Source organism: Lycium ferocissimum, chromosome 2, assembly GCF_029784015.1.
Source record: "Lycium ferocissimum isolate CSIRO_LF1 chromosome 2, AGI_CSIRO_Lferr_CH_V1, whole genome shotgun sequence".
Taxonomy (NCBI): Eukaryota; Viridiplantae; Streptophyta; class Magnoliopsida; order Solanales; family Solanaceae; genus Lycium; species Lycium ferocissimum.
Window position 1 is genome coordinate 59,878,932 of NC_081343.1, and position 71,804 is coordinate 59,950,735.

Genomic DNA, 71,804 nt, shown 5'->3' on the forward strand with positions numbered 1-71,804 from the left:
TGTTATTGTATATAGATTTGGACTGAGTCTTGAAATTCTGTGGGATGAAAAGCCAGTCTATGTTCATGAAAATTATGTCAAATTTCGCAAATGCATATCGTACTTCCTACAGGGAATTAGTACAAATTTGACCTCACTCTGCTTCTGATCTTTCCAAGAAGCATCACAACTCACAAGCAATGGCATATATTGATATAAACATTATACAAGAATGAAATTCAAGCTGAAGCAGAGTTAATTAAGCTATGAAAATTACATCTTCGAACACAGTTGATGCAGGGTACCATAATAACATATTCTGCCATGAATAAAAGGGAAAAAAACAGATTTATCCTTGAAAACTATGAACCCTTTGTTTCCGGTAAGAATATTTGTATTCTTCGAACTTTATACACCTATTATTATTCTCAATCAAAGTTCAATGGACTCTCTTTTTCTTTCTTTTTTCCTGATCACATTCTTACAAGAACTAGGACCACAAGATCCTGTGAGGCCGTGACAATATTTCTCTGTATTTGAACCATAACAAATTAGATTTGCCTATTTCCTTGTTAGCATGTTAGGGTGTCCCACATCAATTGAGAGAATAGATTGTTGTCTCACTATATTGTCTTGGGCGATTTTCGATGTATGACCTAACTTTTGAGATTGAATTAGGCTCTAAATTGATCCTCTTAGAGTCAAACTCATCCGTGTTCTTAATTTAGCCAATGTTGGACTCCTATGTTGTTGTTCACGTTCCAACTATCAATCCTCCTGACCGTGCATGAGAGTGCTAGATTATCCCATATTAGTTGAGGGAATAAGTTGTGTCTGAGGTTAAGTTAGGTCCAATATTCATTTCCTTACAATGGTCTTGATTCATGCTGAAAATGGAGTTCTACTTCTTATACGTATTCAGTTCTCCAACTTGATTCTGCAGCATTGTTCACTTAAATGATCGATTTAGGTTTCATCTACTTGTAACACTGGAGTTACTTAGCTTTGGTACAAAACTAGCAATCTGCAAATAAAGATGCGAGATGAGTGTCCAGCCCAACTCCGACAACCATGAGCACTCCCATTAGTATTACTTATCTGATCGCTAAGAGAAAAGGAAACAAGAATCTTAAAGCAGTACAAGGTTTAGGATAAAAGTAACCATACAATCATCAACATTTTGGTCTAATAATTCTAATATTGGGAAATTGAACAGCATATAGAAAGACAAGTGCTCTTTATTGTGATGAGACATCCTTCCCCGACTTATAGCATTTGAATCAACACTTCAAATGACATTAATACTTTGAAGAATCAAACACAAACATGTCTAAACATTCATAAATTCCTAAAGAGAATCCTCAGCAGCACCATCAAGATCTAGATAGTGTGGGATTATATCGGGGATCCATTCACCACCTTGCATAAAGTTGCGGACTGTGAACTTAGACGCTTCTGTTTTATCGATGATTTTCGACCATTTTACTCTGCCTTCCGTACTGGACCCTGGTCCTCTATTATTATACTCCGCCAAATATATGTTCGTCACATTTGGTTTTGGAAGCCAACCTTGCGGGTCAATAAAGTCTTCAATATAACTCGACATAATTACTCCATTCCCTTGATTTTTCCATGGCCTGCCTAAGTAACTTGTCACTGCTGACTTATTAAAACCTGATGCAGGAGATATTGTACAATTCTGAAGAACTAACCCTGGACTCTGAGTTACTGTGTCTTGGCCAGGGGCCACTATTGTGATCTCTTGTCCATGTGTAGGTGTTCTTGCATAAACTACACTATTTTGAAAAATGGCTTGTCCATCACCAGTGATAAAATCGATAGTGCCATAAACTTCGCATTCTCTGAAAAATGCGGACCCTACTTGAGAAAAAATTGTATCCTGGAAAGCCACAAATTGGCACTGATAATATGAAGCGAAACCGTGCCAAGGAGCACTGGTCAATGCAGCTGCTTGACTGCCTTCTGGTCCAGCAGTATTTTTGATTGTCATATTCATTCCAATAAAACCACTGCCGTAAACTTCTGCTCAATAAAATTTGATAATGTAACAACCATCACAATCAATTGTAAAAAGAATAGATACATAGTTGAAGCCCATAAGTTAAACATGTTTTATGAGGGAGCTCACATTCAACTTTAAATTTTGGAAGCTCACCAAGTGTGTTAGCTCTCAACCCTTTGCACTCCACTAATTAGAACCTCCCTTTGATCAATTTTGTCTATATTTTAATACTTTTGCTAGTCTTTTAATAAAAAAAACATTTGATATCCTTAATAATAAAAATATTTTCACAAACTATCCTTTATCTCCTCTCAAAAGTCTAACTTAGCTAACATTTCACTAATTACAACCTCCATTTGATCAAATCTTATGTGTCTCCCTTCTTCTTCTTTTTTTCCCGCGCATTACTTAAGAAAAATATTTAATAGCATTGTAATTGTCTAAACTATCCTTTACCTCCTCTCAAACGTCTTACTAGATCAACACTCGACTAATTAGAATAATAAGAGTGAATTTTAAAAAAGGACCATCTTTTTTATAAATCATTCAGTATTTTAAAATAAATTCAGTTTGTTAGAACGACTAATGTAATATGGCCGATCTAGGGGGTAACTGATGGTTATTGTGATAGGGAGAGATTACTTACCTAATGTGGCGGTATTATCTGTTTCGAGACCCATACTGCTACTTTTATTTGCTGAAATTATTGTGACTCCCATCCCATCGCCAACCAGGGATATGTTAGTTTTATTGCTAGGAATGGTAATGTTTTCATTGTAAGTGCCTTCTTTGACATGTATAAAGTATGGTTTTGAACTCATATTTGGAGCTGCAATTAACGCTTCAGCGATGGTTTTATAGTCGCCTGAACCATCTTTTGCAACTATTGAGTCGTAACAATTCCCGGCACTCCACCACAATGTCATCACAGTTGTGAAAATTACCACTTCTTTGCCTTCCATCTCGATTTTTTCTGCATCAATAATACAAAAATTAAGATCCAAAAAAAAATACAAAGTAGAGAATTGAGTGCTAATTTAGGATGTGTTGTCATGGCAGAAAAAAATTCCAAAAAAAAAAAAAAAAAAAGTAGTCATTTTTTGGCAATAAAACACCATAAAAAATATTTCCGTTGAAGGGGAAAAACTATTTCTTGGCTTATTCTTTTTTCTCCATATTTTAATCCATTTGAAATTAGTTAAAAAGAAAAAAAATTTGTCCCAAATACGTTTTTCGAAAAATATTTTCTTTCGTGTGTAAAATTGCTATCATCCATCCTCAATTGCCAAATTTGATTTTCAGGAGGTTTTTCACTTCTTCTTTCCCTTATCCAGGCTTCCATCTCGCACCCCCCAAAAATTGCTAAAACATTAAAGTAGGTAACTGGTGTAATAAAGAAAAATGCACAGAAAATATTCAAAGATTTATTATTAGGCACTATTAAATAGATGCTAAGGGACTAATATATCTCAATAATACTAGATCAATTGCACGACTAGAGTACTGAAACCATTAGCATCAACTTACCACATAATTAACGTACTTTGATAGTTCTGTGGGTGTACTCAAGATAGAAAAATAATTATTTAATGATAAATGAAATAATACATGGCGAACCTACAATTATAATTGTTATTATAGAAAACTGATGAAACATTTGTAGGTGAAATATGAAATTGCAAAGGTCCTCATTAATAGGGGCACAAGTGATAGTCAAAGTAAATATCTTTGGTAACGGTATACAGGCATAGTTGATTCTACATTAAATTAGCGACTTAGATGTCAAATTTGCGTCAGATTTAGTTACTAAATTTTAAGTAGTAACTTCAATTGATCATTTTTCATATCAATTTACCTTAGTAGGCGAATTGAGTTTCAGACAACGATGAATATATATATATATATATATATATATAAAAAAAAAAAAAAAAATCAAACATGTGTGTAACGATCAATTGAAGATCTGAAGGAAAAAAATACAAGCTCAAATTGATGAACCATAAGCCTGTTGAAATAAATCATCTCATTAGAAGAAATAAAACATATAAATGGAAACAGAAAAAGTACTATATTACATTATCCCGTAAATACAACACCCTAAACAACTAGAAGAAAGCATAAATTGAACTTATCTAACAGAAAAAGGAATAGGTTTACCTTCTGCTGAGCAAAACACCCACAAACAATAAGATAAAGTGATTTGAAGAGAGTTTCTGACAAAATCAAGAGAAAAAGGATATAATCATAAAGTGATTTGATATTGTATCATCTACATTTATATAGTGACAAAGAATATGAAAAGGTTATACACATCTTTATCAATGGAAGATTACAGGACCAAACTAATAAATGTTGAAATATTAAAAGATCGGTACTATATAATTAAGAAGATTTGCACACCAACACTACAAATAATTACTCCTTTCGTCTCGAGTTATGTGTCGTTTTTTTTGTTTTACACACTCCTTAAGAAATATTAAATAGGAGGGTTATTTGACATACTTTACCCTTATTTATGTCTAAGTTATAAAATTTCTCCATTAAATGTTTACTTTATTTAAATGTCATCTCCATTAAATAAAACTTCAACTGATAAGGGTAAAATGGAGAAAAAATAATTAATTATGCCTTAAACTCCTAAAACGATAAATAATTTGAGATAAATAATTTTAGTAAACACGAGATAATTTGAGTCGGAGGGAGCACTATAGATGAAACAATTCTTGTGATTCAATGTACGTGAAAGTATTCGTTTGAGAGAAGACACTTTCTGAAAGGACGAAATGGTTAATCAACTTTTTATGGGTATTTTTGTAATTCTATTTTAACTTAAAAAGCTTCCCGCTTTTAATATAAATACTAGAATTAGCATAAGCACTTTGCTCATGTCCCTAGTATTAGTAAGAACGAGATTTTAAAGATAACATAAATATTATTCAGACAATGTGCTTGTGTTCTACTACAAAAATTAACAAAAAATACAAATCCTAAAAGGTTAATTATTTCTGACGAATTAATCGGTTAAAATTTTATATATATAAGAAAGGGAGCTCTAAACCTAAATAAATTTCAAGGCGTTCGAAAGGTTCCTAATCTTAAGTTACTCTTTCCGTCCCCAAATACTTGTTCCATTTTTCAGTTACACGCCCCTTAGGAAAACATTTATAAGGGTAGCATTTTGACTATTTACCCTCTTATCATAGTTCATTATGTAATCTCTCCTCAATAAATATTTACTCCATTAATATTGAGAAGCTTTTAAATGTTGCTAATTAATACCATGGTAAAATAGAAACCTTACTTAATTTTATCTTGGTTAAATAAACGACAACTTTTTTTAGACAAGTATTTTTCATAAGGACGATGAGTATTTTGGGACGGAGCGAGTAGAAGTTATAATTATCTAGTAATATCGTCAATATATCTTCTATAAAATAACGTACTATTGTTACGTCTTTTACATTTTTTTTTTATATTTTACATAATTTAAATAAGGAATGGCTTAGTACAAAATATTTGGTTAATCTCGAAAATTAAAAATACCCTTCTACTTTGTCTTATTAGCTAATTTTATCCTCTTTTAGCGATGATGATGATGGTAGGCGGGTCGGGTCGGGTCAACAAAGGGAGTGGGTAATTTTTTTTAAATCGGGTAAAATAAGTGGATTTGTGGGTTTCCATCCAAAATAGGAGTATAAGTGTGAAGTTTGAAGACGGCATGAGTATTTTTGCTCACAATCGCTAACGGATGGTAAAATTAGCTAATAAAACACGCGCTGGAAGGGTATATTTGACCCTTTTCCCGTAATTAAATAATTATTCTTATATATTAGAGAAATATTAAATAACTATTTTAAATATATATATATATATATATATATATATGTATGTATAAAAGGGAAAAGGGTCAAATATACCCCTCTACTTTAGTTTATTGGCTAATTTTGTCCTCGGTTAGCCAAAGTGATCAAATACACCCCTCCGTTAGCCAAAGTGTTCACTTATACCCTTAAGTGGATGGAAATCCCTAATTCAATCAAAATTACCCATTTAATTAAAAATACCCATGCCCCATATTATAACCCGCCCCGACACAAAAAATAATTTCACGCCATCCAAATATAAACCGACCAACTTTTATTATTTCATCACTTCACTCACCAAAGAGAGGGAGAAGAAAAAGTCCGAGAACTAAGGATAATTGATAATAGCTTACTGTAACATTCATTGGCCACAAATTGGTCAATCATAAATTGGCCACAAATTGGTAGGGTGATAGCTAAGAGGTCTGCTAGATTTTACTGGTGTATATGCTTAAGTTTACATCAGGACATAACAAGATGATGAAGCAATGTCGTGGACTTCAAATCCTTATTGAAGTTATACACCTTCATGAAAGCCACTATCTTATTGAAGTTATACACCTTCATGAAAGCCACTATGTGTGAGAACATGATGCTAATTTGACAACCTGAAAGCGTATTGTCCCATTAATATTAGAGCTAACTTGTTATTTCTTACTAGCCATGTTAGTGGTTCGCAGGTAAAGCCTATAGAGCTCAGCTTGAATGATATGATGTAATTGAAAGTTCAGTCTCATTCATTGTGTTAGAAATATAATTTTGATTGTTCTAAAATTACTGGAAGCATGTTGGTGTTAGCTATGACTTTTAGAACACCTAGGCGCATGGATTTTATGTTATTTAAGTTTCTTGTCTTTTGTATTGTCTAGGTACATTATTGTGTTTTCATGAAGGTCAAGTTCATAGTGAGAGTGTGAAAGCATTTATTAGTATGAGTTTAGAATTATCCTTTAGCACCAATATAAACCCCCTTTGTAATGTTATTATGTAAGAGTGGAATTCTTTATAATAATATGAAGTGAGCTTAATGTCAATCTCCCTCTTCCCTCCACTTTGCGTCTTATGATATTATCAAGGGTCCGCTTTATATTTCCAACACATTGGGCTATCAAGCAAAGTGAGAGGGGTGGGTTATATTTGGGTGGGGTCAAATTATTTTTTGTGGGTCAGCGCAAGTTATAATATGGGCCATGGATATTTTTAAGGGGTAACTACATGGCATAACTAACTCTACCACATTTTTATATTTAGTAGCTATAGTTTAAAATAATTACATCTCATAGCTAATTATAATATGTTAAATACAACTTATAGCTACATATATATACAAAGTAGAATACCCCATATCACATTATTTAATTCCAAACTAACCTTCTCATCTCTCTTTCTCCCCTCTCCCCTCCTCGCATAGGCTTCCGCGCCTCTTTTCCGGCGAGAAACAGTGAAGCAACTTTCAATTTTCAACCTTCTCATCTAATTAGCATCCCTTCTTCTCATAAACCTTCTCATATTTGAATTGATGCCATCTCCAACTTGCTGTTTTACTTTAAAAATACCATTGATCCAACGGTGAGAAATTTGTTGTTGTTAACGCGTATCAAAAAGCATCTACTAAGAGCTACATGTAAACCAAACTCGAGGCTCATGTACGGTGGGATATCTTTTATTATATTTTTACAAGAGAAATCTATGGTTGATGCAAGCATATGAGTATACGTAAAGTTTAAGCTAGAATATTTGTTGAAATAAATCAGATCTTCATTGCTTCATTGATCCAATAGTGAAATTTGTTGTTGTTAACGCGGTGGCTTTTGAGTTTTCACGGTCAGATCCGGTTAGATCTTAGCCGGATCTACTTAGTTTTGGTAAGATTTTGCTTTGTCGGAATGCGGCCGGTGATTTCCATCCTGAAAATCATTTTTTTTAGTGTATTCATTAAATTTTTAGCATACAATTCACTGTATTCATTAATTTTTTGGCATACAATTTAGCGTTTTGTGTATTTTATTTTCTTGTATTCTGTTTTTGAGTGTATTCGTTAATTTTATTTTTTGTATACAAATGAATACATTAATTTTTGAAGTGTATACAAATGAACGGAGAGTGAATTTTATTTCTTTGTATTCAATTTTTTGAGTGTATTTGTTAACTTTTTTAGTGCAAAATTACGTGTTTTGTATACAATCGATTAAATATAATAAAATGAATACACCGTAAAAGTAACTATAATGAATACGAGTTGATTTGAATACATTTAAATTGAATACAAAATTTAGCAAATTTTAATGACTGTATTCATGAATACAGTCACACTTAATAGCGAATACAACATGAAACAAGCGCTAGCTATATGTTTGCCACGAAAAGTAAATAGCTAAACTGTAGCTATGTGGAAAAAAAAACCCCCAAATAGTAGTCATTTATGAAATTTTCCCTATTTTTAATGAAATGGATAATTTTGGCTAAATTGGGGATTTCCATCCACTTAAGGGTATAAGTGAACACTTTGGCTAACGGAGGGGTATATTTGATCACTTTGGCTAACGGATGGCAAAGTTAGCCAATAAACTAAAGTAGAGGGGTGTATTTGACCCTTTTCCCTATTTAAAAAGTTAAATAAATATTACTCCCTCCGTCCTAATTTAAGTATCTTAGTTTGATTAGGCACTGAGTTTAAGAAACAAATGGGGACTTTAAAATCTTGTGGTTTTAAATTAAAGACCTGTGTAGTCCTTTAAATCTTGCGGTCTTAAACTTGCCATGTAAAATGTTGGAATTGAAACACTTACTAAATATAGAAAGAGACACTCTTTTTGAGACAGACCAAAAAGAAAAGTAAGACGCTTAAATTGCAACGGAGGGATTATTAAATAACATAGTCGAGTTATAAATATTTTTTTTTTTTTAAATATAAGTTCTCGAATATGATTAATGTTTATCATATTTAGCTACATCAACAAAATAAGAAATACTTCCATATAAAAATTCTCAGTCACATAATGCAAATAATGATAGGGTAAAACTCTAAATAAAATATTTGTAAAGCATAACTCCAAAAAAACATATACATCTAACCCCAATTTTTATCAACCCATAACTTCTTCCTTCGCGTCTCATAAAAATAGTCATAATTAATTTGAATGTAGCAAATCCATCGTTGATTTATCAAAATTTCCAGTGGATACAACTTTAGTTAAACTCAAATCCATATAAAGTAAAATCTAAATGTTAGTACAATTTATACAAGATAATGTTAATTATTTTCCTCGCCTAATAATTATATTGAATTTTCAAACAAATCTCTTATTAATTGTAAATAATGAACTATTATCGTTACTCACTGGATTATAACACTGATTTATATTCGAGCGTGCACTAATATATCTCTCAACCAAATTTTAAAAAATAGATGATATCTCTATATTCAAATTTCTAGCATTTGACTAAACTTATTTAAACCCTATAGCATCCTTTTTCCCTTACCATTAAACTTCCCCCACAATTTTTAGTTCTTCGTGTATCAAAGTACCAGAAAAAGTTCTCTTTCTTTTCATAAAACACTGATTATCTTTCTAGTTTTATTATTAAGTAATATTATAATAATTTTTACACATATTTAAAACATCGTATATATTTACAAAGTAATAGGCACAAAATCTGGCAACTTAACTGATATTACCAATTTTAATTCTTGCTTTTATTTTGTGTATATAATATTTCGATTTGATTTGATTTTCTCTTTGGTTTATTTCTAAAATCAAAATAAAAAAAATATTATCGGTTTTTTAAATCAAACCAAACCCAAAAAGTAGCGATTTACTTAATCAGTTTGGTTCAATTTTCGATTTGAATCACCTTTTTAATAAATCATGAACACCCCTACTTGAGCACAATAGTTCTGAGGGAGTTAAGTTTTTAATATATATTGTAATTTTTTAAATGGGATATTATGAATACACTTAGATGCCTTAGATCTTTTATTGTTATTCAAATTATTGTGTCTATTCAGGAAAAAAAAATTTAATGAGTAGACGTGATCAAGCAATTCATTCACAATGGAATCATATGCGAAAGTACTTAGTTGAGTTCAAACACTTTAAATATTCAGTAAAGTAAGAAATGTTACGATTTTTATCCAACACAAAGTCATATCCTTGAAAGAATAAGTCACGTTAGAAAACTAATAACAAAATTTATATAATATAAAATATTAATATTTTGAATATTATTACTTCCTACATAGAAGGAAAAATAATAATAGTCCGAAATATCGGGACACCCTACATATTACGCAAAATACGGAAAGCTTTAATAATCAAAATTTTGGCTGATTTTAGAGTCCTAAATATTAGAAAAATAATTAAATGATATTTTGTCTAGTGTGAATTTTTCTTTTAAAGACAAAAAACAGGCGAACATTATTTTGATATATATAGATATATTCACTAAATATCAATAAATATATGTCTATAAATCAAATTATTATTTTGTTTTAACCTAAGATCGTTGAAAAAATCAATAAACTTCTTTCTCGGTATGTAATTCAATGAACGTTGTAAGTGTTGTTGGCATGTCCTGTATATTCTCTTTTCCATTGCTAACTATCCGGCCGTCCCGCGCTATTGTAAAGAATAGACTATTGTCTCTTTATATTGTCTTGGACTATCCTCAGTTATGAGGACTGAGCTAACTTTTCAGGTTGACATATGTAGAGGCGGATCTAAAATTTCTACAACATGGTGTACTACTAAAGAATGGAGAAAAAATAAAGTATTAAGTGGGAAATAGTTTCTGTTTCTTTTAGTACTAAAAAACTCAGGATTAAAATCAAGTGCGACATTCAACCATTTTAGAGCATGGGGGCAGCAAATAATACGAGATCAATTTTTAAAAATATGTTCATGAAATACCGAGTTCAGCGAAGAGACCATGAGTTCACGTGCACTATAATTCTGACAGTAAATTTGCCCATGGACGTAAGCATGACTTCAATTTTCTTAGTATGGTGTATCAGAGTTAAACTCATCCATATTCTTATTTACCAAAATGTTAACAAGTCTCATATTATAATGTTCACGCTTCAAATGTTCAGTCTTGGACGTGTAGAGAAGTGTTAAATTGTCTCAAATTAATTAAGGGAATATGGTGTTGTCTCCTTATATAGCTTGGGTAATTCTCAACTCATGAACTAATTTTTGAGGTTAAGTTAGATCCGATATTCATTTCCTAAACATGGTCTTGAAATTACTTGTGACAAGTACAAATATCTGGTCATGCTGTAAACGAATTTCTACATATTATACTAATTCAGTTCGCCAACTTGAGTCTGTAGCATTGGTTACCTAATAGATTTGTTTAGGTTTTTTTTTGTTGTAACCTAGAACTACTTAGCATTGGTAAAAATAACGAAAGATGGTTGCATTATTAGGAAACGGTGTATTTTCATGTCAACTCCTAGTAAAACCATCATGAGAAGTTATGCAAGAAGTTCCGAAAGCATTTGTTAATCTCATTATAATATTCAAAACATGCAGCCTACAAGTAAAGATGTGAGATGTGTTGGATATTTAAATTTGGATACGGGTCGCCCATGTGGCCTGACCCGACCCATTTAGAAAATGATAAGATTGAAGAGTTACCAGGCAAGTTACCCTGGAAGTTACAAGTCCATACAACCACTATATTTGTGGTGAATGAACGTGTAGTGTGGGTTTGATATAAGTGAACTGCTCCTCTCTCTCTTCAGTAAGAAAAATACATGTTCTCCTTCTTCTACAGAGAAGAGTTTTCTCTTCTACTTCTTAATAGAGACACACTAAAAAAGACATCTAGTTTGTGAAACATAACTTTGTTTCCAAGAGATTCAAAATTCGACTTGGGGTAATTTGGGTAGCAAGTTCAATGATTAATCTTCCGCTGTTTTAAGGTACACAATTCATTGTCCTTGCTCCGTATTCTTTTTCTAACAAGATGAATGTCAAGCCCCAAAGCCTAGTTACGACAACTATGGGCACTCCCAATAAAAGCAACAATACAAGTATCAACATTTTGATCTAATAATTTTAAGATTAGGAAGTTGAGTAGCATATATATATAATTGCAAGACTTTGGCCCGATGACGTAGCAAGCCCACATACCAGGAATTCTATTTATCTCTTTTCTTGTTTTTTTTGCTTTTTTCCCCTCTTTTTTTTTTTCCATTTAATATCTATTTTTCAATCGATTTCTTTTCCTACCCTAACAGTCGCTTCCGGTCTTTGTCCGTTCAACAGTCTCTTTAAGCACAGAACAATCGCTTCTTCTATTTATCCCCGCCCTCACGAAGGCACTTCCTCAAAGCGAGAGATCTGATGGGGAGGGAATTGCGAAGGATCAGAAAAAGAACTTAGAAGTTTTTGAGACGAACTGCCTGATCGTCACGGTCATCGAGAGGCTCGGAATGTGTTCAGCAAGTAGTTCTCTTCCAACAGGACATTCTCCACGCAATTGCAGAGGGATGATTTCTCCACGTCCATTTGATCGGGTCTCCTGTCTTCAACTGTACGTCCATATTTCGTTTCAAATATGATCAATATACAATGACATCGGTGGAGGGAATTTGACGGAGCCAAGTAGAAGGTACGGTGCAACAAACTGTACAACGAGCATTGAAAGGAGAAGGGATGGTTCAATAAACTGTACAACGAGCATTGAAAGGAGAAGGGACGGTTCAACAAACTGTACAACGATCATGAGAGGAGAAGGGTGTTGCACACACCTCTTTCGGTTTGATCCACTTTCTCGTAAGCGTTATGTTCTTCATTTTACCAAATAGTTTTGAAAGCTCTTCATTATACCCATTTCTTTATCCAGGTTTGAAACCGCTAATGTGAGTAAACTCACACACGGAGGTAGAATTGATAAAATGTACATTTTGCGTCTTCAATTTGCTAAAAGTTGACCCTCTAATCCTAAAATAAAGAAAAGGGTAAAAGGAGCCATTATGTCATAGAATGCATGGTACTATAGCATGTACTGATCATTGTCCATTACCTTCTGGTGTTTGCCACAAATTCTATTGAAGAAATTGCAAGAAAATCCGGACAAATAATTTTCAATTAATATTGTGTTGGCCCCAGGACCTTAATTAGGCAATTTTTACTTTTGCCTCCAAAAAGATTGAAGAATTCCTAGCAGTTTTCAGTACCAGTACACTCTATCAAAGAATATATGTAAGTTGGACTTGCATAGTTCTCCCGGAACATTGGAGCAGCCCGTCTGCAGTGGTCATCGGAGATTACCACTTAACCCTGTTTGTTGAGAATCGATTAATTCAGTCGATAGTAAACCTTGAGTGAAGAGGGTGGGGCTGTTCCACACTCTTGAATATTTTGTTAGAATTTATTAGTTCTGAATAAAGAGAGTTTGCATTTAGCTTAGCTTAATGAGCGGAACATTTTTTAATTTTTTTATAAGGGTAGATGAATTGTGAAGTTCAGCAAAAAGGAAGAAAGAACTTCCAAAACAACTACGTATGTTTTTTTTTGCAAAGTGTATAACCGAGTGTTACATGACTTCTCTTATATATGTTAGTTGAATTATTTAGTTTTAACTACTCATCTAAAAATCTTAACATAATTTAAGTCAAAGCCGGCCAACAATTGCAAAAAAAAGAAACAAGAATAAAAAAGAATAAGTATATGACAGTAAATAATATTTTCATGAACAGTTAGTAGAAAGGTGGGAAATGAATACTCAAAGCACCAAATAAATTTGAGAAGGGATGTAATTACTACTCACACCTTTATGAACTTGCAACTTCTCCTGTCACAGAAATTGAGGCTAAGTTTTATGGTGCCAATCTTTGTCGTAATGTGTTCACCTGTTTCTTCTAAGTCATTGATTTAATGATAATCATATTTTGTTTTGGGACTTAAATGAAATTAGTTAAGATTCCCATTTTTACGATTAAAGAGTGATATTTTGAGCGGGGGAGGATGTTGAATTAGCGAAGTTCATAACCATGGAAAAAAATAATCGTTAGAGAGTTATCATTTACTATCATTCAGATTTAAACGAAAACATGAGTCTTGGATTTGATAGTATAGAAAGTTTTGGAATCAAAAGGTGCCTCATCTATGGAAGGTGCCACATAAATTTTACTATTATCTAAATTATATATATAGATTTTGTCGATGCTTCTTGATTAGTTGAAATATTTAAGGACAAAAGAGTTATTTAGCAATCTACAAGTTCTTAAAGAAAGACATTGCAGAATAGAAGTTTTTTCCCTTTATTTTTTATTATGAATTTATTTATTTTTCCAAATTTACTAGTATGTATATAAGAAGAAAACTGCTCTTTATTAAGATGATGCGACATCCTTTATTGACGTGTATCATTTTGTCGAATCAATACTTCTTGTGACATTTATACTTCGAAGAATAAAAGGCAAACATGTCTAAACATTCATGCGTTCCTAAACAAAATTCTCAGCATCATCAAAGATCTAAATAATGTGGGATTATGTTGGGGATCCATTTATCACCGTGCATAAAGTTGCGCACTGTGAACTTAAACGCTTCTGTTTTATCGATGATTTTCGACCATTTTACTCTTCCTTTGGTACCGGACCCTGGTCCTCTATTATTATACTCCGCGAAATATATGATCTTAACATTTGGATTTGGAGTCCAGCCTTGTGGGTCAATAAAGTCATTAATATAACTTGACATAATTACTCCCTTCCCTTGATTTTTCCACGGCCAGCCTAGGAAGCTTCTCACCGATGACTTTTTAAAATCTGCTGCAGGGGATATTGTACAATTCTGAAGAACTAGCCCAGGATTTTGAGTAAAATTGTCTGAACCCGGGGCAAGCATTCTAATTCCTTGTCCAGGTAATGGTGTTCTTGCATAAATTGCACTATTTTGAAAAATGGCTTTTCCATCACCACAGATAAAATCTATGGTGCCATAGACTTTACATTCTCTAAAAAATGCCGATCCTATTTGCGCAAAAATCGTATCCTGGAAACCCTCAAAACTGCATTGATAATATGAAGCGAAACCGTTAAAATAAGTTGCACTAGTTAATGCAGCCGCTTGACCACCTATTGCTCTAGCAGTATTCCTGATTGTCATCTTCATTCCAATAAAACCGCTGCCGTAAACTTCTGTTCAATCAAATTAAAAAATGTAACCATCTTAATTAATCTTTTAAATAATAGATAGTTGAAGCTCATAAGTTAGTTGAATAATAGCCTTATTCATAAGAATAAACATCATCTTTGTCTAGTTAATCATAATAGCCTTAATCATTCTTTACCTCCTCACAAGTCACAAGCATCTCAATTAATCTTCGAAATAATATATAGTCGAAACATATACGTTGAACATCGTTTTTGTTTTCCTCTTTTCATTTAGGCTGATTTATTTTTCTCGTGAAGGACGCCTTACAAATGAAACATTAGACTGTAGTTTAATGTTTACAATAACTTATAAAATATCTAAACCGTGGTCTAACGATTTTTTATAAAATACTTAATTCGTTCAAAAAAGATCTTTAAACCGTGATTTAAAAAGTTCATAAATTGTAAGACAAATAGAAAAAAGTGTCAACAAAAACATACCCAGTGTAATCCTACCAGGTGAGATCTTGGAGGGTAGAGTGTACGAAGACCTCACCCCTACCTTGTAATGGTGGAGAGATTGTTACTAAATTCGTGTTACCTTTCGAGTGTACTCCCTTTTGGTGTATATTAACTGTCCTTTATAAATTTTACACACTACTCAATAAAAAGTACTAGTCCAAACAACCTTGTACTTCCTCTCAAACATCTAGCGTAATTAACACTCCATTAATTAGAACAGTAATAGTAGATTTGAAAGAAAAAACTTAATACTAACATTTTTTTTTTATAAATTATTATATATTTTAAATAAATTCAGTTTATCAAAACAACTAATACCATGAACGGTGAATAATTGATGAAACTTGTGATGTTACAGGACTCAAAATTTCTTTGCCAAGCTACAAGAAACGGATTTCCGGAAGTCCACAAAAAAATTATTGCTAATCGACCAAAGTGAGAAGCAAAAATATTCTGATAAAGACGTTCCTCAGTAATATCATCATGACTCTCGAAGTCATGTGCGGTAGCAATATCAAACCAAATACGACGAGTAATGGGGTCCGAGCTAAGCCTTGGCTAAACCTTGGAAATCGTAATGCCATAATGCTTTTCAAATCCTCCTAGCCATTATCCTACTGCAATAATTCTTGCTAAGAAGAATGCCCATGTTGTGGCAATTCCACCCAGAAGGTAATGGGTTACTCCTACAGCATGTCCTTGTATAATGCTCAAGGCTCTTGGCTGAGTAGTAGGAGCAACTTTTAATTTATTATGAGCCCAAACAATGGATTCAATAATTTCTTGTCAATAATTTTATGTATTCAACCAAGAAAAACCCCTCCACCTAGATTCGAATCCTAATACTATTATTAAATAATAATAATAATAATAATAATAATAATAATAATAATAATAATAATAATAATATACCATCACAAGAGAGAGAGATTACTTACCTAATGTGGCTGTGTTAGGTGTTGCAAATCCTTTTTTCTCACTTTTACTTGCTGCAATTATTGTGACTCCCATACCATCACCAACAAGGGCTATATTTGTTTTATCAGTGGGAACAGTGACGTTCTCATGGTAAACTCCTGCTTTGACATGTATAAAATATGACTTTTTACTCTGCTTCGGAGCTGCATGTAACGCTTCAGTGATGGTTTTGTAGTTGCCTGAACCATCTTTTGCAACTGTTGAATCGAAAATCACACAACTCCCTACACTCCACCATAACAGCAGCATAACCGTGAAAATTCCCACTTCTTTGCCTTCCATCTCGATCTTTTTTTTTCTTTTTTTTCTACATTAATAAAATAAAATTTTCAGGGAAAAAATATACAAAAGTAGAGAATTGAATGCTAATTTTAGGATGCTTTTGTTATCATGGAAGAGAATTTATAAAAGTGAGTCGTTTTCTGGCAACAAAACACCGTAAAAACTATTTTCTTGAAAAACAATTTTTTTGGCTTATATGTTTTGCTATGTTAATCCAATTGAAATAATTAAAGAAACTAATTAAATAAAATTTCTGATGAAACGTTATTCGAAAAACATTTCTTTTGTAATGAGCACAACCTTAATGTAGAACTGGTATCTTCCATCCTAAAGTGCCAAATCTGATTCTAAACAGGTTTTTTTGCTCCTCTTTTCCCTTACCTAGTATTCCCCCACAGAGAAGGATGTAGCATTTCTGTTACGGATTCATTTAAATCGATGACTTTCGACATAAAAAAATACTAAAATCTCAATAAATATTAGATGTCCATAATTTTAACATTAAAATGAATTCAATGTTGAAAATATTACAAGTTGAACACATTGAATTTAAACCATATATCAGCCTCTATTGCCCCACCCCACAAAAATTTGAAAAAACCACTAAAATAGATTACTGGTTTAATAAAGAAAAATGCACAGAAAAAAATACAAAGTAAGCTTTATTTAAAAAGAAAAATGCTAAGGGACAAATGTATCTCAACAATAGTATAGCAATTGCACGGCTAGAGTAATGAAACCATTGATATCAACTCACCACGGAATTAACAAACTTTGGTCCTTATGTGGGTGTGGTCAAGACACAATAATTATTATTTAGTGTTAAATCAAACAATACATTGTGAACCTACAACTATAATGTGATTATAGGAAACTGATGAAACATTTATAGGTTAGATATGAAATTGCAAAGGCCTTCATTATATAGGGGCACAAGTGATAATAGTCAATAGACCTGAATTGACTTTTGATATTTATGTAACGGTATAAAGGCATATTAGGTTCTAGGATAAATTAGCTACTTAGATGTTAAATTTGCTTCAGATTAATTACTAAATTTTATTTGGCTACTTCTACTGGTTCTATTTAATATTAAATTTGCTTCAGATTAATTGCTAAATTTTATTTGGTTACTTCAACTGGTTCTATTTAATATTAAATTTGCTTCAGATTAATTACTAAATTTTATTTGGTAACTTCAACTGGTTCTATTTAATATTAATTTACCTAAGTAGGCGAATTAGAAAAAATAATCTTGTCGAGTTTCAGGTAGGGACGAATCCAGCTTCTAATTTGAACTCAATAATTTATTATATATATTAATTTGAAGTCGTGTTCTCCGTATGTGTTGTTGGCATGGCCACAACTCCACAGAAGGACCAGGATTTACTGATGATGACTTGGGCTTGGGCACATAGATCGTTCATTTTTTTGCGCGATTTGCCCTTCTTTTGGGGTGATTTTTAAATTTTGCCCCTTATATTTGTGGTCATTAAATTTTGCCCCCCATATTACTGGTCCTTAATTTTTGCTCTTGCGTTGCAATCTTGAAACAGTAAATCACGGGTTCGGATTCGAACCTCCGCTCAAGATAAATTTAAAAAAAAAAAATCGCAAGACAAGGTTTGTCGCGTGTATGCGGACTAAGATACTACGCCTTGTGGCGGACTTGGCATAAAAGTATGCCGGCCCGGGTAAGATAACTTTGGTTATTTCTTAACAAGTGTATGTCGGGTCAAGATACTTTAAACGGCGTACTTTTTAGTTAAACCTTAACTAAAAGTCTTTTCTTGTTATGCCTTGTACAGACTTTTTAGTTAAGGCATAACTAAAAGTATGCCCCATAAGATATAACTTTTCCTTAAGACATAACTTTGCCTTATAAGGCAAACTTAGTTATGCCTTAAGGAAAGTTCGCACCATGGGGTAGACTTTTAGTTAAGGCATAACTAAAAGTATGCCAAGGCGGAACTTTTTCTTAAGGCATAAACTTTGTCTTATAAGGTAAACTTATAGTTATGTCGGGTCCTAAGATAACTTTAGTTATTCCTTAAGAAAAGTTCCGCCTTATGGGGCATACTTTTAGTTATGTCTTATGGGGCACACTTTTAATTAAGGCATAACTAAAAGTTTACCTTGAAAAGTAAAATATATATATATATATATATATGCCTCAAGGCAAAGTCACGCCCCACCGTACTTTTTGGTTAAACATAACTAAAATTTCGCCCATGCGGGCATAATAAATTTAAACTCGTCTTGCGAATTTTTTTTTAAAATTTTTGACCGATTGGGGTTTTGAACCAGGAACCCATGAATTTTAGCTGAAAGACAAAATTTAAAGATTACAAATATGAGGGGTAAAATTTAAAGACCACCCCAAAAGAAGGGCAATTCTCACGTTTAATGTTGATTTGGGTCATATCGCTTGGGTTACTTTACAAAAATTAATGGAACGAAAATGGGCATGGTACTTGGGCCTAGTGAAGAGGAAAATGTTTGGGCCAAATTTTGTTTTATTTAGCTTTGATTTACTTTTCAAAAGAAAACTATTAATTATTATTTTTTTTAAAAGAGGGAAAACTATAAATAACATTTTTAAATTTATTTTGATTATAACTAGAACAGAGGAAGATGATGTATGATATTGATTTATCTATGCTAATAAGAAAAATAATATCTTTTCACTATAGAATCAGTAGTATGTATTGACAGGCAAAAGATGTAAAATCAAAAGCAGTCATTTTCTTCTCTCTTTTTTTAAATAATTTTTTAAAAGATTTCAAGCTTCTAGAAAACCTGCAGTGCTATCTTGCAAGGAACCACAAAAAGAGAACAATCATAATAGTTGTCCAAAATCTTAGTGGCCATCGGGCTCCAGCCAATGCCTTCAATTATGGAGATCTTTTTGTGCAGACAGACTGCAACATTTTAACTAGATAAATTTAGGGGGTCAACATGACTTAAACACACTGTTATTGTGGTAAAGACTTACCTGCATTCCGTTATTTACCCCAAATCAAATCAACTAATCATGACTGAGTGATTTATGATATGAGAATACATACTGATTGATCATAGTTAAGTATACCAATTGATCATAGTTGAGTATTAAAAATATGTGTACAAACACGTCATAAATCTATTAGTTTAGTGTAATTACCGGTTACACACATAAGTTTTACCATGTTATTATTAGATAAGGAAAAAGTATTCACAAAGATATTTCAATGTACTCTTTGTTTAAGAATTTTATCAAATTTCTTCTCGTGTGGACAATTTAAGTTAGAGTAAATCTGATAAATGGTCACATGATTTTGACTTTTTTCATCAAAGTCATATACCAATATTTTCTAACAGAAATCAAACAACTTTCACCATACTAACGCAAAAGTCGCAATTGCCGGAGTATCCAACCTTACGATGAGTTATAATTTTTTATTCTATATCTTAACCCTTTTTATTTTTAATTTAATAAGTACAAACCAATTAAAAGAGGATCGACCGACTCAATTTTTTAACCTTCCGATGAATGGTAACCCACCAAGTCTTTACCACCTTCATGTGTATCCAAATGATGTTTCCTACACTTCCTTTGCAAATCACCGTCTAAATTCTCCCTAATTTTGCATCCCTAATTTTAGATTTTCATTCAAACTGATACTGATTATTATCTCCAGAGCTCTAAGATTATGAGTATCATCTCCGTATCCACACCTTTTCTTTTCCTCTCGGGTAAAATACTCTACAAAAATAGCTCTAATCAATCAAATAACTAAAGGGTCAATGAATTGAAAATTATTTATCACAAGATTATTACTTCTTATGTTTTTATAAGCTTCCAATTATGCAATGATAACTAGTAGTAGTAAGTATTACTCTAAGTTTCTTACCATCTAACAAAATGTAATGCTTTTCAGTAGATAGTAACTACATTTTTCAAAAATTGGGCCGGACCAGATTGGGTCGATCATCTTTTAACTAGATATGTATTATAATATTAAAAATAAAAAAGGGTCGAAACATTATGTAAAAAATTATTCCTATCATTCATCGGAAGGTTAGTTTTTTGGTTATTGTGACTTTTCCATTACTAGGGTGAAAGTTTTGTTTCTTCTGTTAAAAAAACATAATTATGTTAGTTTGGTTAAAAAAAAAAAATCATAGTTATATTACCATTTATGAAATTTACCGATTTATATTAAAGATGATGGTCTTAGTGAGTTCATTTCTGGAGCAATTTATCAAGGTCAAGCGAATATTCCTTCTTGTAAAGTGAAACAGTTAGGGCCCAAAGTGCAGGATATTTTAGTCCAATATTAGATCTACACTTTTTCCTTTTAGAAGTCTATGTCCCTCACTATTCCATGTTTTAGAGACAGGCAGACAGCCCATGCTACCAAGATGGATACTGTAATTAACCAGTAGTAAACAGGTTTAGTAATTACCACTGCCAAGTAGCGACTTTTGGTCAAATTTAAACAATAGCGGCAGCTTTTAATCAGCAAAAATATACAGAATTCACACTTCGATCAAAATGGTGTTTTGGGACCTTTAGGCTCTTTAAGAAGCGCCACAATTTATTGTTAAGAAAAAAACAGCGAAAACTAATCATGGGGTCCCGATAACTAATCATATATTATGTAAATAACTTTTTTTTATTTTTTACCTAGCATCCGATATTTATATTGAGCCTAACTTAGAGCCCGTTTCGATTGGCTTATAAGTTGCTTATAAGTTATTTTCAGCTTTTTTGAGTGTTTGACTGGCCAACTTAAAGTCATTTTGTGCTTAAAATAAGTTCAAAAAATAATTGGGTGACTGTTATTTTAGCTTATTTTAAAAATTTTTATTTTAAGCAAAAAAAAAATGCAAATTTATAAGCTGCTTAAAATAAGCCCATCCAAACAGGCTCTTAATTCGAATATGCGCCTTAAATTGCGTAAGTAGTTATGGGTAATAAAAGCAAAAGGGAATAGTCTGGGCCCTTACGTTATGTTAAAAAGAGAATCTGATACATAAAAGGACAAAAAGGAACCTATATAAATTTCTTAGATCATTAGAATTATGCTACTGTAGTAGTAGTATTTAATGAAGAGGTTGAACCAGGACCCGCCACATACCTACAATTTTATTATCTTATATTCAATGAACCAGTCACAGTTAGATTCTCTGCCAACCCTGTTATGTCCTCCATAATTCCATGTTTGAGATCGATACTACAAGACTACAAGTTATCATGTTCATCGGTTTAGGAGGTGATATTTTTTTTAAAATTTCATGGACCGAAATGGATAATGTATTAAAGGTTTTGTAACCAGTAATGCATTAAGTAGCGGCAAATATTGATGAAAATATCAAAACATAAAACATTACTTAGCAGCTGTCTGTAGTTAGGAATAACTACACTACGTTGACATCAGGCTCTTTAAGAGCACCGAAAGCTTAAGTATAGTGTTGAAAAAATAACTATCTGCTTGTTCCACAAAGGGGAAAAAACTATACGAGAGAAAAGAAACTTATCGAGTCATTTACTTCTAAATGTTTTTGATGCAGTTAAAATAGAAGTGCAAGAGATATAATTCTTTCTTGTTTGTCAAATTTCAAATAGCCGACATAAATTCGGCCCTGAATTAAAGATGTAGCGAGATGAGTAAAATTCATTTTTTAATCAAAGATTGAGTTCAAGTGTTAAGAGTGCAGAAAATTCCTGATAAGACGCGCTTTTACTTTAAGTGAATCTTACACAAGATCTAATTAATCACCCCAGAAAGTGCAAACATAAGGCTACCCTACCAAGTTTTATTACTACATCCTATCTTTATGTGTTGTTTGATTGAATACGAAATATAGAAAACAATAATTTATTTTTAAAGTTGTAATTTAAAATAAGTCTTAAATGTTTATAGGGATATAAACCATCTAATTAAGGTTAAATTATAAGTTCTAAAATTAAATTCTTTTTTCTAAGTAAATTAAAAGTAGTGGTGGAACTTATTCTGTCCATTTCCTCACACCTATTGCTAGCTCCATCTAAAGAGTGTGTGTAAAAGTCAGGCACGTAGCCCTACATTTTAGTTACTTGCAAGAAACAATGACTGCATCCTCCAGTAGCAGCAGCTCTGATTGCAACGTAACTTCGAACAAGTCGGTATTAAAATTATTATCTGGATATATGACTTTAGTTTTCCAAAGCGCAAATATAGTTGAATTTTCAGCAGTTGCTCCATCACATTTCAAGAGACAAACTTAGTGGCAGGCTGCAGGTTTGCACTATGTCTTTGTTTTTGTTTTCTTTTGCCATAATTACAGAGAAGTACATAAACTCAATTGGACATATCATGCTTAAAAGTTATTAGACTCATAACACTATGATATAATTTAATTATAATCACTTGAATAGTGACTTTAGAATACCGATGTCTTTGTTAAGATTCTTTAGGATACGCAAAATTTAATAATCACTTGAATAGTGACTTTAGAATACCGTTGTCTTTGTTAAGATTCTTTAGGATACCCAAAGATGAATTTGCCCAACTTATGGTCGAAGAAGAGATCAATTTTGTGATCTATACAAATTTTATCACTTCTAACAAAGATATTTTAAGTATATGGCGTTTCTTCGTCAGTTTCAATTTATGTACTTATTTAGTTACTACTTGAAAAGTTAAAAGATATTTTATTTATCATGATTTTAAAAATATCTTGAATTATTAACTATTTTGATTTATAATACTATGTTTTATATAAGTTTTTCGTTGATGATGGAATTTAGGATAGATAATTTTTATTTTTAAAAAGTTAAAATTCTATTCCAAATTTACACCAAACATTAATAGTTTGACACTGATATTTCAAACCAATCCACATAAATTGGCACAGAAGAAGTAAAACATAGTACTCTCTCTGTCCCAATTTATGTGATACACTTTATTTTTTAGTTCATTCAAAAAATAATAATAATAATAATAATAATAATAAATTTTTATATTTAGAAATAATTTAACTTAAAACTTCTCTTTTACCCTTAATGAAATAATTTACATCCACACAAACATTTATGATTTGATTTAGACTACAAGTTTCAAAAATATTTTTTTCTCTTCTAAACTCTGTGTCTAGTTAAACTATATCACGTAAATGCAGGGAGTAACATTTTTGCAAAGTGCTTTCTTCCATTTAAATTGTAATTGGTTAAAGAAGAAATTACTGACCTTTTGCTTATGAAAGATACAAATTAAAATCATTTAAGTTCTCACAAAATTCTTTCAAATTTTTCATATGTCAAAATACTTGACAAGTTCAATTAAAAAGCTAAATCTTAAGCAAGCAATTTACCGAGTCCAACCTCGAATGAGATTAGTGGAGTGATCTCCAATATTGATTTTTTTTAATCCAAATTATAAAAATCAAAATCTGACAATTTCAACCATTGGAAGAAGTAAAGGTTTCTGGCCACTCTTTATTTTATTTTTTGGAAGTATATATAAATCAGAGAAATAAAAAACAAATAAAAATCGAAGAAGAGAAGAGAACCACATGCATGGAACAGAGATATTTGTAGAGTACTGGAATTCTGAGAATTGAAATTCATGTTAGCATTCAGTTATACTAATAATCAGCATATACAACATAGAAATCCTAATGAGATACACTTAACAGAGAAAATCTAACTAATTTTCCCTTAGTGCCTCACAAAATGTACAACAGGCTTCGAATTCTAAATCAGATATGTTGAAGAGTCCCACATCGATGATGGTTAATGAAATGAGTGATCTCTTCCCCAAGATTCATTTTTTTGTACGACGGAGAAAGCTACCAGCACTGATCTGTCTCCCAGTTGCGGGTAGTATATCCCGACATTACTGAAGGATAACACCCGCCGGAATAAATATTACCGCTGCGGCCGCGCCTCCGTGAAAGGCGGCGATCATAATCGGCACGTTTGTCCGGATCCGATAGAGTGGAATAGGCAGCATGAATCTTCATGAAATCATCCGCTGACGTGTCTTTCTCCGCCACATCAGGATGGCAAACTCTAGCTAGTCTCCTGTAAGCTCCCTTGATCTCCTCGACCGTAGCGCCAACCGGAATTCCAAGAATTTCGTAAAACGACGCCGCGGTAGGCACCGTCGAGTACCTCGTGGCAGATTCGGTTTCGACGGAAGCACACGTGGCGGCGGCGGTTGTGAAGGAACCTGACTGCCGGAATCTGACGGAAGACGGTGATAGAACGGAATTGTCGCCGGAGGAAAATATATTCACCGGCGGCGGCTGGATTTGAAGAAACGAATGGGTTGAAGTGGAAATCATGGGTATGTATGTTTGTTGTTTGTTCAAGTGTAATGAGTCAAAGAGGAAAGTGGGCATAACGTTATATAGAAAAATGCGGATGAACTTTAAGGGGTTGTTTGGTTTCAAGACAAGTTATGTTGCTCCTATTCTCTCCGTCCCAATTTATGAGAGTACTAGTTATGTTGAGATGAGTTATATTTTAGATCAATTATGCTAGAATTAGCTATCCTGATAAAATTTCTTATTAACTGTTTAGATTATCATATTAAAAGTAACAACATAATTTCTAAAAAGGTTGTTTGTTTATAAAAATATCTTTTACCTTATTTAGTAGAAAAGGGTATGAGGGACCTCAAGGATATTTTTATTATTTATTTAGAGAAAACTAATTCTAATATTATTATTTATTATTTGAGAGGAATAATATATCCCAATACTTTTTTAATCCTGATACATCTTATCTCAAAATTAGTAACCAACAAAGAAAAAGATCATATTAAACTTTTATCGCAGAACTATTTATATCTGTCTACAATACCAAACAACTCCTAACGGTGGGCTAAAAGTTAAAACAGTGAGATTGTTAAAAACTGAAATGTGAAGAGTTGAGGGGCACCAAAACAAAACTAAATAGTGGGGTTTGCGTGGTGGGGGGGCGGGGCGCAAAGTACCATTATGAGGAATTGGATGGGAAAGAAGTTATGAAAGGAAGGCTTATCCGTTATATTTGGTGAGTCAGCACTCTGCTTATCCTATTCATCAATGAGTGTGAGTTCTCAGTTAGATGTCGGTATTTATTGCACCCAAATTTTTCAATTAAAAGTTGTTCAAGGTTGGGGTTTAATTTGTTTATCTTTCGGAACGGAAAAAAAACTAAATAAGTTGATTTATTAAATATTTAAATCAACAATGTAAACAAGGAAATGAGTTGAAAAATATAAGAATGTCATAAAGCAATGTTATAAGTAGGAAGCTAGTCCATAGATAGTCCAATATACCTAGTCCATAGATAGTAGTACATTATATTGGTAAAAAAGGACGATGTACATTGCGTAGATTTAAAATCAAATGCTTGGAATTGTCGCAAATGAACATATTGATCTCATTGAGTCTATGGAAACTTAGTTGATAACTTGATGTGAACGCAACGAAAGCAATCAATCTAAATGTAGATGTTACTAACTACTTGGGATTGGGGCTGGGTTTATGCATTATCATCTTTTCATTGCACTTAGTCAGCTTCGATATTGACCTAATCCTTTTAATTTGGTTAAAGATTTAATGAATGTGAGATTTGGAGATTCTTCATGATACGTGAACATTTACTTTGTTTTAAAAGATAAAGTATTGAGTTTTTAAATCAGACAAAAGGAAATATATTATGACTTTACTATACAATTTGCAAAATTTAGTGATGATACGTGAAATCAATCGATAACTATAACTCCACCTATGTTAAGGATATACTACATACTTATGTATGTATGTAAATGCACTTTGCTTGGATGAAGCTTAGTTACTTGGTCTATTTTTGAAATACTTTTTGGAGTAACAATGTAAAGATAATATATGAAGATAATTATTTTAAGTTAGATATCGTTGTTTAAATCAAAAGATAGCTCTAACATTGTTTTCTGTTTCTTGAAAATGTTTTGATTTGATATTTAAAAAGAATATTTTTTTTATTTGCTAAACAGGGTTATTAAACTAATGCTGCTCGTGAGTGTCGTTATCGAAATATATATCAAACAAGAAAGTGAAAAAGACAAAAAAGAAAATAAAGGGTTGTAAACCGTTGAAAACAAATAACAGGGCCCACCTGCTTTCGATTGAAGGAAAGCTGACGACAATACATTATCATATTCCACCGCCGCTCACATTAATATATTATTCCACCATAAGTACTAGTAACTAGTAATATTAATCCGCCGAATATGAATTAGAAGCTTTAATAGCAAAACATTCTGTTCTCATGCAAATGATTTTCTTAATTTTTTTATTTACCGAAATTCAAGGACATAAAGAATTATCTTCTTACAGACTTAAGCAAAGCCGAATATAGAGTTCATGTTAATGAGTTCATTCGAATTCACTAATTTCGGTTCAGATTAGATTTATGTATATGATATAAATAAACATAAATAGTATATTTTGAACAGTAAATTAAATTGGCTGATCAGTGGTAAAATTACGAACATGAATTCATTATGTTCAAATTCTAAAATCGTCTATGGATTTAATTAAGAGAGTACATGCAGGGATGAATATTCAACAAGATCTTTAGAAACAAAAATAGTTTCTTCTTTGAGAAACGGAGTGGAATGATAGTGACAATTGTATTAGACAAATCCAATATTGAAAATTTTTCCATTATGTGCTCCATAATTTGAATGAGTCGTAAAAGTCTTAATCTTGTGTCACTACCTTGCATGCATTGTGAGCTTAAATTATATGCATCGATGACGTAAAATTATTTATACAATTAAGTTACTTGTTGCAGCTCCATAGTGATCAACCAATAGTTCATCACTGGAGTTTTATGTTTTCAGTATTATCTCTAAAATAATGCTAAGTCGTTCCCCAAAAGGAACGCCACTTAACATTTTGTCTAAAGATAAAAGAGATCAATGTCCCTATCATACCATAGTGGACATGGCCAACTCTTTATTGTTGTCGAGCGTCTACTGATTCATAATAAGGACCAATAATATTTCTTCAACGATATACTGCTAATTAATAAGTATATATCTTTGGACAAATCAAACAAGATAGAAACCACGAAATTAAGAAAGAAGAAATTTTGAATTATCAATTATCTATGCCTTCATTAGTCACCAACTCACCATTTGTTTCTGGAAAACCTGTCACATCAGCTCAACGAAAAATCGTTCCACAAATGGACAACACACAAGCACCAAAAATGAAGAATAAAAAGTCATACTATGCTGCTACTATTAACAAATTGCTGATGCAACTTCCAATGAAAATAGACATTTTGTAATATTTAAAGGACTTTTTGCAAACTTGCCGATCAACTTGGATTGGAGATTTGCTGTATGCCCGATCGGAGATTAGGGCAAAGCACATGATTTTTTTTATTTTTTTTTCAAAAATCTTTTAAAAATAATGTGCGGCTATAATATTTCTCCCACTCACAATTTTTTTTCTTTTCCAGATGAAATGCATGTCCAAATACAATTTCCAACGTTTATATATATATATATACACATGTCCAAAGTACTGTAATTAAATGATACTCCCTCTGTCCCTTTATGTGACATTTTTCGTTTCCCGAGAGTCAAATTGCATGAATTTTGACCAATATTTTAAAATGTATTTTTTCGTCAAATTGATATGACAAAAGTTGCAAATTCTAGTACTTTTCATGTAGTTTTCAAATATATAAATTTTAATCTTAAAATATTGAACTAATCTTATCCAATTTAGCTTCAAAGTTTAGTGAAGTTGACTCTCGAAAAGCGAAAAGCGCCACATAAATTGAGACAAAAGGAGTAAATATTATAGTATTAAATTATAAGATGATTATGTCATACAAGTAACAAAATATAATACTACTAACTTTATGTTAGGATTATATCTAGGGAAAATGACCTAATAATAGTAGTTAAGACCTTATATTACAAAACATAAGGATAGTTTTCCTTATTTACAAAATATAACAACAAATTTACAAAACATAACGGATTTGTGTTTTCAACATACCCATGCTTTTTGGCTTAATTTAAGGAAGCGAAAAATTGATATATGAGCCCCACAAATTTTGGAACCTGATTTTCAGTTTCCTTCTTCATCAAAATTGCTTTTTAATTTCATAAGTTCCTATCTCTACCCCATTGTTTCAAGGTGCGATTTCATTAGAATTTTCCTCCTTCACTCAACTTCAACCATGCATTCATCTTCATCAACCCACAAATTTCCTGTTGCTAAGGGTATCTTCCGTTTTCAGTTTAGTAAGAGTCCACTTTCAACAGTGGTCCAGTTTAGTTTGTGTTTTGGGTTCCATTTGTTGTGGGAAAAAATGACTAAAAAGCTCTCTCTCAGCTTCACCCGTGATTCAATTCTCATTTTAAGTTTTCAAGAAGTTGAAAATAGAAGAACAAAGTTAAAAGAAAAACTTCATTGTCAGCCATTAAAGGAGATCGAAGCTCGAGTTTGAAAAATCGATTTGCCACAAATAAACTTCGTTTTGAGTGGGTGATATCTCAAAAGAACTACAACGTCGAGGGGAGTTCGAATCTAAAATTTGGGGCAATTTGGATAATATTTGAACTAGTTTTGGCTGATTTTCCGTCCTAGTTCTTGTGTAGTAAATTGTGATAATTGTGTAGTTAATTTAAATGTGTATGAAATATGTATGGATATTGTATACATCATATATACAGGCCACTTGGAATCTTTATTAAGAAATTGTGCCTTCTTTTTAAAATTTTAACGTGAATGTATAATATTTGTATAACATGTGTATGCCCCCCCCCCCACCCCCAAACAAAAAACCCCTCCATTTTCTATAAATATATGTGTAAGTTTGTATGTCTACACACTTCTTCTCTCTTTATGTCAAATGTATATAAAATGTATGTTATATGTATATATATTGTATGTTCTGTGTATTATATACAAAATTTGTTTTTTTCCAAACCTCTAACATGAACTTATACAAAATTTATACAGTGATATACATATTTCACATCGATTTTATACAGTTTTTATACACAAAAGTTGTTTTTCCTAGAAACCTAACATGAGACTTTTATACAAAATATATACAGTTATATACACATTTTATATCGATTTATACAATTTTCATACCGATATAATACGTCGAGTTAAATATTATATCAAAACTATATTCAAACTGTATTTTGTATAGAAACTATTCGAACCGTGGAAAAAACATTCAAACTGGTAGAGATTTACATTTCAACAAATGAGTTTACACCATGAAGTTCACAACTACAACAACATACAATTATAATAGGGTTTTCATACAATTTCTAAAATACAATCTTCTAATATGAAAATCCAACCAAAATTAACTCTAATCTTCACCAAACACCCTCAAAATTGAGATATAAGCTCATAAAGATATTCTCAATCATTTGCAACAATACCCAATCCAAAGAATAATAGTTTTAGAAAGCCCGAATTCCAAAATAAAGCTTCAATGAAATTCATTGTTATTTTCCCTGAAGAAGAAAAAGAGAAAATAGATGAGAAAAGAGAAAGAGTCTCTCTTGCAAGTTCTCGTCACTTTTTTCTTACGAATCTCAACCATATTACCCTCTCTTCTCCGGCAACGACAACGACGACGAGACACATCTTCGATAAGATTGGATTCGTAAAAAAATAAAGGAAAACAGAGAAGAAAAATCGGATTTTTTTGGATGGGGATGGGGATGAATTAACACTGATGTTGAATTAGTGAAAATAACATGGAAAAGATAAGGGAAGAAAATCAGATACATTGTGAAAGAGGAGAGAATTGCGGACAAATATCAAGCTGATTGCGTGATTAGTGCAACTTTATTAGGGCTAAATAATCTGCCTTTTTTAATTTTCTATGTCTTGTATATGTTTCGTAAGATTTCTATCGTTATGTTTTGAAAACTGAAAACTCTCGTTACATTTCGTAATATTTAGTGCTTATTATGTATATATACGTTGTTTGCCCTTATATCTATTAGTTTGATAAACCAAATAACAACCCTAAATTAAAAGAATAAATAATGATAACTTTCCAAAGGTAGTAATATGCTTTACGAGCTCCCAAGAGTCACACGACAAAGAGTTTAGCGTCTTTCTTGAATTACTGATGGATCGTTTTCTTCTAGACTCTCCAGCCTGATATGCCCAATTTGTGTTCGCTTAATTTGGCTCCACTTCTTATTGTTTCTCAATTATGTACTCTGACTCCATTTCTTTTATAATGGATTTAGACTGTAACCATAGACAATTAAAAAAGTTTATTTAATTATTTTGTTTTATAAACATAGCACATTATCTACTCGGACTATTAAAAGTCAGTTTTAAATAATTCTCCATAATGAGTGTGCGTCAATAACTAAATTAGATATAAAAAACTAGTAAATATTCTATATATTGTTAAGAGTATAAAAGTTGAATTGATGTTATGCTAGTGTGTACTTTAATTTGATTTGCCTGGAAAATAAGGGGTCGTTCGGTTTAGAGACAAGTTATGAAGGAAATGTGGGGTTAAGTGATTAACAATTCAGGAATTGCAATATAAGGACTAGTAATGTCAGGATTATTACTTGTTCGAATGCTTAGTTTGACATTATACTTATATACTGTGTGTAGTTTAAAATGTTTACTTTTAAAATTAAACAAAGTGAAAAATGTCTTACTATTATGAGAGTTAGCTAGTTTGATCATTGTAGCATTTTAATTCATGCATTAGCTTTGCCCGTATTCTTACTCCATGCACATTCTATCTCGACAAAAAAAAAACCGTCCTGAACGTTTTAGTAATTTTTTTTTTTTAATTATTTTGTTATATCGTATGTGCATGCATGGTACACCTTCCAAACACATGATCGCATGGTTATTGAAACGCCGTCTTGATCAACAAACAAGTGAGCAGTGGTGTTATTTTCTATTCTTATATCTAAAAGAATATTAAGATCATGCTCCAAATTAAACGGAACACCCACTTAGAAATTTGTTTATTGATAAGATCACATATTCCTATCAGTTTAATTTTTTTCCAAATCTTGATGGCCAACTCTTATTGGATAGTCGCCTCTAGTGTCATTGATTCATGAGACCAACAAGCATTTTTCTTAAGAGAAATAATAAATTATAAAACCTATTTAAATAAATCTAACGAGGCAGAATCCACATACTATGAAGGGAAGAACAAAAAAGAACATTCAATTTATGCATGCACGACAATTGACCCATCGTTTGTTTCCAGTAAACATGTCAAATCAGATAAGGGGAAAAGGTTCTGGAATACATGGACACATATACTAACACCAAAAAAATAAAGAAGAAAAAGAAAAGCCATACAGTTTGCGGAGACTCTGTTGGCCAAATTGATGATGCAACTTACAGTGAAAATAGACCACTTTCTAATTTTTTTTAAAGGACTTGTTGCCAATTGCATATCAAATTGGTGGGTTACGGCAAACGCAAAAACAATAATTCATCCAGCTCAAAATTAAGGTCAATTACCAGCTCCAATATGCTTTACGAAGTCCCAAGAGTCATTTGATGACAAAGACCTTACTTGGACACAATTAACTTTCTTTTTTAAAAACAGATCAGTGAGGCATCCACTCATTATTTTCTTCTAGAGAATTCCAGCCTGACATATTAGACTTGTAGTATTTCACTTATAATTTGGCCCCACTCTATTGTAATATCTAATCTGTTTCTTTTTTCTGTGCTCTACATCTTTCAGCATTTTATTTAAATTCTTATTGAAAATATACGATACTCTGCTCAAAGAAATCTAAGTTATTTTTAATAATATCAATACATTCTAACAATTCCAAGTGGGTGTAAGAATATAGGATGGAAATAAGTTCTAAAGGATGTTGGTGTATGAAGTTTCATCCTTCAATATCAAAATGTTGTTCTATTAAATAATCATGTCTTCCTTAAAAACAAAGGCCCATTAGCTCAGTTGGTTAGAGCGTCGTGCTAATAACGCGAAGGTCGCAGGTTCGAGACCTGCATGGGCCAAAAGTTTTACTCTGATTTTCCGTTTTCCTCTACCCCAAAACTTAACTAAATTTGAAGCATCAAAGTCACCTGTCATCTTTTCCTAGTAAGTTTAAAACGCTTAGACCATTGCCAAAGACGGAAAAATTCACATTGAATTGGGATTTGAGAGTAATACTTAGCTTCTTTATTTGGGCAATATCTACTTGCGCAGCGTGTAAAATTGGTGGAGCACTAATCGTACTTTGTTAGTATTATTACGTTACTCTGTAGAATTCCCTTGAGGAATCCTCTGATAATTTCTCTCATGCCTCAACCAGATAGTACTACGTATAATCTGTACCAACTACAAACATATTAATCAAAAACATTATGTATAAGCTGGGGCTGATCGAGATATTAGTGGAGTATCAATATGAAGTCTTTGTTTACTTTTGATTTCTGTGATAGTGCTTCCAAAATAAAGTTTCATAATATTGTGTAAGACTGTAAGCACCTTATTAAGTGCCAAAGTATTTCCAAAAGAAAAATTTTCTTGGTCACTCATTACATTAAATTCAAGGTAAGCTGATAATTTGATTTTCATTGAGTAACTTGAAATTTCAGCACCTAATAGGTTATAGGTGTAAGAAAAACACTTCCAGAATATCCAATTTTTGAATCTTACTTCAATGCTAAAATAAAAAGTTCAAAAACTATAAGTGATGTCGTGCTCGTGGGTCAATATTATATCGGAAAGTATAATTATAAGAGTAGAATTGACCGTATAAACAAGGTGGCCATTTTAGAAATAGAGGCTTGCTTTCTACTATTCCAGGGGAATTGCAACAAGGTCCAACATGGCATGAGGTAGACTACAAGCCCTCCACTCTTGAATGTCTTCAGACACGATCAATTTTATGCAAGTAAATTATTTCCATGAGATAGTTACAAAACTGAACATTTCTTTTTCAAATTATGGTACCCTCAAAGTTATGTATTAAGATATTGATTTCTCAACAAGATCAATTTATCTAATTGTATGACGAGCTGATTGGAAAACAATAACACGCTTGTAAAAAAAGTGCTACCAACTGATTTATAGCCTTTAGGCCTAATGATACATATTTATCATCGATGATATAATCTATAATGACATAGTATTACATTATCAAAGGGAAGCACAGAAAACTCACAAAGAATGTACAATAAAACAACCAGATGACGTACATTGCCGCTGGTTGTTTAGGAGAAAGCAACTTCATGCCAAATGCCTTTCTGGCAAATTCTGCAGGAACTGCTCTTGGCATGGCGGCTGCTGGCTACACAAGACCATGGGGCCAAAGGTCTCGAAAATACCATTTCATCTTAGAGACCTCCATATAGAGAATGGCAGCAGAGGAACAGCACATGAGAACACGTAAATGAACATGATTTTCCAACAAAAATTTCTCATGGAGAACTTTTTTTTTTTTTGAGAAAGAAATTTCTCATGGAGAACTTGAAATTTCTCATGGAGAACTTTCACATCTCTAAACACTCACGTCTATGTATATATCTTTATGAAGTTAAATTTTCCGAGAGCCTCTGACGGTTGGACTAGTCACCATTCGTGAACCTATACTTGCAGTTCTTAGAAGCCTACGAAATTCTGACAAGCTTATCTTTCCATCTTTGTCGATATCTGCTTCTTCTAGCAGTGGGTCTATGGAGCCTTTTAAGCCAGTGTGCTGCATATAAGTAAAAGCCAGATATGAGCATTGTTAGAATGTTGGAGCTTACCATATTTCCAGCAGAATATGAAACTGTCTTTATGGAGGATCCACGCTTTCAAATATCAACGAAAGACTTATGTTCTTAATGAGTATCTAGCAACTCTTAGTATTTCTTTTCTTCTGGACGTTTTGTTTTATCTTGCAGGGTTGGGAAACATACTAACCATTCTAAGTTCTTCTGGAGTTATGAATCCATCTCTATCAACGTCAAATTTCTCAAAAGCTGCTTGCGATCTTTGCTGCCATTTTATCAAATTATGCTCCTCCAACTGAGGGACATGTAGAGTCGCTGCAACAAACTCTGGGAAATCGACAAGCCCATCTGTGTTACTATCAATCTGCCAATAAACGAAAAAAATGCTTCAGGATTTTGAACAGCAGAAGAAACCATATTGTAGGAAATGAAGTATTTGCAGAAAAAGAGCACTGGCAATTGTTGAGTAATCCCTAAGATCATCACTTGGATTCATGAGCCAGATTTATAGAACTATTGTGTGACATCACATTCCTCATCCTCTCTTTTTTTCTTTTACTTCATTTTTTTTTTGTTTGCCTTTTTCTGGATGGCTGTTTGGCGCGTTTGGCCTTTTCTTTCCTTATTCCTTCTCAGAGTAGTAGGGACTAAATTGGTTGCAAACAAGTTCCATCTTGAAGCCATAGCAGTCATTGAATAGCAATAACTTAATCATTTATCACATGTCATATTACAGTGCTATGCTTCATTCCTAGATAAGTGAGCTTACCGCTTGAAGAATCTCAAGAACCCGTGATTCTTTCATCTTCCAGGGGAGATCCTTGGCAAGGGCCTGCATTAAAATTGGATGCCGTAAGACATAACATATTACACAAGACTTTGTTGCAAGACAGGAATATAAGTGCTCATGATTTTAGCCAGAAACTTTAGAGAACTGTACAGGAAGGAACTAACTAGAGTGATAGATGGGAAATACCTGTCTCATTTCTTCAAGGGTAATGACACCATTTTTATCCACATCAATTGCAGCAAACTGATCACGGACATCTGCCAGCTCCTCCTCATCAAGTGTGCTAGCCAATGCCTGCCAGATAATGAAATTGTGTGAAGTTAATGTTCTATACATTTTATTGTGACTTAGCCACAGAAAAGTCTAAGAAAATAAGAAAGCTATGAAGTTACCCGTAAAGCAAATTGTTTTAATCGACTGTATTTGACAAACTGTCGCATGTTGGACAAGACGGAAATGTCCAGTGGAATCTCAGATGCATCACCTCCTTCACGGACCCATGGGTGCGCTGAAATGTTCGAACATATCAGTTTGAAAAACATAGTTCATTCTATCAACAATTTAAAGGTGATGAGGACATTAGTAACATCTGAAAGTTGTCCAATAAGTTATCAAAAACATGGAAGCTGTTTAGCCAGAACTGATAGCCAAAATGGACATCCAACGCCAAACATTGCTAATGACGTAAGTGATTCAAAATTGACAAATTCAGCATACGAATCTTTTGGACCTTGAGCTACTTCTCTGATGAATCATGCTTGGTCTTTGTAAAACTTAAACATCACTTAAAAAAGTTGTACTAAATCAGAATACTATTACTTACATAGGGCCTGGGCAGCAGTAAGTCTAGCACGAGGATCTTTCACCAACAATTTCTTCACAAAATCTTTAGCACTGTTGCTTATAGTTGGCCATGGCTTGCGACGAAAATCAGGCTTGTTTCGTAGGACCTTATAGTAGAACCAGAGTTAGAAACAATGGTAAATCAGCTAAAGCACAGAGAATTTGCCAAACATGAAAAAGACTAAGTTAAACATCTCAATGGAATAAAATAACACTTTTGAATAAGATTTTCTCCAAACAAACATTAACCAAGACAAAAACTATTCAAAGATGCCTTCCATAATTTTCAAAGAAAAAAAACTATTTAGAAATATTACCCAACTGAAGATAAATAAGAATAAAATGTAAGCAGCTCACCTCCTTGAATATTCCATCCTCTGTTTTGTCCCAGAAGGGCCGACGGCCACAGAGCAAAATGAATGTAATTACACCAATACTCCACACATCTGATTCAGGTCCTGATCTACGCTTTAATACCTCTGGGGCTACATAATATGCACTGCCAACTATATCTTGGAATTTCTTCCCTGCATTTTAATGTTTTCAGTTATAAGTTTTTACAATCTGAGGAAGAACCACAAATACGCTACATCATTGACGACTTTAACAGATTTATGAGGACTTGAAATCCATATACCATAGCAAAATGAGTTTAAATTAAAATGTCATTCAATAGATTTGTGGACATCGAATCACCTGGTCTTATGAAGTCTGAAAGACCAAAGTCTGTGGCCTTTAATGGTGAATCCTCCTTTGTAGATTTAAGGAGAAAATTCTACAAGAAAGAAATGTGTGTAAGAAAAGCAACATCAAGCAGCATGAATAAGCCAAAGGAAGTACATAACTTCTTGCAGACCTCAGGTTTCATATCACGATGCACCAAACCATGTAAATGACATTGAGCGGCAACTTTTAGCATCTGACGTACAATTATTGCTGCATCTTTCTCGGTATAACGGCTGTCCTTTCTGATCAAAGGAAATTATCCGTAACACATATAAGAATTTTTATTAACACGAAATAAATTATAGGATTGATTAACTAAACCTAGTTCATACTACTTACTTGGCCAAAATGCGGTCCAAGAGTTCTCCACCCTCACATAACCTAGAGGAAAACAAATTTGTAATCTATTAACTTACCATTAGATAGCATAATCAATCATAGGGACATAACTTGGACTTTTGGAATCCAAAACAGAGCTCTTAATAATGAAAAACTTACTCCATTACGATGTAAACGTAGTTATCATCCTCAAATGCATTATAGAATTCGACGACATTCTCATGACCGGCTAAGGCCTTCAATATCTTGACTTCTCGTTTCACATCCTCAACTGCAATTGGAACAACCATCTGCAACAGTACATTAGAGTTATAGGTATAGTTTTACTGTAATAATTTGGAACAAGAAGAAGTTCAAGACAAGGTAATTGATCATGAAATTGTACTAAAACTTAACAAGCTTCTAAACGAGAAACATATGCAAGTATTCATGTTTGCGTGAGTAGCCCCATTATTCCAGAAGGGTGATCACATCTTAACTGGTGTGAAGCGATTATATATAGGGAAAACAAAGCTGGAAGAACCTTTCACCAAAAGAATAGTTTTGATCCATAAAAGACCGACAGAGAAAAAAATAGAGCCATCACCATTAATAACCAACACTTATGCAGTACAAGTCCATCAGAAACCGAAGAAGCTACAAATGCCTATTGACTAGAAACCAGCTCTCTTCAAACCAGGCTGCGGAAGTCATTTTGCATTAAACTGTATATTATAACAACCTTAGCATTAATTCGATGGAAGGTAAAGGTCCAGTGTTGTGTGGACCACAACCACCTTCACTATTCAAACAGCTTCCATAAACCTATAGTTTTCGAGATATGAAAGCGTAGCTTCACCCCGTTAGCAATCTATAAGAATGAACTACAGCTTAAGTTGGTATCTCAAAATTTAGCAGAAGATAGTCCTGTGTAAGCACAAAAGGTATAAAAACACACTTATTTGAACCAAATAAATAGAGACATCAACTTAAAATAAAAAGGGAAAAAGCAAGCGAAGCCCTTTCATTTTAGTGGTTTGTGGATATTCTGCTCTAGCAGCATAAACCATTTTGAGCATCTCTGTTAGAATCCACACTTTAACCAGTCAACCAAAGTCAATCAAGATATTTAAAACTGATTCACAAGAAAGACTTGAAACTATAATTAGGTTTCACAACCCTGACATACATATTAGACAATATTCCCAATTTGATGCACTTCATAACTCCATAAGGACTTTAAGGTTCGAAGGAGGAAAATATAAAGAAAGCAATAATTTGATATAGAAAAGAAAAGGAAAAAAAAAAGAGAACCTTTTTCTTCTCAATTCTCTTGACAGCCACGCGATCTCCATTAGACTTATCTGTGGCAACATATGTGTATCCAAATTGGCCATGACCCAACAACTTGCCAATTGTAAACCTCTTATCAAAATCTTTATCATACCCAAAATCCGTTCTTTTCCCACAAGGAATAACCCCACTTTGCTTTCTTGAATTGTTCTTAACATTTTGCTGAGAATTCCTAGGTTGTTTGTGGTTATCTTTAGCTTTGTGTTTATTTTTATGAGAGCCCTCTGGTTTTCTTGATGCAACTCTGGTTGTAGAAGGTGGATTGGCTCGGCTCCTCCTGTTGTGGTTTCCATTCACGGTGGCTGTGTTGGTGGTGGTTGTGGAGGGGGTGTTGCTATTAGAACCACTAACTTTTGAGCTAGAAAAACAGATATTTCCCATTTTGAGGTATGAATATATAAAATCCTATGCAAGTTTCTTCAAGATTATGGATAATATAGGGAGAAGGGAGAAATTAAATGGGGGAGAATGAAAGAGATAAAGAGATATAAGAGGAAAGATTGAAGGAGATAGGAGGAAGAAAGGAAGAAGGAGAGGGGAGGTGATGGACCATTGGTTATGGTCAAATGATACTTTTTTTTTTTTTTTTGAAGAAGCATAAGCCCTCTTATTTGTTATTTTTCAGTTTAGAGAATGGAGGGAGAAAACTGAAAATTTACACTTTTGATTTTCTGTATCTAATATTTTCTTTGTAATGGCCTCTGTGAGATTTTTCTGTGTTCAATTTTTTTTTGCCCTATAGGAACTAACCTTGGAAAAAGGAAAATATACGTGAGATTTTTGGTGTTTTCCTTCTAGAATTACCAGTGTGTTCCCCCTCATCAGGGATGTATTTCACACGCACGTGGAGAATTTTGGTGCGAGGACTACTAGAAAAGGCAAAGATGAGACTGTAAACGTTTCGGGCTTATCGTAATCAAAATAACATTGGGAATATAAAACAATTTATAATGCAAAATAACGTGGGAATATAATACGTATAATGCTACATATATGTACAAAATGTACCAAAAAGTTAAAATCAATACAAAATGCACCCAAGACAATTACAATCAGATCCAAATGCACAATTTAGAATAAGTTCCTAGATTCATTTGGATGCCTACTTTACATATAAATACGTTTGTATTAAAAGGTGTGATCTATTGATCAATGAAATTGATTGAAAATCATAAAATTTTCAAATTCAAATTTCAGCGATAATAATTAAGAATACTAGCATATGGTTTTTTTATTGGGACAGTAGGTATCATTGAAATTAATCGAAATGTGTGCCAAACTGTTAGAATAAATTTGTTCCTTAAAGATGTGCTGCAAACATCCCAATACAAAGACATTAATTTGTCAACTTTCCAAAAGGTTGGGTATAAAGAATTGATCCCGTTGGTTATAAACAAAAAATTGACAACCAGTAAAATGACTTAAGCCTAATCCATTTGATAGAAACATTTTTCACATGCAATAGCCTCTCATTGTCTCACCGCAAGATGAATGGCGCTTCAGCACTTTGTATGTGAGTATGTCTATGATACTTTTTCTATACATCCCAAAATATTTGACCCCATTTCACTACTAAGTAGTGGTGTATTACTTATAGAACTATTTACAATTTTGATAACTCTCTAATACATCTAACTACTCATTAATGTGGGTTTTGTATGGTTTATATAGTATTAACTTTTCAACAATTACTTTAAAACGTTCTTTGAGTATATTTATCAATGCACAAATTAAATTAACATGTGAAATGACTAGTCCAATCCTTTTCAATTTCTTGCTGATCACGTAGTGAAACACCATAATGCTGGCTACCTTCAGAATCTCTGATGCAACATAATAGAAAAGTAATAACCATATAGTAAAGAAAAAGAAATCAATTCGTAGTGCAGTCTTAACCATCAACTTAATATGAGTTTTATTTTCTAAGGACACCAGTATAACACATTTAATGCATCAGAATCAGGAAGAAACTCATGGTCAATAAACTAAAGTTTGAAAACATCATAAACAAAGCATTTTACAGAGTACATAGTACGAAAATGCCTCGCGGTCCACCACAGGAATAAAAAGGAAAAGAAATAAAACGTTGAAGTATACACTACATTTTTTAATTAATCGTAATAATGACATTAGTAGAGCATAACCGTCCCTGCAAGTACATACAGAGGTAGATGACCTTTTCTGGGTTCAATTGAATCCAATATATTTTATACAAAATATAAAGTATGTGTGAAATATAATTAAAACATTAACAAAAATTAACATTTAGAATTCATAATTATAAAAGTATAATGAATTTAGTGCTAACACCCTTCTAAATGTGCTACTTATTTGAAAACTTTAGAAAGGAGGGAGAGACAGTCAGTGATATGCAAAGAAGTTTGCCTAACTAAAGATAACTTATGTTGAAAAAATATTTGTTAATATCTCAAAAATAATTTTCATGTCATGGCTTACAATTATGATAACAATTGGCTGTTGCCAAACGTTTATTTCCAGCCATTCAACGGCCTTGATTAAGCATTATTTCTTATTTTATTTTGACAATTGAATTCATAGCCTTTATGGCTTTTTATTGCAGATAATCAATTCTCTTCTTTGGGATTTACACTATATATACTATCTTATGTGTGTTCATCTAGAGAGTGAGAAAACCAAGAAACAAACTTTCCTCTTCCGATTTTCTTTTTGTAGTGCTGGTTTTTCTTTTGGTTAAATCTTTGTTAGATTCTAGCTCCTAGTTTTGTACTAGAAGCGCTTGTTGGATTTTGGGGGATACAACCATACCAGGTGAAATATTCTTAAGGATAGTGTCTTAATTGACATGCTTAATTGACATGCCTCAAGCTATGTGAATTTGATCTTAATCGGAGTTCAACATGAACTCCATGAACGAGAGAATGAGAAAAGAAGAAAAGAAAGAAGAAGAAACTGAAACAGTTGAGATCAAGAAAATGAATCACTGAATCTTATTCAATGTAATTCAAGTTGTGTTGTACATAATGAGATGTATGAGATATATATACAAGTAAGATTAGCTTCTAGAATCATCTAATCTACAATTCATAATCTCTCTAACTAATTGACCACAAGTTGGTTAAATAACTAACTTTGTGAACCAAGTAACTAACTTTCAAACAATCTACTTATTTACAGAATTGCCATTGACTGTTTAACTATATTTCCTATACATTAACAGTCCCCCTCAAGTTAGGTCCTATGAAAATGTCTAAGACACCTAACTTGGAGTTATGAAGATGATGTTGTACTCTAGATAATCCTTTAGTAAGGATATCAGTTGGTTGCTCCTTGGTTGAGATGTATTGAGTTTGGATTAGACCTTGCTGAATTTTCCCCCTAATGAAATGACAGTCAATCTCTATGTGTTTTGTTCTTTCATGAAACACAGGGTTGGCTGCTATTTGCAAGGGTGATTTGCTATCACTAAATAGCTTGACAGACAGCAATCTTGAAATCTAGTTCCTTTAATAGACTAAGAATCCATGTGAATTCTGAAACAGATGAAGCCATGCTCCTGTATTCAGACTCTGCTGAACTTCTAGATATAGTTGTCTATTTCTTTGATTTCCATGATATCAATGATTGACCAAGTTTGATCAAGTAGCCTGACACAGATTTTCTGGTGTGTGAGCAGGCTACCCAATCAGCATCACAGTAGGCAGTTACACTTTTAATAGGTGCACTAGATATAAGGATTCCTTATCCTGGTTGTGACTTGATGTATTTCACAATTTTTATTGCTTCATCCATGTGAGATTTTTTAGGCTGTTGAAGATATTGACTCAGTGTTTGGAAACTGAATGCTATGTCAGGCCTAGTCACAGTTAAGTATAATAACTTGCCAATCAATCTCTGATATGCACTAACATCTGCTAATAGTGGATCTTTTGGACCCTTGTCTTCCAACTGATCATCATATTCCTTAGTAGTAAGCTTCACATTTGTGTCCATAGGTGTACTCATTAGTTTGGATGTTGATTAACCAAATTCAGAGATTAACTTAAGTGAGTATTTTCTCTGTTGCATAAGAATGCCACTATTACTCTATACCAAGGAAATACATGAGTTCACCTAGATGTTTCATCTTGAACACCTGCTTGAGGGCCAGTTTTATTTTTTCAATTATATTCAAGTCATCTTCTGTCACCAACATATCATCTACATATATAAGTATCATCACAGTTACTTTTCCTGTCTTCTTTGTGAACAAAGAGTGATCATGTTGACTCTGAGTGAACTGTAACTTTGTCAGTGCTTCTGTTAGTTTGGCATTCCATTGCCTAGGAGCCTGTTTTAGACCATACAAGGATTTGGTAAGCCTGCACATTGGTCTAGATTCCCCCTGGATACTAAATCCTTGTGGCAGGTCCATGTAAATTTCGTCATTCAAATCACCTTGAAGAAATGCATTGTACAAATCCATTTGATGGATGTGCCAATGTCTTGAGGCTGCAATAGATAAGACTGTCCATACAGTCACTATTTTGACCACAGGAGAGAAGGTTTCTTAGTAGTCAATACCTTATTGTTGACTATAACCTTTTGCCACCAATCTTGCTTTGAATCTCTCAATCTCCCCATCAGCTTTGTACTTGATTTTATATATCCATTTGCATCCTATTGGTCTTTTTCCTTCTGCCAGTGTTGTGACTGTCCATGTATTGTTGCTTTGAAGAGCATCTATCTCTTCTTTCATTGCTTATATCCATTTAGGATCTTTACTTGATTCTGTATAATTTTTTGGTTCTGCAACAGCAGAGAAAGCAGTTAAATAAGCTTGATATTTAGGAGAAATATGTTCATATGAGATAGAGTCAGAAATTGGATATTTGATATCCTTTTGAATGGTGGTAAGGGATATGAAATCCTTCATCCAAATAGGACGTTGTTTCTCCCTTGTTGATGCTTTTGTCTGAACGTTTCTGAGTTGCCTAGGTACTTCTTGGTGTGGTAGTTGTATTGCTTGACTAGGCTGATCTACTATTTGAGCATCTTGTTGTATTGCTTGAATAGGATGATCTATCATTTGAGCCTCTTGTTGAGGTGATGCTATCAGCATGGTTTGATCAGACACAACTGGATTTTGAGTTATTGATTCAGCTTCCTGTGGAGTTATGGTGTGTGTGTCCTCACCATCAAGTGCATGAGTATTATACTGCACAACATCTAAGTCATTTGAAGTAAGTACATCATCAAAAACTGTAGCTTAAGTACATCATCAAAAACTGTAGCTTCTATATGAGTGAAAATAAGAGGCTCAGCAGGCTTTGTTTTAAAAGAAAATTTAGTTTCCTTAAATATAACATCTCTATTAATGAAGAATGTGTGTTTTTGTAGATCATACAAGATTTACCCTTTATGCACTTCTGAGTACCGTATGAATATAGCTGGTTTTGTTCTAGACTGCAGCTTATCAGTTTGATTTACTATTTTTGCATAGCATAAGCAACCAAGCACTTTGAAATGTATGAGGGATGGTTTTCTGTTAAGCAGTTTCTGATATGGTGAAACACCAATTACTTATGATGGTAGTCTATTTATGATGTATACAGCTATAAGAACGTAGTGTCCCCAGAATTTAACAGGAATTTCATCTTGTAATCTTAAGGCTCTAGTTACTTCTAATATGTTCCTATGTTTTCTCTCTGCCACTCGGTGAATAGGCACATGTTCTTTGATGAATTATTCCTAGAGATTTGAATAAAGAGTCACAAACTCAGTACCATTATCAGTTCTGCATATTTTGACACTTTTCCCAAACTGAGTTTTCCCATAAGTAAGAAAATATTGAATAGTAGCACAAGCATCAGATTTTAATTTTAGCAAGTATATCCATGTCATCCTTGTGTAGTCATCTACTATTGTAAGAAAGTACTTATTTCCATCAAAGGTAGGAGTTTTATAAGGACCCCATATGTCCATATGAACAAGATCAAAACTAGAACTGCTTTTTATAGTAGCTGTAGGAAATGAAAATCTAGTTTGTTTAGCACAAAAGCAAATCCTACACTTATCTATCACTTCTGCTGTATTTCCTATTTTGCATGGTAACATTTTACTAAGAGCCTGTTTGGATGGGCTTAAAAATAGCAGCTTATAAGCTGTTTTCAGTTGATAAGCTATTTTTTTAAGTTAAGCCAAACGGGCCCAATTATTATTTTTTGAGCTTATTTTAAGCACAAAATGGCTTATAAGCTGGCCAACCAAACACTCAAAAAAGCTGAAAACAGCTTATAATATGTTTTCAGCAACTTATAAGCTAAGCCAAACGGGCTCTAAGTACATGTGAAGATACATGGCCAAATCTCTTATGCCACAGTTCAATATCTAAAGAAGTAAAATGCACAATATCATGTTCTGTAGTAGAGTGTTCTGTAGAACTAGTAGCTAGGTTAATTCCAAGATTTTTAGTTTGTTGATTGAGTAAGTAAAGTCCATCTTCCACTCTACCAATCTCCATCACCTTTCCACTTGAGAGGTCCTAAAAAATACAAAAATCAGGAAAAAATAAAGCTACACAGTGCAGTTCTTAGTGGCCTTGGATACTGACTTTAGATTATATTTTAACTGAGGCAATAAGAACACATCTTTCAGTATGTTTTGTGCAGAAATAGAACTATCACCTATGTGAGTTACTAATTCAATATCACCATTAGGCAGATAAACTTTCTTTGGATTAGCATTTTTCGTGACAAATGACTTGTTTAACATGTCTATACTATAAACCATGTGATTAGTTGCTCCTGTATCTATAATCCAATCTGTTGAATTGCTAGTTACTAGGAAAGATTTTATGATACCTGACCCTTTACCTGAGTTGTCATAAGATGTACCAACAGCATTTGCACTTGCAGAAGTGTTTCCGCCATTGCTAGATTTGTGCAATATTTGGAGAATTTGATCATATTGTTCTCTTGTAAACACACAGTTTCCAGGTTGGGGTTGATTCATGGCCATCATTTGGTTTTAGTCCACCATTCTCTAGTCTTTGATACAGTACTGCCACATTTGCCATCACATGTTCTTGACCTATCATGCCACCGGTATTTGTGCCATTTAGAGGACCAAACTTTCCACCTCCTCCTTAATTAACACTACTTTCAACTTGCACATTATAAGCATTTGATCCTCCATGACCACCAGGACCAAATTTCCTTTTCTTGTTAAAGTTTGGAAGATATCCCACTAGTTTGTAACACTGATCCTTGGTGTGCCCTTTCATCTTACAGAAATCACACTGCAAGTTGTAATCCTTCTTGTACTTCTGATCTTGAACCCCAATAGTACTAAGTCTAGCTGAATACATAGTTGCAGGATCATGTTGACTAGGTCCTTCACCCAATAAGCCTACAGAATTTGTCACAATTGCCTTTTGCCCTTCATCATTTGCAATCATGGCATAGGCTTGGTTCACAGAAGGTAGTGGGTTCATCATCAAGATTTGGCTTCTTGCTTGAGTGTAAGTTTCATTTAGCCCCATCAAAAATTGATACATCTTCAGCTTTTGAAGATACAACAGGAAATCCCTTGATTTTTCATATTCGCATACAGGTGATGGCACAAAAGATTCAAATTCATTCCATAGTCCTTTCAGCTTAGTGAAATACATTGACACAGACATTGTACCTTTGTGACAGTGTTCCAATTTCTCTGTGTAATCCAAAAGTTCTTGAACCATTTATTTTATCAAATCTTTCTTTTAAATCTTCCCACACAGACCAAGCATTAATAGCATACACCACATCACTCAACAGATTACTAGAAATAGCATTCACCAACCAAGATAGAACTATTGCATTTACCCTCTCCCATTGCTCCCACATTTCTTCTCCAAATTTTTCTTTCTTCCACCTTCCATTTACTAGTCCTAGTTTGTTTCTTCCTAAGAAGGCTAGTCTCATGGATCCATACCACACAAAGTAATTCTCAGCACCATTCAGTTGAAAAGAAATGAGGGATATTCCACTTACATCAGTCTTATTCAGATATAGAGGGTGACTATGATCCTTTGGTCCTTGAATTGGTTGTGATCTTGTGTTGTTTATGTTGTTCTCAGTCTGTGTTTGAGTTGCATTTGTACCAGATGATCCATTAACATGAACCTCACCATTAAGAGTCATCTTGAATCAAGAACTTTAGATAGAATTTTCAGAAACTTAAAGAAACCAGAAAACAGAAAATGTTAACAGCAGAATAACTATTCCTCTTAGCGGAATTTTGGAGATAGTTTTTAGTTACTTTTCCACGAACAACTTAATCAGATTGTTCAGGCTCTGATACCATGATCTTAATCAGAGTTCAATATGAACTCCATGAATGAGAGAATGAGAAAAGAAGAAAAGAAAGAAGAAGAAGAAACTGAAACAGTTGAGATTAAGAAAATAAAGAAATGAATCTTATTCTATGTAATTCAAGTTGTGTTGTACATAATGAGATGTATGATATATATATACAAGTGAGATTAGCTTCTAGAATCATCTAATCTACAGCTCATAATCTCTCTAACTAATTAACCACAAGTTGGTTAAATAACTAACTTTGTGAACCAAGTAACTAACTTTCAAACAGTCTATTTATTTACAGAATTGTCATTGACTGTTTAACTATATTTCCTATACATTAACAGAATTCGTTAAAGTGTTTGTGATCGAGTATTTTTCGTAAGATTTCCAAAAATCTTAAGGATATTTCTCGCATAACAATTTATTTGTTTAAGAGACTACTTTGATATTTGAATATGAAAGATACCAAAAGACTTTAGCATAACACTGGCAAATTTTTTAGTTTTTCAATACTGATATTTTGTGGCAAAAATTTGTTACTGGATAACTAATGTATTGATATCTCAAAGGGATACTAAAAAGTAATAGAAAATATTATGATAAGGTCCTTGAGACTTGATAGTATGTTACTCCACGGAGTATATCTGTAGACATGGCACCTTGTCCACATTTTTTATTTCACCGGTTTTTTTAATTTAATTGGATGGTTCTTCTTTAAATTTTGATCTCCAGTAATAATTAGCATATTATGTAATAAATAATTAATATGAAGCATGTCGTTCTTCAGCTGATCTTTTTTCGTGTACATTATAATATATCTTGATATATAACTTGTAATTGAAGTGTGTTTGCTCAAAGGAAAAATTAATCTGAGATTGTCCAATATTGTTTGGTTGGTGATATTCAATGATATTCTGAATATTGATTATCTAGTTTTTAATGGAAATAACAATTGTTTTGTGTGGGGAAAATTAAGCCATATATTCCTAAATGTAGAAGAAGATTTTGAGAATTGATAATCCTACTAAGAAAAAATAATTTGATCAAGCGAATGATATAAATGTTGTGGTCATTTCTTAAGCGAATCTTTTGCTTAATGTGAGAGATTGGGTGTTAGACGGTGTTACTGAGCATTTTTGTGCTAACAAATAATTTTGTGGTTTAAACCCTAGTTGAAAAAGAAGAATGATATATTTATCTTGGTGATTCAAGAACTTGTAGTACTTGAAAAGGAAAAGTTCTTAAACTCACATTTGAAAAAGAAAAAAAACTGGAGTGAAAGTTTTATTTGAGTGTGATAAGTTTGTGTCAACCAAAATGATATTTTTGTCAGGCATACTGTAACCATGGTTTATTTGTGCTTACTATTTTTTAAACTAATGATGAAAGTATTAGTATTGATACTTACTTTTCTCATATTGTTTTCTTAAAATATTTGTTGATGATGACATAGTGTGAGTATAATTATTTGGTGAAGTTATATTATTAGCTTGTTATTTGTAAGATGAAATGTCTTATGAGAAATTAGTAATACCTCTTATAAGTTATAAAAATACTATTCCCCTATCTTAAAATTTTTGAAAATGTGGGGGTTACGGTGTCTTACTAGAGTTATGTTGAGAGAATATTTTAAAAGTGATAATATTTGACTCGGTCTTGTTATTCAAAATGTTATTGAAAATAAATATTTGAGGAGATACTATATATCATTTGATGATGAAATTACTTCTATTCTGAAAAGTAACATTTGAGAGGCACCAAAATTATGATATTGGATGTAGTGGATTTTCCATTGTACTAGAGAGATACAATGATGTTAAAGCAGATCTCAAAATACATTAGTGGTTATGTGTTAATCATTTGTGGGTGTGTAATAATATGAAAATTAGCCAAATAAATCATAATGAAGTTTGACTTTGTGCTTTGGAGTTGGCTGACAATGAGGCTAAGATACTTCTTAGTAAATATTTAGATTGTGAGAAAATCAATATTTTTGTGTCAACATAATATGATAAAGAAACTGTTGTGTGATAAGTAATATAAGTGAAGTCTGAGGTGAATTTGGCCGATTTACAGGACTAAAAAAAATATCGAGGGGAATGAGACTTTTTTTGTCAATTGAGAAGATTAACAATGATGGTAAACCAACCTATGTGATTGGAGATCCCATGAATTAGGTTCATATGGGTAATAACAAGTCATTAGTTGATCAAAAGTGCACTATTAAATTATGTCCCTTCCTATGGTGTTCTAATATAGTGTAATATGCTGCAAGGTAAAGTGAGGTTGAGCTATAAACTCTTAATCCATTACCATATCCTTTATAGGTGGTGTATTGCTCTGCAGAATACACTTGATGGGTGGACCTATATGAGTGTGGGGTGGTGCCGCTCCTATGAAATTGTGACAGATTTCTAGAGCACTCATGAAAACCAGGACACGTGCATAGCCTCTTAGTGTAAAACCGCGATAACGACAAAGATTGTGTGAGTATAATGTGATGGAATAATTATAAAAGAATTCTTGCTTCATAAAGTTCTAACTTCACCAATTGTTCTGTAAAGATAATCTTATTTTATCTAGATCTGATTCATAGTCTACGAGACACCAGATTCGATGGATTGTACTCATGTGATAAAACCCAGCAAAACTTCTTAATTCATTCCATTTCTTATTATTCTTTTTGAGATAGTGGGGTTGTTGAAAAAATATTTGTTAATATCTCAAAAACAATTTTCATGTCATTTTCATGTCATGGCTTACGATTATGATAACAATTGGCTGTTGCCAAACGTTTATTTCCAGCCATTCAATGGCCTTGATTAAGCATTATTTCTTATTTTATTTTGACAATTGAATTCATAGCCTTTATGGCTTTTTATTGCAGATAATCAATTCTCTTCTTTGGGATTTACACTATACATACTATCTTATGTGTGTTCATCTAGAGAGTGAAAAAACCAAGAAACAAACTTTCCTCTTCCGATTTTCTTTTTGAAGTGCTGGGTTTTTCTTTTAGTTAAATCTTTGTTAGATTCTGGCTCCTAGTTTTGTACTAGAAGAGCTTGTTGGATTCTGGGGGATACACCCATACCGGGTGAAATATCCTTAAGGACAGTGTCTTAATTGACATGCCTCAAGGTATGTGAATTCGTTAAAGTGTTCGTGATCGAGTATTTTCCGTAAGAATTCTAACGACTTATAAGTATGCAGTGTACTTAGTTAACTAAGCTCTTTAATTCTAAACAAAGACACACTCCGTATAGATGGTGAGAAAGGACAAACAAAAATGCCCATTGCTCAATTATAGTCTATCGACAAGAGTTAGATAAGGGATGTGTAAAGTGACCAAATGTTAGCGATTTAAATAAAGGTGATTGAAGAAGTTTAACTACCACTTTAATTAGTAGAAATGGAAATATCAACTACTAAACTATAAGAAAATAATACAACAGAATAGGATTTATTTTCGCTTATATTCGTCAAATTCTCAAACATCTAGCAGTTGTCTTCTAATCCTCCAACACGCTAGAGAAGTACTAAGTATTAACACGGCTCTCTTAGGGTTAAATGATCGAATATCCTAATTATTGAATATGGGGCCTGGGTGATCAACTATCCTAATTATTGATAGTGGAAATTAGAGTACAACTCAATAGAACAATACTATAGTGATAGAACGAGTAAGAGTCACCATCAAATTGAATTTAAATATTTACACAATCCATGACTCCTAAAAAAAATTGAAATTAGCTATAAACTTCGTTTCTAATTTGTCGCTGAATTCTCGTAACTAAAATATTTTTTAATAATCCATCACTAAATAGGATTAACGATGAATTTTATTGTTTAGCTACAGAATTTGTTCGTCGATAATTCCTATTTTTAAGTAGTGGACCAATGAGGCCGGAGGGTTCTGCCCAATCCCACTTGCCCACATTATCCAATCTCACACTTGCTTATGAGTGTATACATGATCAAAGTTGCGAGTGAGTCATCCATCAAAGTCCCTGTCTTTGGCACAAGTATTGACCTAGTCTATTGGAAAAGTTCAAATTTTCCACATGTATTTGCAAGTACAAATCATCTTCTTTAAAGACTTTCCAAGTTGAACTATACAAGTAGTTAACTTCTATATTCTGATCAGTGGGATGACCATTCTAGTAGATACAAAACGACCTGGTCATAAAAACTAGGATAAAGTTGAGTTATTCTAATTAATGGTGTTAATTGGCTTATGGTTAGGTTTTGGAAACTTTTCCGAAATTAAAAATACGACGATGTCATTGTTCAACATATAATATGGATTGGTTTTGGAAATGCATTTCACAACCTAGCTTTAGAAAGCATTTCTCTTTTGTAAAAATCCAAAACCCAACTTGTATGAGTTTTGGAAGTTTTCAGAAAATCTTTCCAGAAACATTTTGTCGAGAAGAATTCAAACCCGTGTCAAATTTATATAACATGGTTGCCCTCTGTTTATCCCCAGAAAATTTTCCAAAAAACTATTCCTTAGCAAGTACTTCTCCAATAATTTTTCCGGAGCAAAATCCAATAGATTGTGTATGTCGGAAGGGACAAAACCCAAGTGATTGCCTATTCGATCTCAAATTAAAGCTGGTATATCAATGGAAGAAATTTGAAGTTTATAAATCTAGATTACACATATATCTCTATATAGAGAACTTAGAAAATCATTATCTAGAACAGGTTCTATGGTTTTTTTTTTTAAAACTTTTTATTGGATGTCCCGTTTATAATCGAAGGACAAAACCCAAGTGATTGCATTTTGGTTATTCGATCTCAAATTAAAGCTGGTATATCAATGGAAGAAATTTGAAGTTTATAAATCTAGATGCACACATATATCTCTATATAAAGAACTTAGAAAATCATTATCTAGAACAGGTTCTATGGTTTTTTTTTTAAAACTTTATGTATTGAGAGATGTTCATGTTATTCCCAATAAGGCGATTCGTTTATAATCGATTCTTTCAAAGCGTGTTCTACTCGTAACAATCCAATGGGCCTCGAGTGAGTTATAGATGGAGTTAAAGCTGCTCTTATAGAGTTAGGATATTGCGGCTAGCAAAATAGTGTATTTCATTGCTTCCTTTCATTTTAAAAATAAAAATAATAAGAAATTAAAAGAAGAAATAAAAAAATATTAAAAAAAAAAAATTAAAAAATGAAATAAAATAAATAAATAAATATAAAAAAAACAAACTAAAAAGTAAATCAGTAAAGGTAATTACATCTTAAAACATAAGATGTTTTTTGCTAAAAGTAATAAGAATATGCTCTACAATATAGATTTGAATTAAATAAGGAACTTGTGTTAACAAATGCATTATATTCACAGGATGTTATACGTGTGAACAAATTAAATACATGAATTTGGAGTATCAATGGACGTGAACCATATTTAAATTGTTAGAAGCAGACGAGACGGATTAGACAAAGTCGGTATATACTACAAACTAAAAAAGAAGTAGTAGTTTTAGAAAAATGAGTACAATGAATGAACTAATAAAACAAAATCGAGTTTTTAAGTCAGAGTATCTTCTCACTAATCTCAACCCTGCATGCCATGGGATCTTACTTAATCGAAGAAGCGTTCACACTTAGAATAATGTAAAATTGCAGAAACTAGCACTTTTGCCACAATATTCCAAAGCCTTTAATCAAAAAGACTTCATGACTGACAAAACAACTACTAGTAGACTGACTTGACTGCAAACGCTTGGTACACATTTGTCCTTTACTTTTACGTTTATCTTTAGATGATAATATAAAATAAACACGACGGTGAAAATAAAAATTTACATCATTGTCATCTATAGAAACGCAAAAGAAGACCAAATCATTAAGTCCTGCTGCTTTCATTTACACAACGGCGCGTTGTTTGACCATCTCAGAGATGGCAGAAATTGTACCCTATATTCTCACTTTTAAAGTATTTTAAACCATTTAAAAACGTACTAGAACTTTTGGATGAGATAATGTATACAATTCATTAATATATACATCCTCTGTCCGATATTAGTTGTCATGTTTCGCACTCGAAAATTTATTTGACTTATTTTGAAACTAAATTGTACGGAGTATTAGATTAATTGAATGTTTTAAATTACAATTTAGATATTCAAAAACTATAAAAATCTTTATAAATAAATTATATAACGCTCTTTGCCACATCAGTGTCTAGGCGATAAAGGCTATAATATAGCCAAGTTCAGTAGGGTAATCACAATATTAATAGTTTAGCGAGATCGGAATAAAACGCATCTAATTTAGAAGGGTCTTTAATTATTCTGCCACTATTTATAGGCTACGAAAATGTAAAGCTTTGATCATTTTAAAGGTTGAGACCTTCCTGACTTTCTGTAGAGGTTGATGAAATAACCTCTTCGAGCATGATACACTTTCTAATTAAATTGAGTTGACTCTGATTAAACATGTTGTACATCCAAAACTCTCCATTGCACAAATCAAGAAATGGTCCAAATTTAAAAAATAAAAAAATAGAAAGTCCCATCTTTCTGTTTTCACACTCCTTTATTTAAATTCCCTTTCACACAGCAAAAGAGTGAGAGTTTATCATTTTATGAGTTGGATAGTTCTGTTCTACCTTTTTTTTTTTTTTTGTGTGGTACGTAACATCTACAGGTAAATCTCCGTAAAATGTGTGATTTGTGATTTTAAAACTAAGACAAGTTATCTATTCTAATAGATAAATGTGATCTGATACTGTAAAATTTCTTACCTATATATATATATATATAACTTATAAACTCTTTTCTTTTTAGGATTTGTTTTGAGATGTTCCTCATTTTTCATGTCTTACGCACGAAAAATTTTAATATGTGTCTCACACAGCTGACATTAATTGTGTGAGATTCCTTTTTATATGATAAAAAAGTGAACTTAAAATATGTGGACCAAAAAGTGTAAGATGCACTTTTTCGTTGCACAAAAAAAGGCACATATTAAAACTTTTCCCTTACGCACCCATTCCCCCCTTTATTTTTATAGCTCTTCTCACTTCCCTGGACAACAAAACCTGCCTTTAGCTAGAGCCTCTTTTACTTTTTTCTTTTCTTAGTAGGCTGGTCATATGTACCCAAATGTGAACCCAAGATACATAATTGAGGTTTAAATGTGCCCCATTACGTACATGTGGTCCATACATTGGATTGCTGTCGGTGTTCTGAGAGGATCTAAACGTACGTCCACTGCCTAATACAATGATACCAAGCATGTGATGATGTATATAAACTAACTAGAGGAGAGAACAATATCAAGACAGATAGCTGAAATTGCTACAGTAGTTTGAACTAACTTAATCCATTTTCTAATTTTACTCTGACAAAAATCCATAAGTCATGCCAATAAACAAAAGTAATAGGGAACCCAAGTTAGGGTACCTCGGTCATGTACAAAAAGAGTTTAAGTAATATGCATGATCATGTGTAAATAGGTCATTTTCACTTGTTGTAACGTGTAATATATATTTGAACGACTCGTAGTGTAGGAAATTACTTAAATTGACTGCGTATATAAAACTTAAACTTAAAAGAAAAAATGTTAGGTGATTTTTTTTCTTTATCCAAGTCTTGGTGGATAGTGTTGTCTGATATATCTGTTAAAAATAATTGATACCGATAAAATAATCGTTAATAGCCAAGCTAGCCGGACACTACTATATATCTAAAATAAATAAATAAGAAACATCCATTAGCTTTCCAAGGGCAGACAGCAAAGGCCAATTGTGTTTCTTGCAAGAAAGGTTCACGCGTCTACTAGCAACAACTTTGATTAATGTTCTGTGTAGAGGTTACTACCAGATTTCTGGATTTCTGTTGTAAACTAGCTGTCATACATGGAGTTTTACAATGTTTTCAGATTATAATTTATTATTCTCTCCATACAACGCACAAAATATCCCCTGCTTGCATGCAAGAGTTTTGCCAGTTCAAATGTAGGAAAGATAAGATAAGAAATCTCTTCTTTTAGCAAATCGGATATTCTGGAGTATGATTTCAGCATATTTCTTTTGAATTAAGGTTATATACATGAACAATGTTTTCATATTGATTAGCAATGTAGATTAACTGGTTATGCATGATATTTTCCATTTATTTTAAGTTACAAGTTAATACTTATTAAATATATATCGGGTAGTAAACTTTAATTATCTTTTAAATGACATGATTACGTAATTATTATTCAGTCAAGACCGAAAATTTAAACTCTAACTTTATTTTATGCGAAAACGGCGCTTTTAGTCCCTGAGTTATCGCGTAATTCCAGTTTTAGTCCCTGTGATATCCGACTAAGCACTTTTGACAATCAATTAAGCAATATGTGCTATTTTAGTCCGATGACTAACGGATCTGCTAAAACTAAACAGACCGTTAGTGGTTACTAAGGGTACTTTAGGTAAAACACATACAAGTTTCCTGCTTTAGGGATATATATAATATTTACACGTTAACTGTTTGAAAAATAAGTAAATAAATACATAATAATTATAGTCACCGCATTAATTCTTGTAATATATTTAGCTCCAGATCATTACGCTTCCTAAGTGGCAAGAGTAAATGCATCATTCACATGAGAGTACACTTTCCTTTAACACTATTCAAGAAACTCTCTCTTCTTTGATAGTATCTAACCTTATTTGAGCTAAACTTCATCCAATGATGAGATGAAAATTTATGTAGAAATTAATAATTTGAATGTATTTTGCTCTGATTGTCACGAAGGATTATCAGGACTTTTGATATGTGTAGAATTAGGGTATACAAAAGTAATGTTTTTCTAGCAGTTTATATCACGGAAACCATAAATTTTTAAATACCTAAAGTACCCTTAGTAACCACTAAGGGTTTGTTTAGTTTTAGCGGGTCTGTTTAGTTTTAGGAGATCCATTAGTCATCGGATTAAAATAGCACGTATTGCTTAATTGAAGGTCAAAAGTGCTTAATCGGATATCACAGAGACAAAAACTGAAATTACGCGATAACTCAGGGACTAAAAGCACTGTTTTCCCTTATTTTATGGTCAATTACAAAGTGGTTCACCCCCACCTTCCTCTCCTGGATTTTCTTAATTTAACTTTTCGCAAAACCATATTAAGTGGTTTTTTAACTTCAGAAAAACGTGATGCAACTTGCATCAACTGAACGGACAATATATTTGATCTTCTCCGTCCACTTTCAATTTGTTTATGAATCACACGGCAAAACAAATCCATCTACATCTGGGGGTCATTCACAAGAGCTAACCAAAAGACGAGTTAAAGAATTAAGATGTACCTTTAGAAGATGGAGTCAACTCTTGTGACTTTGGGTATTCTAGAAAATATCGAAAAATTAAATCAAACAAAAAGAGTAGAAAAATTAAATCAAACAAAAGAAAATCAAATTTATATATTCATTAGTAGTATTTTCAACAAAAAGATCGATTAACTACTTCAGTAAGGGTCCAAAAGATTGAGCAGCGTCATTTATTTAGAATCCAACCGGGAAATTATCCCAACACACTTTTACAAAAAAAAAAAAAGCGCTTAATGGCGATGGGCAAAGAGAATTTTGCAATTGTGCAAGTGGGCCGGTAATTACTTGGGCTCAATGATCTTTCTTCTTATCCTTTCATAGGATTTTATGGGGTGATTTACGATAATAGTCTCGGAGGTGGGTGGTCTTGAACTTTTGACATGACTTTCCTGTGGACGAAGCTTCAAGTTTAACAAGTTTTGACTTTTGATCTTGAAAGTTTGTTCATGAGCAATCGGGGTCAAAGTTCAAAACCATCAATTTTCATTGAGTGTAATTTGCTGGATTTTATGTTGAAGTTTCATTCAGACCTAAAAATAGTGACCTTGAACATATTGAACAGAACTCGAACCTCTTTGTTCTTATGTAGAGTCAATTTTCTCCTGTATATTCTTTTCTTTGTGAAAAACAGAAATAATCTTTGTTCACTATTACCAATTAAGCAAATTGGTGAAAAATGCTAAATCCATTTTTTTTTTTTCAAAATCATTTGCAGCTAGGAATTAGGAATAAGTTGAGCAAGCACACATTTTTCCACTTTTCTGAAATTTAGTTGGTGATTTTTTATGTTTCATAAAATCTTATAGCCATGAACTCATGATTAGATTCAGCTCGAAAAGGGTGGCATTTCCCTATGAAAATGTTTTTTCTTTCTAATTTTATTTATAGAAGAAGTGTGATTGCCAATGTAAGTCTTTCTAGATTTGACGAAAAAAATATTTTGACAAACATTTGGCACTTTATCCTTAGCATACCAAATACATAGGTTTGACTTTAAAGAACTTTGTCACCTATTCACTACAACACGATCCTTTTTTATTGAAGACAGTGGGGATGAAAGAAATTACACGAGTAGCATCTTTTTTCAACATCCAATATAGCTGTTAAAATTGTAAATATTTAAGCAAGAATTTCCTCAATGGGCTTGGATTCCAACTTGGCCTTTCCAGCAGCTTCTTCAGCTTGTATCTGTTGCTCCTTAGCCTGTTTCTTGAGCCTAGCGAGCTCAAGATCATTACTCATTTTCCTCCTATACATTTCTGAAAATGTTATGGGCTCTGCCATTACTGCTTTTTCTCCTTCCCTAATTTTTAGTGGATACACAATTGCTTCCGGTGCCGGATTTTGAAATGTGGCTATTGATAATCTGCTGCTATTCGAGTTCACCACTGCTTGATGATCAGCATTCTTGAACCTCCCATTGCTCAAAAACTGTCCAAAATCACAAAATTACGTGCAAATTTGTATGATTTCATAACATTGAACATAAAACAATTGTAGGGTCTAAGGAACTATGCTATATCATATATGGATCCTCCAAAAATTCCATATTCTCAAAAATCTAATTTTGAAGGATTCAAAAACAAAAACAAAAATTGGAAATTTGTGCAACATAGCTAAGAAATATGTAGTTAGTACTAATAACCTGTTTGGCCAAAGTTTTAAAATATATACTTATTTTGAAGTGTTTTTTTTAATTAGAAATAGTTTTCGAAAAAGTAATTTTGAAAATTGTGTGTAAAAAGCTATTCAATTTCAAAGGTAAAATACTATTGATTATGTCGATTTGTGTTTAATTAAATTACAAAGTTTTAAAATATCTTATATATTGATAAAAGAAGCTGAAAAGTAGTTATTTGTGTATTTACGCGAATATGTTGTAGTACTAAATGTAGAACTTACGTGTCCATGGTCACCAAGATTGACAACAAAAGCGCCTTCAACGGGCTGAACAGTGATCCAAGTTTTGCCATTATCTTTAGTGGCTTGAAGCCCACCAACTTGGTCCTGTAACAGGAGAGTGATGGTTCCTGGATCAGTGTGTCTTTTCAGCCCAAGAGTAAGGTCAGGCTGCGGACACTTTGGATAAAAGTTGACAACCACTTTTTGGTCCATGTCGACACATGCCTTGGTTAAGGCCTCCTTCTCTAAGCCCATTGCCTCTGATAATACTTCCAATAATTTGCAAGCCAATTCCATTAACTTTTCACTGTAATTCTGGGTTACATCAATCCATCCCTGTGGTTTGTCTGGCCATCTCGAGTAGTCTCTAGCCCGAATTGGGTATGAGAAGTAGGTCACTATTTCACGCCAGTCTTGGACCACTTCCCCCTTCAAAACAAGATTCATTAACAACTTATAATACTTTTATAGTGTTTGAATATCTAAATTTTAATTTTAAAAATATTAAGTTGATTTAATTCAGTTTACAAACAATTTGTAATCTAATTTTAATTTTAAAAAAAAAATAATCAATGTAATCGTAAATTGAAAGGAGGATGGTTTAATTATCTTCCAAATTTTCTACTTTCTGAAAGTCAAATTGATTTGCTGAAATTGTTGAGTGAAATATCTATACGTAGAAATCTAAAATCCAAATTAAAAAGTTACATTTATTAGTTTAAACTTTTAACCATTTGCAAAAGAGCTAACTAATTGTACATTGATATAGTATTAAAGATTTTAAATTATCACGTCAACTAAAAGTCAATTTGATGCAACTTTTTATAGTTGGCGGATCCATTTAATTAATTGGTTCTACTTTCTGAAACCCATAACTTTTTGATTTGCTTGTAATTGTATTGAAAAATATATTCAACGTATAATCTAATAATTACTTATATGAATGCTAGTATACATAAAAATATGGATAGTTTAAATGTAAAAAACTTGTGATAGGTGTTAACTGCACGTTTTAACCATGTAGATGCTAGAGACAATGATTCTTGCCCTTGTGCTTTTTTGATATTAAGCTCATTTTTGTATTTAAATTATAAACCCACAAACTAAAAGATCCGCCTCTTAATTTGATGCAACTTTTTATAGTTGGCATGGACTGAAGTAATAAATTGAACTCGTTAAAATGTAAAGTGATAGTACTCCACATTTTTTTCTTTTTAGTGTAGTATAATTTAAAAAGAATGATATCTTTTTACGATTCATATACCCTTATATGACATGCTAGTATATTCATAAAAACTATAATAAATTTCGTGACGTGCCTAAAATAATAAGTTCTAAAAATACTTTTGATAGGTGTCAAAAGTTGTTAAACGTGCACGTTTTGTTACCTGTAGATGGCTAGAGACAATGAAGCCACCTTTCTTGCCACCAGACATGTCAAACCGGAGCTTTTCTTCAGGAGGCAATGCAAAGAATTCTTTAGCGAGTGTTGTCATTTGTTTGATCAATTCAGCATCAACCCCATGATCAACTACCTGGAAAATTCCCCAATCTTCACATGCCTTTACAATCTTTTCACATATTTCACCTCTTCTTCCATCAACATCATCAATACCCTTCAAGGATATGACAGGAATTTCATCACTAAATTTGTTGTAAGCCACTTTTGGACGCTCTTCTTCATCCCTAATGAAACTTGTTTGAAGAGTCTTCTCATCCGCTAGAGCCGTTAGTGTTGACGGTGCCATTTTTGAAAGCTAAGTTTCTTATTTATTTTTTTCTTTGTACGCACTTAGGTATATATAGTAAAGAGTGACGCACCCTTTTATGAAGGGGAGATTTGGTAAGTAGTGAGGATGAGGGGAAATAAGGGGCTGAGATTTATAAAGGACTAAAGAGTTGCATGTAAGCGTGGAACTCTAACTACCGCTCGTGGCAACTAACACTTCACGTGCTTTCTTTCTAGAACTAGAAGATAGAAAATTGCATTTGCTTCTTAGTTGAAAGGTAGATGCTAAATTATCTCGTCTTACTTGCGAAATACTTGGGGAAAAAGAAGAAGGTATAGAAGTAGAGGAGTAGTAGTACTTTTTGTCTTTTATCCCAATTTATATATGTGTAATTGTATGATTGAACATACAGATTTTTTTTTTTAATTAATGATTAAATAAACATTAGATATTTGAATAACTATAACTCATCTTTTTAAAAGTGACTGAAATTTTTTAAGTTAAATTATTTTTTAAAATAATTTTTTAATTCTTTTAGTATAGATTAAAAAGAAAAGTGTGACACTCAAAATGATTGTTTAACTTCTTAAAAACGTAATATTTGTTTTGTGACGGCGGAAGTAGCTATTTTTGGGAAAGAAGTGTAAGTACTTTCTTGAGAAGTAGTTGCTACTGTTAGAAAATATTATTTTCTATTTAATATCTCAAACATAAAGGGTTATTTCTAAGGTTTTTATTGGCTTTAACACAGAAGAAATATTTTTATTCTTTACTAGCCATGATCAAAAGTCATTAATCACCCATCTTGATTGGCCATTATTCTTCCTAATGACTATTGAATAGCTTTGATGGCCACTCTAACGTTATCATCCTAACGTTAACTTTAGCCAGGACATTTAATCCATTAAAGAGTTTTCAATTGTCTTTGACAATTACCAAAGAGACGTTACTGGCTATCATAATTGGCTGGGACTTAATCCTGCTATATATAGTCCCAACTCTTTCTCTTTTATAAGATTGAAACAATTCTTCCTACTTTATTTTCCTGCACTGGGTTTTCTTTTGGTTAATTTTGTTAAACATATCTAATTTTATTTAGTAAGAAATTTTCAATCATTATGATACACCCATATCGGGTGAAATATCTTTAAAGACATATATTGTTTTTATCGATATCACTAATTAATAAAAGAGATTGTTTCCACGTTAATTCCATATGTGTCCTTTAGGCGATCAAGCATTTTCCGTAAGATTTACGCATAAACTTACTACATCCCAAGATTATGTTTTTCAGAAAACAGGCACAACCAAAGAGCTGCTTTTCCAATATAATAATGTTTCCAACACACGCAATAATTTTTTCTTCAAATTACACATTGTTTTCCAAAAAAAACAAAAGTAAACCTAAAACAAAGTGGTTTTCTAATCCATGTTGGATGATAAAAATAATGAGTTTAATTAGTTATGTATAGTACAATAAATTTTTACATAATCGAGTCAGTTTTATCTATTGTGACAGATAAATTATTTAAATTAGAAATTACTAATCGCGCACTCTCTCATTTCATCAGATTTAATTTTATTATAATCGCATGTATGTTTAGTTAAAAACTGAGAGTGCAGCCGGAGAGAACTCTTAAAAATTGAATGTCAGTTGGGGCAGAGTCACGTGATTGGTACCTACCAGTACTGGCTAGGTAAAAACATGTCAATTAATCATCTTGTATTAATAATTAGTTATCAATTACTGTTCTCTTAGATTAACTAAATTGTCTTGTTAGTTGCTTAATTGAGTCCAATTTCGTAAAAGGAATTATATGTCTATGCCTTTCAAGTTTCAATATATTATAAAGGTAATTTTTGACTCACATTTTAATAAATGATTTATTAAAAAAAGTCCACCTTATCTCCCCATTCATATAATTTAAGTATGACACAATTTCAATACGAATTATTCTTGCTCGTCTGACAAAACTTGTGAACGAGAATAACACATGCAAGTTTTACTCATTCGGCAGAATTTGTGAATACTTGAAGAACACATTCAAGTTTTGACCATCTTGCATAACCTGTGAATTATTTTACCAAAGTTATGGCTGTCTAACATAAAATTGTTAGCAATGCAAGTTTGTCAATTTCGCAAGACTTGTGAATAATTTAACAAGATTGGCAGAATAAAAATTGTACTAAAACTATATATAGCAATAAACTTGTGAAAACGTACCAAAACGTACCATTTTTTTGCATAAATTACTTGTCATGATTATTTTTTTAATCACCCACTTTCTACCTTAAAGTGGGATTTTTCAAATACCAAACCAAATCAAGTAGAATTTTAAACCAAACCAAACCAATAAAATTCGGTTTTTCAACGTTATTCGGTTTTTTCGGAAATGGTTTTTTTCCCTTCATACAAAACATATGCAAGCGAATACAACCCACTTAAGAAATAACTCAAAATGTACCGAGACATCGTATTAAAATATTCAACAAAAAAATAATAAAATCGGTTAAAATAAGATTGCTAATTAATAAGCCATGAAGAAATGACTTTAATCTAAATACTAAGTTATGATTTTAATAAGAATACATGACAAAGAAAAATTAGCTATGCTAAACCAATTATGCAAAACTAAAGAATAGATATCCAACTGGATTCCTAGTTTGGTTCCAAGTGTTGAGTTGATAGACTTTATTTGAGTTATTAAGGACTTTGAATTCTAAGTTCAAGCTTAAAATAATATAATAAAAGACAAAAAGCTATGAAAAAATTTAAGAAATATTTACAAATTACATTACAAATAAATATTCTTATGTATAAAATATTTTTAAAATCGAATACACGTAATGAAACTTTTAGCTAAACCAAACCAAACCAATTATGAATTTCTGCTTTTTTTTCCAACATAAATAGTCGAATTTTTTTTTCTCGATTTGACTCAATTTTATTACAAAATATATAAATAGTTTTTGAATGATTAGGCCCAACATAAATGAAGAATAAGTGTGGTTCCAGATAGGGCTTTTAAGGATTTTTACTTTTGCAACTACATATAGCCTTTACTTATTAGTTTTAAAACTCTTTATTACAAAATATATATATTTTTATAAAACACAATGATATTTTACGAAATACAGAATTTTTATATATTTTTTCGTTTTTTTATCAGAAAATTAAAATTATTTTTAAAAAAATAATTTTAAACTTTTTGAAAAAAAAAATTTTTCTTATTTTTTTGAAAATTTATTTTGTTAAAATTTTTTTTTTTTTTTTTGGCTCAAAGGCTTAAAAAATTACCTCAAATTTTTGTGTATGAAAAATGTATGAAATGTGTATGTGTAAGCGAAATTTTTAACATAGTTTTCATAAACAAAATTGTGAGCGAAAACTAACAACAATGTTGTTGTAGTTGTATTAATTTTTCAAAAACCTAATATGAACTTTATATACGAAAAATGTGAATAAAATTCTAAGTCTTGAGCGAGATATACACATTTCATACCATTCTCATACATAAAATTTTGAGCGTAATGTTTAAGCCTTGATCGAGATATACACATTTCATACGTTTTTCAAACACAAAATTTGAGCAAACTTTTAAGCCTTGAGCAAGATATACACATTCCATACACAAAAATTTGAGCAATTATTTTAAGTCTTGAATATTGTATGAAAGTTGTATACAATGTTGTTGTAGTTGTATTAATTTTATAGAAATCTAACATGAACTTTATATACTAAAATATGAGTGAAATTCTAAGCCTTGAGCGAGATACAAATTTTATGCCATTTTCATACACACAATTTTGAGCGGATTTTTTATGCCTTGAATGAGATATACACATTTCATACATTTTTTATACTGTTTTCATACACTAAATTTTGAGCAAATGTTTTAAGCCTTGAACGAGATATACACATTTCTTACAACTTTCATACATAAATTTTTGAGCAAAAAAAAATAATTTTTTATTTAAAAAAAAAATTATTTAAAAAGTATGTTTTGTATAAGATTTGTAATGTTATGTTTTGTAAATAGAAAACTATCCTCACATTTCGAAAATATTTCTCCTTAGTATGTATATATACGTACCTTATCCTATTAGTAAAGGGTCATTTGCACTTTTGTTTTGTCCCTGTTTTGTGCTGGTCTTTAGTTTCTGTCCTCACAACAAAATTAATTTTTTTTGCCGGCATAAGTTTATATTTTCGCATCATAATATCTTATAACTTATGACTCGCGCCCTTAGGATCTTATGCCCCATTAGGTATAACTTTGATTTTGGAGGACAAAATTAAAACCAGCCCATTTGAAGGACGAACAGTGCAATTATTTCATTAGTAAATGGATTAATTTGTTATCATATAAATTAAAAGTTTAACTTATATCACCAGCACTGTAAGTATTTTTTGCATTGATGATATCACAAGAAGAGATTAGAATTGTGTATTTTTGCTGAAGAAACATGTTCGGTCAGTTAATTTGTTGATTTTTTGGTTTTACAAAATAAAATAGCAAAAGGTTGTATTTTTTTTTTTTTCCAACAGAAATCTTCATCTATTAATTCAACAAGGATCTGATCACCTATAACTAACTTCTCCTGGAGTACTATAACTCGTATTAAGCATTTATTTAGTAAGATAGTGGACATTTTTGAAACTGACAAAAAGGAAAAGTAAATATTTAACTTAAGTTGATGGTGTGAAAACGCAGTGCTATTTTCAAAATAAATAAACCAGTGTCGGACAAGCTGCCAGCGGATAGTCAAATAACAATTCAAAGGACTTAATCATATCACAGATTTTAAGTATTAAATATTATATAAAAGTGAATAAACATGTACCCATTCTGCAAAATTTACGAGGTTCCATTGATAATTTAGCGCAACTTGTAAAATTATATGTTCTTGCAATCTTCGTTCGGAGTATCAAATCTTATTAGTGGTCTAAGGTTGATGCTTTTCTAAGACTAACCAATATTTTAATGATGCTCTGTTTTCGAAATGCTAGTGTACTGTGAAGTTAGGCTGGCAGAGTGACTTTCTGAGCTTTTTCCCATTTCTTGCCAGTATCATCACTGAGACAAGTAGGCATGTTCCCCCAGTTCTGCCTTGTTAAGCCTTGTTTAAGTTAACAGTATAGATTGCACTTCTTATTTATAAAATCAGATTATTTATTAGGTTGTTATAGATAAACTTGCACAAATATATACTCCTAATTTATTACTCTCTTTAGTTCAAAAAGAGTGTCCACTTGATCTTTAATTTTTGGTTCAGAAAGAGTGTTCATTTACCAAATTAAAAAAAAAAAAAAAATTAACCTGATTTTTCATGATTTACCCTTATTAAAAGTCTGTTTGGAAAGCCACCTGGTAATTGGATTTGGTGTAATTACTATGGTAGCAATTACACAGTATTATAATTACAACGACCTGTTTGTTTACCAGCACTTAATTACAGTGTAATTACAAGCGCATTGTTTGGTTATACAAGTGTAGTTACACAATTAATTTAATTTAAAAATAAAATTTAATTATCAAAAATTAAAAATTTAATTAAAAACTATGTGCCTTTATGAACGTTATTAAATTATGTATTTAACAACACATTATTTCTTGAAAATACATTATGTAATTAATAATAATATATTTGTAACTAATATGTATTATAAACAATAATTGATATATATTTTTCAAATTAATAATATTTTAATTTAATTAATTATAAAATTTAAAAGAAAACTTTTTTTGTGAGAACATCATGATTGGATGTTTGACAAAAAAAACTTACAAATATAATGTCATAACATTATTCAAATGTTTGACAAAAAAAATCTATCAACTGTAAATGAAAAATAAATCGCATGCAATGTGAAATAACAAGTCAATAGTACGAAAGCAAATAAATTAAAAGTGAAAATAGAACCTAAATTCAAAAATAAATAAAAAATTAAGATAATACTCTTATGTCAAATTCAACATTACATAGGCAAGTTCCAACATAACTTAAGTAAATATATTTTAAAAGAAAGGGGAAACAAGTCTATAACCTCATTAAGAACGAAATTCTACTTTGATAACATCACTCATTATATGTCAAGTTTGTTAATGATGCATTATTTCTAATACTAATAGGTGTAGTTTCAAAAATTAGAATAATAACACAGTTATGCTAAATGAATAAAATAAAATAAAATAAAAATAAAAAATACGAGCAATTATATGGAATCACAAGAAGTAAAGGTTGGGAATGAGAAAAAAGAAATGAAAGATAAATAATATAAAAAGGAAAATGCATTTTAAAAATAAATATAATTAAAAAGTAAAAAAAAAAAAGTTAAAATAATAGAAATAAAAATAAATTAAAAAAGAAAAGAAATTAAAATGAAACAAAAAAGAAAGAAACTAAAAAGTAACCCTGTAATTACACCCAATTCCACTTAACCAAGTGATTACTTGGTCAAACAAACGGGTCAAATTGTTACACCAATTACACTCAATTCCGCATTACCTGGGTGGCTTTCCAAACAAGTCCTAAGTGTTAAGTGATCAAATCTCAATACCTATTTAATTGGGGTAATTTAGTCAAATCCTCAATTTTTGCCTAGAAATTTATATTTTCTTAAGAGAAATAATTAAGTAGACACTCTTTTTTAACCGGAAAGAGTATCTCTAAGTGAAATTACATTAGTAGTATAAATATATTCAGATTGTCTATGTATAACTTAAATTCAATTAGCCCATCCAAATAACCACTCCCCGAACTCCTACCTCAAAAATAAAAGTGGATCTATTGTTGAACTTAGAAACTTTATATTTGTGTCAAAAAAATTACTAACTTGATATGATAGGAGTACAATTAACCTAGTGAGCGAAAAAAGGTAGCGAGTCCAAAACCATGGGAGGGGGAGGGGTCTTTTCTTGTGCTATAAATTCATGATGCAACACTATTCCTTTTGCTTCACATCCAAATAGAAGGCCTGCTCAGTTCTCAGAAGAGCTCTCGATTTTCTCCTTCATAAACCATTTCCTTTTTGTTACTGAAACAATGGCATTCCCAAAGGCATTTGCTGTTTTGTTTATTGCATCCTTTCTGCTCGTCCTTTTCGCTAATGCCCAAAAGGTAATTCCTTTTTTCATCTTAAAGCTCAAACACTACTCTTTCCTAAGCATCACCATGTTCACGCACATCATGTTTTAACTAACTCTTTAGTTCATTTTGAAATAACATTTGATTTTGGAATGTCGGCGCAGGTTGACTACAGCAAGCCACCAGCACCAGCCCCTCAAGCTCCTCAGCCACTAAGTAATCCAACATTTACATTTTTCTTCCACAAAAAATTACGAATTAATTATTTTTACTAAGGAGTATAATTTTTTTTAAAGCTAAATCTCTCTTACAAATGATTGTACAGATTGCACAGGAGCATGTGAATATAGGTGCAGCAAGTCGTCCAGGACAAATTTGTGCAACAGAGCTTGTGGAACCTGCTGCCATAGATGCCACTGTGTGCCACCAGGGACCTCTGGAAATTACGAAGCATGCCCTTGCTATTTCAACCTTACTACTCATAATAACACTCGCAAATGTCCTTAATTAATGATCTGTTAACGTTTTAATTTCTAGTTTGTTGTTCTCCGAAGGGGAGTCCATTTTCAAAATGCAAGTGTAACTTTAAGCTTACGCTGTGTCCGAATAATTTAAGCAAGCCAGCTGTTCATTTTGAGATTCAATTCAATACTTCTCTGTGTACGATTTTTGTGATGCAATAATGGATATTTTTTTCATTGAATTGTCTACTGACTCTTGTCTTTCCATTTCTTGTACGTACACAAAGTGGGTCACTCTTTGAGAATTAAGATTTTTTTTTTTTTTTTAAATTATCTGGCTGACATTGGCAGAAGTAAAACCATGGTACATGTGTAGGGAATTAGTCTAAGATCTAATGTCAGCAAAAAGGAGCACATGCGCTACTTCCAAAAAATTTATGCTATTGAAATAGTGTCACTAGGTAAAATATATTTGTACGGATAATCAATAACCAAATAATTGCAAAATTGCTTAGAAAATAATAAAAGGATCGAACTTAATTGTTCTTAATATGTCTGCTAAGTCGGATCTTAAAAGATATTATTGGAACATCCAGCAACGAGAGTTGAATACTAATCAATTAATCATATGCATGATTACCATCGTTTTCATTGTATTACAAACGAATTACTAGTAAGTATTCCCTCCTTCTCAATTTAAGTGTCTTAATTTGACAGCGCACCAAGTTTAAGGAATAAAAAGAGATTTTTGAATCTTATAGTTCTAAATTAAATATTTGTATAATGTAATAAAATGTCCTTCGAATCTTGTGATTTTTTAAACTTATCATGTAGGATATTTGAATTGTCAACTTACTTACAAAGAAACTTTTTGGGATAGATCCAAAAAACAAAAAACATAAGACACCTGAATTGGGTTGGACAGAGTAATCAACAAGGTCATCAGGCACCTTGAAAGACATATTGATGTGTTAATTTGAACTACGATAATTTGTGTTTCTCTTCCGTGCACTCCAACTTTGGTTGTCCAAGTTATTATAAACCTGCGGGATTAGGGCCTCCACTTGTACCTAGAGCACCTTTATGGTGGAAGCAGTAAAAAAATTAAGGAGTTGAGGCGGAGTTAGGATTCGAAGCTTGTGGGTTCGGGATTCTAATTCTATAAAGTCTTGGGTTTTTAATTAATAATTTGTACATATTTGACAAAAAAATTAATACAAATATATGATTCGGATAAAAGCGGGTTGTCGCCAAACCCATACCGGAAGGGCTAGCTCCGTCCCCTGTGTAGGTAGAGGCTCTTTATAAGTGTAGTCTATAACATAATATACCATAGAACTATAAATCAGCCGGGGCCGGCCAAAGGGCCAAGCCACTAAAGCGAGGGCTTTAGGCCCCAAAATTTTGGGGGCCCCATTTTATTTTATTTTCATACGGTGTTCGGTACTTATATTGAATTTTCCGATTAATTCGATTTCGAGACACGCAAGATCGGTTAAAGAGGAAAGCACTCCCTAACAATTTTTTTTCTTCTTCCGGAACCAAAGGCAAACACTTAAGGGAGGATGAGGCCTAAGTTTTACCTACAATAGATTTATAGGTTAATTTTTCTTTTAAAAAATATTTTGTAGAAAAAATAAGACCTCCCGTTAAAGTTGACTTTAGGCCACCAATCTTATTGAGCCGCCCCTGAAATCAGCTTTTAAGAAATCATGCATCTTCTAACTCATCCTCATGATAAAATATAACGTGAATATATGGTGCAACGGTTCAAAAGTTCGAGCTGACTATACCTCTTTAAGTAGAACAGCAATTTTAGCTTAGCATATCAGTAGCTTTATTCTTGTTTTTTGGTTGTTGTAACCTCCTAGTGACAATGTGCACATTAATGTAAAGAAATGTAATTTAAATTGGTGCCAAGCTAGAGTCTTTGAGACACTGATACAAACCATGAGCCAATCGAAACACAGGTCCTCATAGAATCTCAAACCAGATCATGCACATATATATGTTCAATTATTCATTATAAAATCCACCTTAATTTAATTGAACAAATATATGTAAAGACCCACCAGTCTAATAATTAGTAACAATGGAACATTTTTTATGTTCAAGGTGTGTTTGGTACGAGGGAAAATGAACAATGTTCATCAAAAGGAACAAAATGACTTTCCTCAGTACTTGTGGGTGAAAATCATGATCATTTCCGTTACGAGTTACAGTAATGTTAACTTTTAATTTCATATTATTTGCTTCACCTAACATTTATATATTACATCTCTAGTACTCAAAATTTTAATTGAAAGACTCTCCATTTCTAGAAAATATTATCAGAAAATATTTTTCATGAAAAATGCTTTGGTCATACCAAATACACCCTCAATTTGGTTGTACTTGTTGTAATCTTCGTATCGAATACAAGGCATTGCTAATCTTTATAGTATGTAGTACTCCCTCCGTCCCATAATAAGTGTCATCTTAGCCAAAAACACGCATATTAAGAAATCAATAATACAATGCGAAGTTTACCAAATTACCCCTATACAATAAAAATTAATTACTTTTACCTTTTGATTAGAGCATGCACAGGAAGTAAAACTTTTAACATTGGGAATCCAACAATACCAAGTTACTACGTGGCTTTTCCAATCATCATTTAGATGTTACTTCCTCCGGATAAAAAAAAGAGTCCACTTAGCCATTTGCACACCCCTTAAGAAAATACTAACTTCTAGACAACAATAGGTATTTGACTAAACTACCCCTAATTAAATAGACATTGGAATTTGATCATATAACACTCAATAGGGGCAAATATGAAAAAATAAGGTTAATTCTTTATTGATTTGCTAAGTGGACTCTTTTTTTATCCAAGAAAAAAAGGCTAAGTGGACTCTTTTTTTGATCTGGAAGGAGTACTTTATTGTCTAAGGGTAGAATTGGAAAAAACTAATCAATTTATGTCTTGGTTTCCTAAGGTGACACTTATTATGGGATAAATTTTTTTAGCTAAGATGATACTTATTATGGGACGGAGGGAGTAGTAATTTATATTTCTATGTAATATAGATCAGCTGTGTACATGTCGAGTTTGGAGATGCAGTTGAATGAAAGAAAAAGGCGTATGTGGACTTAGATGATGGTTGCAACAACAATAGTTTTAATTAATCTACAATGGAGGTTACTTTTTGCAGCATTTTATTGGAGAGATTGCACAATGCATGACGTCGGCTTTTGAGAAAGTTACAGTTTATATCATTTGTCTGTGGACTGATTCCAAGTTCCAACTCAGAGTTATACTAATAGTTTCTCAAAAATAATGCTGCGATAAAGGTAGCAACATAGGTATTGGAGCATATACCCACTTTATACCTATTAGTATATTATACTGTACAACCCAAGTTGTTTAATTTATTTAAGGGGATCTTGACCTACGAGGACTAATTTCAAACTCTTATCACTAATTTACTGATTCATTATTACAAGGGTTCAGATTTAAGGATTAAATAGAAGAGATTGTTAATCACAAAATTTAAAATGACAAACCCCTAGAAATTTATTTGAGAAAATTTTGTAAAATTGTTTAGCTCTTCAGATAGCTAGTGAACGGGCCAAATTAAATTTATTTGGACAAAGAGACATTAGTGTACCCGAATTAAGAATTAAGTTGACTCAGACGAAAATGAAGTAGCATAAAGGCGCGACCCTCAGGTAGTGTGGAGAATTTCTATACTAACATGACGAGAAAATTACAAAAATGAACTGGCGTTTTTATTTATTTATTACGTATTTTGACTATTATAGTCCCTCTGTTTCAATTTATATGAACCTATTACTATTTGGGAAGTCTACGAGGTGATTCTTTAACCACGTTTTCCTTCCACTTTTTTAAAATTATTTGAATTATAAATTATCATAACGTATAATACTTCTTATGTAGTTTCTAAATATATAAATTTTATTTTTACAAACTTAAAAAATCTATGTCAAAATTTATGATCAAAATTATAAAGTTTGACCCTCGTACTCCGAAAAGGTTCACATAAATTGAACGGAGGGAGTAAATGTTATATTAGCAATTAGTTGGCTGTACAATCATGTCTGAAGAATATAGTTGGCATCATTCAGGGGTAAAGAACTCATTAGATCCCCCATTACCTCTGTATAGTTTCTGTGTGTTGCATGTTAATTACTACTTAAATATACTTAATATACTTTCAAATAGGTTGCATATCTTAGCAAATTAACCTGCTTAGATATTAAAGTATATCTTATACTTGCCTTTTCTCTAAATGGATAAAAATACTCCTCTTTACAAAAAAAAAAAAAAAAAAAAAAAAAAAGGGTACCCTTTGCCTCTTTTCAATTCTCGTTGCAGATATCTTCTCCCTCCTGATCATAAACTGCTTTTCTCATCTATTTTGTTAGTTTATTTCAAAGAAAATAATTGTCTTTTTATTGA

General features: G+C 32.2%; 6 protein-coding genes and 1 non-coding gene across 7 annotated transcripts; 2 read left to right on the plus strand and 5 right to left on the minus strand.

The window, feature by feature from the left end:
* Positions 1-1,053: 1,053 nt before the first annotated feature.
* Positions 1,054-2,969, minus strand: LOC132048272 (pectinesterase-like). Its single transcript, XM_059439176.1, has 2 exons — positions 2,649-2,969; positions 1,054-2,022 (listed from the first exon to the last, which is right to left on the minus strand). The coding sequence occupies exons 1-2, from the start codon at positions 2,962-2,964 to the stop codon at positions 1,328-1,330; spliced, it is 1,011 nt and encodes a 336-aa protein (XP_059295159.1). The 5' UTR covers positions 2,965-2,969; the 3' UTR covers positions 1,054-1,327.
* Positions 2,970-14,345: 11,376 nt separating this feature from the next.
* Positions 14,346-16,756, minus strand: LOC132047823 (putative pectinesterase/pectinesterase inhibitor 38). Its single transcript, XM_059438804.1, has 2 exons — positions 16,435-16,756; positions 14,346-15,019 (listed from the first exon to the last, which is right to left on the minus strand). The coding sequence occupies exons 1-2, from the start codon at positions 16,754-16,756 to the stop codon at positions 14,346-14,348; spliced, it is 996 nt and encodes a 331-aa protein (XP_059294787.1).
* Positions 16,757-24,330: 7,574 nt separating this feature from the next.
* Positions 24,331-25,141, minus strand: LOC132046443 (chaperone protein dnaJ 11, chloroplastic). The gene has a single exon (XM_059437070.1). It carries the CDS (start codon positions 25,124-25,126, stop codon positions 24,572-24,574), a length of 555 nt encoding a protein of 184 aa, XP_059293053.1. The 5' UTR covers positions 25,127-25,141; the 3' UTR covers positions 24,331-24,571.
* Positions 25,142-32,705: 7,564 nt separating this feature from the next.
* TRNAI-AAU (transfer RNA isoleucine (anticodon AAU)) lies at positions 32,706-32,779 on the plus strand. Its single transcript has one exon. It is a non-coding gene; the product is annotated as a tRNA-Ile (tRNA).
* Positions 32,780-33,832: 1,053 nt separating this feature from the next.
* On the minus strand, positions 33,833-39,213 carry LOC132046444 (calcium-dependent protein kinase 18). Its single transcript, XM_059437071.1, has 12 exons — positions 38,478-39,213; positions 37,344-37,474; positions 37,185-37,226; positions 36,976-37,087; positions 36,816-36,894; positions 36,477-36,646; positions 36,100-36,226; positions 35,669-35,784; positions 35,463-35,570; positions 35,256-35,318; positions 34,677-34,850; positions 33,833-34,467 (listed from the first exon to the last, which is right to left on the minus strand). The coding sequence occupies exons 1-12, from the start codon at positions 38,895-38,897 to the stop codon at positions 34,306-34,308; spliced, it is 1,704 nt and encodes a 567-aa protein (XP_059293054.1). The 5' UTR covers positions 38,898-39,213; the 3' UTR covers positions 33,833-34,305.
* A 17,960-nt stretch (positions 39,214-57,173) lies between these two features.
* On the minus strand, positions 57,174-59,911 carry LOC132046445 (naringenin,2-oxoglutarate 3-dioxygenase). The gene is made up of 3 exons (XM_059437072.1): positions 59,451-59,911; positions 58,063-58,491; positions 57,174-57,591 (listed from the first exon to the last, which is right to left on the minus strand). The coding sequence occupies exons 1-3, from the start codon at positions 59,808-59,810 to the stop codon at positions 57,280-57,282; spliced, it is 1,101 nt and encodes a 366-aa protein (XP_059293055.1). The 5' UTR covers positions 59,811-59,911; the 3' UTR covers positions 57,174-57,279.
* A 6,826-nt stretch (positions 59,912-66,737) lies between these two features.
* On the plus strand, positions 66,738-67,591 carry LOC132046446 (gibberellin-regulated protein 11-like). The gene is made up of 3 exons (XM_059437074.1): positions 66,738-66,914; positions 67,046-67,097; positions 67,207-67,591. Exons 1-3 carry the CDS (start codon positions 66,840-66,842, stop codon positions 67,386-67,388), a joined length of 309 nt encoding a protein of 102 aa, XP_059293057.1. The 5' UTR covers positions 66,738-66,839; the 3' UTR covers positions 67,389-67,591.
* Positions 67,592-71,804: the final 4,213 nt, after the last annotated feature.

Excerpts from the sequence above, each read along its gene's own strand:
- LOC132046444 (XM_059437071.1), bottom strand. The coding sequence starts at position 38,897 with ATGGGAAATATCTGTTTTTCTAGCTCAAAAGTTAGTGGTTCTAATAGC. Across the intron at positions 36,227-36,476 it reads AGGATGGAATATTCAAGGAG|GTCCTACGAAACAAGCCTGA; the intron begins GTGAGCTGCTTA and ends TTCTACTATAAG. Across the intron at positions 35,319-35,462 it reads CCCTTGAAGAAATGAGACAG|GCCCTTGCCAAGGATCTCCC; the intron begins GTATTTCCCATC and ends ATTTTAATGCAG.
- LOC132046443 (XM_059437070.1), bottom strand. The coding sequence starts at position 25,126 with ATGCCCACTTTCCTCTTTGACTCATTACACTTGAACAAACAACAAACA.
- LOC132046445 (XM_059437072.1), bottom strand. The coding sequence starts at position 59,810 with ATGGCACCGTCAACACTAACGGCTCTAGCGGATGAGAAGACTCTTCAA. Across the intron at positions 58,492-59,450 it reads TTGTCTCTAGCCATCTACAG|GGGGAAGTGGTCCAAGACTG; the intron begins GTAACAAAACGT and ends CTTGTTTTGAAG. Across the intron at positions 57,592-58,062 it reads ATCTTGGTGACCATGGACAC|TTTTTGAGCAATGGGAGGTT; the intron begins GTAAGTTCTACA and ends GATTTTGGACAG.
- LOC132046446 (XM_059437074.1), top strand. The coding sequence starts at position 66,840 with ATGGCATTCCCAAAGGCATTTGCTGTTTTGTTTATTGCATCCTTTCTG. Across the intron at positions 66,915-67,045 it reads TTTTCGCTAATGCCCAAAAG|GTTGACTACAGCAAGCCACC; the intron begins GTAATTCCTTTT and ends ATGTCGGCGCAG. Across the intron at positions 67,098-67,206 it reads TCAAGCTCCTCAGCCACTAA|ATTGCACAGGAGCATGTGAA; the intron begins GTAATCCAACAT and ends ATGATTGTACAG.
- LOC132047823 (XM_059438804.1), bottom strand. The coding sequence starts at position 16,756 with ATGGAAGGCAAAGAAGTGGGAATTTTCACGGTTATGCTGCTGTTATGG. Across the intron at positions 15,020-16,434 it reads ACCTAACACAGCCACATTAG|AAGTTTACGGCAGCGGTTTT; the intron begins GTAAGTAATCTC and ends TTGATTGAACAG.
- LOC132048272 (XM_059439176.1), bottom strand. The coding sequence starts at position 2,964 with ATGGAAGGCAAAGAAGTGGTAATTTTCACAACTGTGATGACATTGTGG. Across the intron at positions 2,023-2,648 it reads AGATAATACCGCCACATTAG|AAGTTTACGGCAGTGGTTTT; the intron begins GTAAGTAATCTC and ends TTTATTGAGCAG.